This window comes from Xenopus laevis, chromosome 6L (assembly GCF_017654675.1).
Source record: "Xenopus laevis strain J_2021 chromosome 6L, Xenopus_laevis_v10.1, whole genome shotgun sequence".
Lineage (NCBI taxonomy): Eukaryota > Metazoa > Chordata > Amphibia > Anura > Pipidae > Xenopus > Xenopus laevis.
Window position 1 is genome coordinate 144,513,306 of NC_054381.1, and position 72,089 is coordinate 144,585,394.

At 40.1% G+C, this 72,089-nt stretch overlaps 1 protein-coding gene across 1 annotated transcript; it reads left to right on the forward strand.

The window, feature by feature from the left end:
* Window positions 1-9,285: 9,285 nt before the first annotated feature.
* emc2.L (ER membrane protein complex subunit 2 L homeolog) lies at window positions 9,286-59,464 on the forward strand. The gene is made up of 12 exons (XM_018266428.2): window positions 9,286-9,469; window positions 9,804-9,851; window positions 18,837-18,950; window positions 27,110-27,174; window positions 31,707-31,792; window positions 34,471-34,528; window positions 39,810-39,895; window positions 40,070-40,129; window positions 41,680-41,761; window positions 44,219-44,329; window positions 48,415-48,519; window positions 59,354-59,464. The coding sequence occupies exons 2-12, from the start codon at window positions 9,812-9,814 to the stop codon at window positions 59,438-59,440; spliced, it is 894 nt and encodes a 297-aa protein (XP_018121917.1). The 5' UTR covers window positions 9,286-9,469; window positions 9,804-9,811; the 3' UTR covers window positions 59,441-59,464.
* Window positions 59,465-72,089: the final 12,625 nt, after the last annotated feature.

Genomic DNA, 72,089 nt, shown 5'->3' on the forward strand with positions numbered 1-72,089 from the left:
CACTGCTTCACATTCAGTTACATTGAGAAGGAGAAACAACAGCCTGCCAGAAAGCAGTTCCATCCTAAAGTACTGACTCTTTCTGAAACACATGACCAGGCAAAATGACCTGAGATGGCGCCTACACATCAATATTACAACTAAAAAACAAAATACACTTGCTGGTTGAGGAATTAAATTGTAGAGTGAATTATTTGAAGTAAACAGTGTAATTTAGAAATAAAATATACATTAAAAAAATCATGACAGAATACCTTTAAGCTGGGCCTATCTTCTATTAGTGAGTACTTCTGACAAGGTGATAAAATATTGTGTAAGGCTCCTTGGGTAGTTCTCTAAAACATGGGTCAAATTATACTTCTCCACGTGACAGGAATATTTTGCTATATGCATGTTGTGTTCAAGAACTTGTGCACTCGTGGGTTAATCATGCTGTTTTGACTGAAAAGAAGTTAACACAACCTCTGTAAAAGACAAACTTGATATGAACATGATATAGTTCCCTGGACCCAGGGTTAAACTCAAATGGCAAACCAGTGGCCACCATAAGGACCTAAATGTCTGGGATGTGGAGAGTGAAGAAAGCCTCAACCGCTCACTATCACAACATAAAATCATACATTCAACTTTTCTGACACCCCAAAACTAAAATCTATGAGTAGGTCTGATCATTCCAGATGCCTTTGCTCTAATGCAACAGAAGAAGATTTTATACACGGTACTGCCCAAAAATACTTTCTGTTAACAAGTCATTTCTGAGGAAACACAAGTTCTAAACCCAATACTGGTGGACTCCCTTGGACCCAGACCAGCTTCCAGATTACTCATGAGTGTTCTTCTATTCTAAACAAGACAGTGGTGCTACACTGCATGGATCTCTCTTCACTATTAATCTCAAGGCGGGTTACATTGGTAAACTTCCAATTAGAATTATACAGTTTGACTTATTTAGCCAGAGGATGCCTGCAAACGTTTGAAAATATATGGAACCTTTGGCTTTGAATCTCCAGCAACTACTTCAATCTGACAAATCTCCTTAATAACTCTCCTACGTATAACCTTCTGACTCCCTCCTTCCTCTTTTCTACACTCTCACTGGTTTTTTCTGTGTTTTATTTATTACATGTTAAAACTGAATAAATATCTTTAAAGGGAATGTCAACCCAAAAAAAATCGAAAGCAGTGTTTGTCCCTTTCTAGTCTTTGCACTGGCGGCTCAGACTGTTGATACAATGTAAGATAAGGCAGCTCATTAACGGACCTGTCTTTGCTGGAGAACAAAGACTTTTGCAACATTGTTTAAAAAGTAACTAGTAGTTAAGCAATTGCTGCCTTTAATAGCAATTGTTTTTACAAATAACTTTCAATTTTTTAATAAATGTATATAGAACAGTTGCTTACAATAGTTTTCTTTTATGAGGCAATTTTTTATTTTGGGGTTGACTTGCCCTTTAAAAAAGAGGATATATTTCTGCAAATTTCAGTGCACAATACTATATATTTGCCAAACTTAACAGACTGGAAAATAAATAAAATATAAATTGTGGCATGTACAAAGTTTGGGCATCCTTTCAGTACATAGTAACACTAGCTTTGGCAGAAATCACAGCCTCCAAACATTTCTTGTAGCCAACAGTCATTCTGTTCTTGCTTTAGGAATTATTTCCCACTCTTCCATTGCAGAAATCTTCTAGTTTAGACTTTTCCTTAGGTTATCTTGCATGTCTGAGATCTACCCACAGATTTTCAATTGGGGATTGTGAAGGCCATTCCAAAATCTTAATCTTTTGTGTCTTGAAATAGTCTATTGTTGAATTTGATACAAGCTTTGGATTATTGCCTTGTTGTAATATCCAATCTTATTTTTCGTTTTCAGCTTCCTCGCTGTGGGACATAAGCTTCCAGGATTTGTAGATACCAAGGAGCATCTAAACATCCCTCTACCAGTACAGCTACTACAGAATTCTCCGCAGGTCATTTTTACGGGGCAGATATCAGATTGCAGCCGCCCAAAGTCCTACTGGTTTCTATAAGAATGGCTCTATTGCAATTCCTGCTGAGGAGGAAGGGTATAATTCCCTGCATGCCTCGTTTTTTCTGCTCCCAGACATTACTGAAACGTTTCGATATTCTTTTATAATCTTCCACTGTCATTTATTTTTATTTTCAGATCCTCATTCCACTGCTTAGAGGTGTCCATAGAGAATACCCTAAGAGGCTGAAAGGGTTATACACGGGGCCGGGCCAAGCCCTAGGCAACCCTGTCTGCTAGCCATGCCCGGATTTGGCCACAAAGGCCCAGGCCTAGGGTGGCAAAATTTTAGGGGCGGCGTGCCGCCCTGCCGCATTTTCCGGTACTCAATAGCGCACTCGCGTGCGCACAGGGGCAATCGCTAGGACCATGCAGCCAGGGGAGGGAGCACACAAGAAGCATCCGGCGCTGGCCTCGGGGCACCGCTCTGCTGATAGCCCCGCCTCCCCTAGTGTGTGAGCGCCATAACATAAGGGAGGGCAACGAAAGGGGAAACGCAAGGGCAGGGGAGGGACAGGGTAGCTGAGAGCTGCTGACAGGGAGCAAATCCAAACTAGAGGTAGGCAGAAGAATCTTGAACATGCAACTGCCAGCACCCTCACATTGTTGCGCCTCTTCTACCTACCCCTAGTTTTAGCCCTGGTTATACACTGACTTCATTTAATCTGTATTAATTACTTACGTCTTAAAAGTCAATTAGGTACAAATTAGACCTTACAAAAGAACAAGTTCACAAGTCACATTTTATTTTTTTACATTTGCTTTTTGCAAAGGTTCTTCACTTCTTTCAATATCGAAAATGAACAAAACATGTAGGGGCAGATTTATCAAAGGTCGCAATGAAAATTAGAATTAAAGGGGTGGTTCACCTTCAACAACTAATTGGTTTCAGATAGATCACCAGAAATAACGACTTTTTCCAATGACTTTCTATTTTCTATGTGTGACCGTTTTTCTAATATTGAAGTGTAAAGTGTCATTTTTCACCTGAAGCAGCTCTGGGAGGGGGGGTCGCCGACCCTGTAAACTGTTCTAAATTGATACATTTAGTTGATACATTTGTTATCTTTGTCCCTGCTGAGCAGAATCTCTGGGTTTCATTACAGGCAGCTGTTAGAATTGATACTATAGTTGCTAATACTACAGAGATTCTGCTGAGAAATGTATCAACTAAATGTTGCAAAATTATAACAGTTTAGAGTCTGCACCTGAATTACTGAGCTGCCAGACCCAAACATAAAACTTTAAACTTTGATTTTGGAAAAACAGTAAAAAATAAATAATGGAAAGTAATTATTTTTGGGGAACAATCTAAAAACTGAAGTAAAAAGTGCTTGAAAGGTGAACATCCCCTTTAAAAAAAAATTTGTGTACTTTGACTATGGCATAGTCCAAATTCGATTCGAATTTGAAAAACAAATAGAAAATTCGAATATCAAAATTTAAAACGTAGGGGCAGATTTATCAAAGGTTGAGGTGAATTTTCAAATGAAAAAAATTAGAATTTCAAGTTTTTTTTTGTGTACTTAGACTAGTGAATATTCCAAATTCGATTTGAATTTGAAAAAATTTCTAAAATTCGAATATCGAAATTTATCACGTACTGTCTCTTTAAAAATTCGACTTCGACCATCCACCTAAAACCTGCCGAATTGCTGTTTTAGTCTATGAGGGACCTCCTAGAACCTATTTGGAGTCAAAAAATCAAAGTTTTTTTTGGAAAAACTTATAATCAAATTCGATCGAATGTGCTTACTTCAATTCGTACGATTTGAATTTGATTGAAAACTGACCTATTCACCCAAAAAACCCTTTGATTTTTTGATAAATTTCAATTGGTCTTTTTTAATTCGAGTTTCGAAGTTATGGGAGTTCAAAAAACCTCAAATTACTTTTGAAATTTGACCCTTGATAAATCTGCCCCTTAATGTAGGGTTACCAGATCACTTGAAAATGCATGGACATGTCTAGAAAATCCATCTGGAAAGGCTGCAAGATTGCAATTAAGTTAAAATGCAATCAATGCAGCAACATGCATTTATTTAATGTGTCCCTTAATTATCAGACAATCTGTTAACATTATATTGAAATTAGCCCCAAAAGATTTGATAATGGAACATTAATGTAAGCTGGCAAAATTGTATTTCTTTTTTTTTTCTCTTTGCCTTGATAATATCATTAACATTGGATTAGTTAAAGAAGTATCAACAAACCATCTATGATATAAACTTAAAGGGGAACTTCAGCTTCCAGACCAAAATTTGATGAAGAGGCCCACATAACACAGGAACCCCTAATATACCCATCACAGTTACCTGTTATGAATAAATGCCATCTTCTATACTGAAATCCAGCTGTTTAACAGTTCTTCTTTTTCTGCATCATTTGAAATCTTGGCAGGGAAGGAGGGACTAAACACTGCTGTTACAAATTGTAACAACTTCTCCACAGCTTACAGACAGCATGCAGGAACTACATAACCCACAATGCATTGCACTGTGATGTTCAGTTCCTTATTGAAATCACATGTGCAGGGAATTGTGGGGTTTGGAGGATGCAGGCTGAGGACAGATGGCTGTTGATACAAAGTAACAGTAGTCAGACAGCTCAGCAAAGTGTCAGACAGATCAGCAGGAGAGCAGGGGGCTGGGCTTGGGGAACTGTCAGAAACCATTAAAAATCATGAAAAGTCTGCATATTTTTTAATTGATGTATATTGCAAAGTTGCTTGAAAGTATGTTTACTTTTCAAAAAGCTTAAGTTATGTTTTTGTAGCGTTCCCCTTTAAGTATCAAAAAGCATACCAGCTCAATACTCCATGTTTAATTTTCCCAGAACCAGGGTAAAAAAGTAAAAAAAAAGAAATAAATGCAGAATATGAAATCAGTTCCCTAGACGGTTCTGATATTGTATTCGGTCAGGGAGTAAAATATTTAACAAAACCTTTAACTATTAAAGTTTGTCTGTGGCTTTATGCGTCGGTTTGTATAAAGCAATTATGGCAAACCTCAAATAAGAAGAACTAATATTTACCTCTCACAACATGTGTTTGGAATAAAGAACACAAGATAGGATCTCTAGGAGCTGTTTCCAGAAAGAAAAAAAAAAATCACACACATATAAGCGTTTTGGAAGTGAGAACTGCTGCAACACAATATCTCCGCAACTAATAAATGTCATCAGTGAATTCATGGTACATAAGAGTGAATGCTATTTACAGATGCCTGTTGGCATTCTTAAACTGACTTCTTAAGGTGGCCATAGACGCAAAGATCCACTCGTTTGGCAACATCGCCAAACGAGCGGATCTTTCCCCCGATATGCCATTAACAAGCATGGCTATATCGGGGGCAATCTGATTGTTTGGCCGTATGGCCGAACAATCCGATTACCATGTGCCATGGGTTCCGGCGGACGAAAGATGTCGGCACACGCCACACACGATCCGAAAATCGTACGAATCGAGGATCTGTGTGTCTATGGCCACCTTTACAGATCACCCCATTGCTTTCTCAACCAATTGTTGTTCAATCTGACCACATAACATGATGGTCAGACTGCACTGCTCACCACCATAGGCAGCAAAGTACAATTGTGTCAGCCTTGGTTTGAAGGCACCACACACTATTTCACAATCACATACCTTCCAACATTTTGGAAATAAAAAGAGGGACAAAAAACTTGCCGTGCGGTTTTTGATCAGGCCCATTTTTGTGGCCACACCCCCTAATTACCATGTTCATTTAAAAAAATTTGGCAGGTTATGAAAGTTTAAACATATTTCTGTTTTTTTCCCCAGTTATTACCTAATGAAGGTGAATTGTCCTTTAAGCTGTGAGTCTAAAGTTGGCCATAGATGCAAAGATCCAATCGTACGAATCATCATACAATTGGACTTTCCCATCTCCCGACCTGCCACTAACCATTCAGATCAAATAAAGTAGTAAAAGAACAGATCAGCCGATGTTTTGCCTCTGACAGCAATCCTACGATAGTTATGTCCGACAAAGCTGGTAACAATCTCCCTCTGAAAATCGTACGATCAGCAATACACGCAGAGATATTATCGGCAGCCGACAGAAATCTTTTAACCTAATGACCGATCTCCATGGGACGAAAAATGTCAGGACTCTCCACATGTGGTCCGAAAATCATACGAATCGAGGATCAGATCTAATCAGATCTTTGGCCAGCTTAACTTTTCACAAGAGACCTGTTATCGTGTATCTGCTGCTTTGGCTGTTCTGCGCTCTCTGTCAAAAGCCAATTAAGTTAGAAACTTTGTTTCTTTTTCTGGCTGTTCAGTGCAGAGAAAAAATGGACTTTCCAGTACAAATGAGGGACTGCGGGTTGAGCTGTCAAAAGAGGGACTGTCCCTCTAAAAACAGGACAGTTGGGAGGTATGCAACCACAACAGCAATTGGCAGATTTATCAAAGGTCAAAGTTAAAAAGTGAATTTTTTTTAAATCTAATAAATTTGAATATACTCACAACTCGAATGGGAGGTTATATAAGAAGAAATTCGAACGTCTAAGGTGTTGGATCGTCAAAATGCATCCTACAAGTCTGATGTTGTTGTGTGGGTTACAATACAATAGGACTGATACAAAAATCAGATGCGTAAACTACATGTAAAATTTTCCATCCGACATGACACGACTGTTGGATGTGAATGCTGCATGCTGCGTCTTCATCCAACAAGATAGGTGTCTGAAAGACTTTTTTTCCTCATTGAAATATGTTGACTGTCGGGTGTAAACGCATGAACTAAAGACTCCATCCGACTTATCTGATCCGACTTTACATTCTAGAAACGACAGAAACGACAGGGCGAAGGGGCGACTCTCCTCCCCGGCTATCTCCTACAGAAGGCAGGGAGGAGAAATCGAGCGCCGAACAATGGATTCTGCGCTGCCGTCGTTTCTGAAGAGGAGGGCAAGCAGAGAATCAGTAAGTAATTTCTTAATAAAGACTTTGCGTATTTAAAGTTAAAACTGACTGTATTTTTTTTTCTTCATTAAGTAGAAACAAATTAAAAAAAAAAAAATATTATGTTACTGGTCTTTAAGTAAAAATCTGGGACTGCAGGTTGAGCTGTCAAAATTGTGACTGTCCTGTCTAAAACTTCACAGTTAGGACTAGGAGGTATGCCTAGTTGGAGCTGGTCAAGAGGGGCCTGCATTGCCAGTGAAGAGAGTGCAACTGCATCCTCTGCACTAGGAGACACATTTCTGGTTTAATAATTGGAATTTTGGCTATTAAAGTTGCCCCCCACCAGCCCAATTAATATCAACTGCCTATTGCATATTAAAGCAATCCCTGGGCAGTTTGCCAGAATCCACCAATTGCTAGTCCAGGCCTGTATTGTACTTTTGCTTAAATGTATTGTTCCCCTTTGAGTTAACTTTTAGTATGATGCAGAGAGTGATATTTTGAGACAATTTGCAACTAGTTTTCACTTTTTATTATTTAAGGTTTTTGAGTTATTTAAGTTTTTATTCAGGGGCTCTCCAGTTTGCAATTTCAGCACTCTTGTTGCTAGGGTCCAAATTATCCTAGTCATTATGCATTGATTTGAGTAAGAGACTAATAGGAGAGGCCTGAATAGAAAAAGGAACAATAAAAAGGTGCAATAACAATAAATGTGTAGCCTAACAGAGCATTTGTTTTTAGATGGGGTCAGTGAGCACCTTTTGAAAGCTGGAAAGAGTCACAAGACGGCAGCAAATAATTCAAATGCTATAAAAAATAAATAATGAAGACCAATTGAAAAGTTGCTTAGAATTGGCCATTATTTAACATATTAAAAGGTAACTTAAAGCTTAACCATCCCTTTAACTATTGGATGCAGAGGTGTCTGTGGGGGCACCTACTGCTGTTAACTAGGGATGAGGGAAATATTTCACCTAGAAAAAAACTCCCACAGACTCTAAGGGCAGAGACACATTGGGGAGATTAGTCGTCCGGCGACAAATCTCTCTTCGTGGCGAATAATCTCCCCAACTGCCTTCCACTGGCTGGAATCTAAATCACCTGCGGGAAGGCACCCGGAGCATTTCGTTTTCCGAAGTCACACGAAGATTCCTTGTGAGGCAACTTTGGAAAAAAAACTAAGTGATCCGAGTGCCATCCAGCCGGCAATTTAGATTCTAGCCGGCGGGGAGCAAGAAGCAATTTGTCGCTGGCCAATTTATAATCTCCCCCAGTAGCTTTGTGTGCCCCTGCCCTTAGGGTCAGGGCACACAGGCAGGATTCGGGGAGATTCCAAATTTAAGCTTGGAGGGGAGGCAATTCAGGGAGATTAGTCACCCTGAAGCAGGTCCGGACTGAGAATTAAAATAGGCACTGGATTTTCAGGTAGATAGAGGCCCAAACAGCCCACTAAATACTGACTTTCTATGGGACCTTATAGCAGCCCCTCTGTCATTTGCCAGAACCTACAGATTGCCAGTCCGGGCCTGCCCTGAAGTCGCCGGATGACTAATTTCCTCGAATCTGCCTGTGTGTCCTGACCCTAAGGGCAGGGGCACACAAAGCTACTGGGGGAGATTAGTTGACCAGCGACAAATCGCTTCTTCTTCAGGAGACTAATCTCCCCGCCGACTAAAATCTAAATTGCCAGCTGACCCTCGGATCGCTTAATTTTCCGAATGTTTCCTCATGAGGCGACTCTGGAAAAGGAAGCACTCCAAGTGCCATCCCACCAGCGATTCCAATTCTAGCCGCCGGGGAGGCAGTTCGGAGTCGCCCGAAGAAGCGTAATCTCCCCCACTATCTTCGTGTGCCGCCCTAAGGTATAGTAATAATTGTAACCAAACGGGTCAGATTCGTCCATTACCGCTGCTAACTAGCAGGAATACTCTTTCCTCCTTCCCTGGTAGAAGTATAAAGTTTAAGCAGAAAAAGAATGGGGTCATTTATCAACACTGGGCAAATTTGCCCATGGGCAGTAACCCATGGCGACCAATCAAATTGCTGCATTTGTTGTATTGCTTGCAGCTGGCTTTAAAAAGCTAATCACTGATTGGTTGCTATATGTAACTGCCCATGGGCAAGAATTATATCATTCTTTTTCTGCTTTAACTTTATACTTCTACCCGGGAAGGAGGAACAAGTATTCCTGCTAGTTAGTTAATGACTTCTGAGGAACTACTGAGACACTCCTGTGACAACTAAGCGAACAGAAGCCTGAGCCCAGCACAGACTAGAAAGTACGTCAAGAGCTTGCGTGACACTGACTTGCTACTCGTCACTCCTACAAGCCGGCTACGTGCAACGCCACCGCGTTTATGGAAGCGTAACGTGACGTCACAATCTCGTGCGAGTTGCGACGGGATTAGCGGCCCGGAAAGGAGCTAGACGTCAATTTGGCTACGGATTCTCGGGCTTTATTGAGAAGATCAGGATTGTCCTGGAAAGAGCTGGGCTGTTAGTCGGTAGGCTTGTAGTAGGAGGAAGTAAAATGCACTTGATTTCCCCCCAGTGATTGTTAATTCAGCAGAGCCAGTGTACATACGTCCATTCAATTTCCAGCCTCAAAATGAACATTGGGAGCCAATCAGAGACTGTAAATGCCACACGGTTTAGATGGATGCGGCTCTTGCTTTGTTTTAGGGAAAAGAATGTCTGGTTGCCAAATATGCTGTAATACAGCCAAAACAACCACAAGAGCAGCAGCTGAATTAAAACCAGTGGGAGTAACAAAGGAATTGGAAGCCCACAAGAAAACTGGAAATGAATGTGTCCTTTTTTTTCTGTTCTTTTTTTCAGGAGAGAAAATGTCCAAAGTGTCAGACCTGTTTGATGTGACCTGGGAAGGTAAGAAATGGCAAGGAAAGTGTATTTGCTACAGGTATGGGACCTGTTATCCAGAATGCTCGGAACCTGGTGAGGAATCTTTCCGTAATTGGGATCTCCATACATTGTCTGCTTCAAGGATCAGTAACACAAAAAACATTTACGTAACAAATCCACTCCAATAACCGCTGTATTGTGCATAACGTTTATTAAATTCAACGCTTTGTCCAAAAAAAACATATTAAATATCAACTTGCGGATGTACGCCGTAGAAAGGCGATTCTGCAAAATCCAAGGTGCGGAGCTCCACGTCTCCTCCTAGCCAGGCTTCGGAATGGAAGCTACATCATGCTGCCATAAAGCAGATTTTCCACCTTGCGTTTGGTTTAGGTTATATGAAAGGGTGCGTGTGGGCAGTGATTCTTCCTCTGCATAATTACGTCTGTGCTGCAAGCGGGGAAGGAATGTACGCAGCGTAATTTACTGGGTCCTGTGTGTTCGATTTATCTCTGATCTACATGCTACCTTTACCATTCGCAGCACTTAATGAGCTAAAGCAAGCTTAGGAATAACACACGGGGTCTTTAAAATCATGAGTACAGCAGCTTCTGGGTTCAGAATCCTGGCTAGGCAGAGATGTGGTGTGCCATACCTTGGATCTTAGTGTTCATGTCGGCCGTTCGCCTTATTGGGAAGACAACTGGAAGTAGAGTTTTATAATGGTATTGGATACAATAAGGAAAGCCAATGAGGTCTGAAGATGAAGGAATCACACCTGTCGTCGCCACTTACCCCCACCCTTTTGCAAACCAGTTCAGACAGACCGCCAAGGTCCAATACAGCTAGACTAAAACTTTACCTATAGGTACAGTGCATGTTGCTCACCACTGGAACAGTGCATGTTGCTCACTGCTACAGTTAGGGCACGAAACGCGTCACTGGTGACCAACATGCACTGTACCTAAGCTGACAAATTTTAATGGATTAAATAAAGTTTTTTTATATTTTGGAAATCGTGTCAGAGAAATACGTATTTATGATGTAGGAAGTAGTTCCACTGACAGTAACCCGGATTATAGGACACGTGATGTCCGGAACCAATCGGAGATCCCCCCCACACTGATGTGAATTTAGTTTCATATAGATCACAAGAAAAGAAGACCTGTCTCAATTACTTTCTATTTGTGATCCTTTTTCTAATATCGAAGTGTAAGTTTCATTTTTCACCTTCTTATGACTTTCTAAAGCAGCTCTAGGGGCGAGCCACTGACTCTGTAACTGTTCTAAATTGATACATTTCTTATCTTCGTCTCTGCTGAGCAGGAATCCATGACTTTCATTAAAGGAAAACTATACCCCCCAAACAATGTAGGTCTCTATTAAAAGATACTGAGTAAAACAGCTCATGTGTAAAACCCTGCTTCATGTAAATGAAAAGAGATGTAAAAGGGCAATATTTATGTAAATATATATTCCAGTTTGGTAAGATTCTTTAATATGTCATTCAATTTGATATAAACTATCTGTTGCTTAAGTATTCATTTTGGGGGTATAGTTTTCCTTTAAGGGCAGCTGTTTGAATTGATACAATAGTTGCTAATATTCCCACAGATGCTGCTGAGAAATGTATCGACTAATGTAGTAAATTGTAACCGTTCAGAATTTGCACCTGGATCACTGAGCTGCCAGACTCAAACACCAGAGACAGGAACATTAAACTTAGATTTTGGAAAAATGGTATGGATGCACCGCATCCACTATCTTGGATTCGGCCGAATACCTAACCAAATCCGAATCCTAATTTGCATAAGCAAATTCGGGGTGGGAAGGGGGAAAATATTATATTACTTCCTTGTTTTGTGACAAAAGTCACACAATTTACCTCCCCACCCCTAATTTGCACATGCAAATTAGGATTCAGATTCGGTTCAGCTGGGTAGAAGGATTCGGTTGAATCCGAATCCTGCTGAAAAAGGCTGAATCCTCGCCAGATCCCAAACCGAATCCTGGCCAGACCCCGAATTGAATCCTGGCTAGATCCCAAACCGAATCCTGGATTCGGGGCATCCCTAAAAAATGGTAAAATAAAATAAAAGATGGAAAGCAATTGAAAAAAGTCTTTGTTTCTGGTGATATTGACACTAAATAAGTGATATTGACACTAAATATTTTATTTTCAAAATATTAAAGTACATTAAAAGTTACCTATAGGTTATGTTGGGTGTTTTTCACTGATAGTTCTGCTTTTAATAATTGTGTTATATATATAATAATTGAAGTTCCTGAAACTGACTCATGCTGCATAAATATGGCAGCCCCTGAATAGAGAAACATGGGGGAAAGAAAGGTAATGTAAAAGCATAAGGCAAATACTTTTATGGCACAATTATAAATAGCATTCAAAGACAATGTTATGATAGATATAAAAAGGGTATTTGCTGGTGCCAGTATCGCTTTAAAGGGGCCGTTCACCTTCCAACACTTTTTTTCAGTTGGTTTCAGACAGTTCACCAGAAATAGACTTTTTCCAATTACTTTATATTTTTTACGTGTCACCGTTCTTCTAATACTGAAGTGTCTAATTTTTCACCTTTCTAAAACAGCTCTTGGAGGGGGTCGCCGACCCTCTAAACTGTCCTAAATTGATACATTTAGTTGATACGTTTCTTATCTTTAGCCCTGCTGAGCGGAATCCCTAGGTTTCATTACAGGCAGCTGTTAGAATTGATAAAATTGTTACTAATAATCCAAAGGAGCTCCTCAGAAATAAGTCAACTAAATGTTGCAAAATTGCAACAGTTCAGAACCTGCACCTGATTTATTGAGCTGCGAGACTGAAACGCCAGAGGCAGTAACTTTAAACTTCGTTTTTGGAAAACGGTAAATTAAAAATGGAAAGTAATTGAAAAAAGTCTTTATTTCTGGAGAACAATCTGAAAACGACTGAACTGAAAAAGTGTTTGGAAGGTGAACAACCCCTTTACATGGTGGGAAAGGGGACACAATGTTCAAACTCCCACCCCTCACGAATACAGTGCCGCCATATGCAAAATTGCTAATCACACTTTGTACATAGGGAAAGCATGAAGCACACAAACCCACAGCTGTGAGGGTGGGATCTTTACCCTGTTTTAAACTTCACCCTACATTCCATCTATTTATTAGCCCTTATTATGTTTTTTAAAAGCTTGTGTTGGGCTTTAAAATTCTCTTTATTGAGTGCAACACACATATTCTATACACAGACTCCAAATAGTGAATTGGTCTGAGACACCAATAAATCCATTGAGGGATTTCTTTCTTAAAGGCTAAAGAGGATGCACACAGTGATCTAGAAGAAGTGGAGTAGAAAAGGACTAGGTCAGCACTGTATTCCACTCCATGAGGAGAGTGAGGCCGTTCTTGTCTTGCAAAATAGTAACCAGATTGCTCCCTGGATTTTACTACAGGTATGGGACCTGTTATCCAGAATGCTCAGGACCTGGGGTTTTCTGGATAATGGAATCCAATAAGGATTAATTATATCTTAATTGGGATTACGTAAAAGGTACTGTTTTATTATTACAGAGAAAAACTAAATATTTTTTAAAGTTTTGGATTATTTGGATAAACTGGAGTCTATGGGAGACAACCTTTCTGTAATTTGAAGCTTTCTGGATAATGAATCCCTTACCTGTACTAATAATTTAACAAACTATATATATATCTCAGAGGATATCCTCTTGTTATCCACACTGCACTCTTTTGTCCTTTGAGCTCAAGAAAGACAGACAACTTTACATGTTGGCTTGTTTAGACTTGATTACCATTCACAACATATTGTTGAGATTGGAAAACCTTAGGCTAGGGCCAGACAAGTCCGAACTTGACCTGCGCTCCTCCGCTGCCTTGTCTCCACACGGAAACATTACCGTCACTAAGGTAAAGACAGATGGGGCGGATTTCTGTGCAATTAGGAAAATCACGCGTTTCAGTTTCACAATCCGCCACGTCTGCCTGCACCGAAGCTGAGGTAATGTTTTGGGGTGCAGGTAGAAGGGCAGCAGCAAAGGAGCAGTTTCTTGACCTGCGGAGAAACCACTCATCTGCCCCCTAAACTAAGGGGCAGATGTATGAAGGGTCGAATATCGAGGGTTAATTAACCCTCGATATTCGACTAGGAACTAAAATCCTTCGACTTCAAATATCGTAGTCGAAGGATTTAGCGCAAATCCTACGATCGAACGATCGAAGGATTATTCCTTCGATTGAACGATTAAATCCTTCGAATCGAACGATTCGAAGGATTTTAATCCAACGATCGAAGGAATATCCTTCGATCAAAAAAACTTAGGCAAGCCTATGGGGACCTTCCCCATAGGCTAACATTGACTTCGGTAGCTTTTAGCTGCCGAAGTAGGGGGTTGAAGTTTTTTTTAAAGAGGCAGTACTTCGACTATCGAATGGTCGAATAGTCGAACGATTTTTAGTTCGAATCGTTCGATTCGTAGTCGTAGTCGAAGGTCGAAGTAGCCCATTCGATGGTCGAAGTAGCCCAAAAAACACTTCAAAATTCGAAGTTTTTTTAATTGGAATCCTTCACTCGAGCTTCATGAATCGGCCCCTTAGTGTTTCTACACCAATGCATGAGTGATCTTCTTAGTATAATCTGCTATTTCTCAGATTTGCAAGCCTATAATACTCCCATCCTTTAGTCTACATTGCTTTTGTGCACATATGATTAGTACTGGGTTGTTTTCTGTTCTAAATAGGGATTCACTGAATCCAGGATTCGGTTTGGAATTTGGCCACGATTCTGCCTTTTTCAGCAGGATTCACATTCATCCGAATCCTAATTTGCATATGCAAATTAGGGGTGGGGAGGGAAATTGCGTGACTTTTCGTCACAAAACAAGGAAGTCAAATTTTTCCCCTACCCACCCCTAATTTGCATATGCAAATTAGGGTTCAGTATTCGGCCAAATCTTTCTCAAAGGATTCGGGGGTTCGCCGAATCCAAAATAGTGGATTCGGTGCATCCCTAGTTCTAAATGTATCTAGCTTTTATAGAATTACCTATTGTATGTATTATTTAACTTTGTTTATTTCTCTGTGCTAATTAATCCTGTTATGTCGTTCAGTAGAAACAGACATACTGTATATTAGATGTAGACTGACAGAAGCACATCAAAAAAGCCTTGCCCAGAAGTGAATAATTACTGAAAGAAAACAATGTCCACATTTAGTAGTAAAGGAGGAAATCTGAAAGCATTCTGCATATTGATGACCCATCCAATGGAATATTTCCAGAGCCACCATTGCTTTCCTCCAAACACTACTTAAAGGACAAGAAAAATAAATAAATTAAAGGTGTATTTTAAGACCAAAGTGTTCAAAAAGTATATAACTTATTTGTAACATATAACAGAATTCTTAAAATCTGGCCGGCCAGGAAAAACAATAAATAAATAAAGAATCAACCATTACTTAAAGGACACCTATCACCCAAATATTGTTTTACCCACTGGAGTTGTAGGCTAACACAGCCCTCACTCCAGTTGGGGGAAACAATAGTGGCTGTCCATAGCTGGAGCTCCCTCCCAGTGCTGGTAGCCTAGTGGATTTCAGTGCAAACAATGCATACAGTAGCGTTTCTACGTCAAGATCTGGTGTGTGTGTCCGTCTGTATGTTTGGCTGACCATTGGCCTCAGCTAGGAGAGGGAACCCTTCTCCACCACCAATTGTCCTGAAAGTGTTTTCAGTTTCGCTGTTCTCCGCTTTTTAGTGCAACAAATAAAAGGAATTGATTGGTATTTGTCAGTTAAAATTCTAGGCAGAATGTATGTCCAACGGAAGACTTATTTTTTTTAATGCACTGTTAAATGTTACTCCAGGGTTCCCCAACCTGGGAAGCTACATTCAAATGTAAAAGAGTTTGGGAACAACGCAAGCATAAAAAACCTCATTGAGGGTGCCAAATATGGGCTGTGATTGGCTATTTGTTAGCCTTTATGTGTATTGGTAGCCTACAGGAGACTCTGTTTGGCTGTATATAAGGTTTTTATGCAACCGCAACTTGCCTGGAATTCAAAAATAAACACCTGCTTTTAGGCCACTGAGAGCAACATCCAAAGGGTTTGTGAGTAACAGGTTGCTCAAGAGCCACTGGTTGGGGATCACTTCCGTAAACGATTACAGGTATAGGATCCTTTATCCAGAAAGCTCCGAATTACGGAATGGCTGTCTCCCATAGACTCCACTTTATCCAAATAATCCAAATTTTTAAAAATGATTTCCTTTTTCTTTGTAATAATAAAACAGTAGCTTGTACTTGATCCCAACTAAGATATAATTAATCCTTATTGGAAGCAAAACCAGCCTATTGGGTTTATTTAATGTTTAAATGAATTTCTATCAGACTTAAGGCATGAAGACCCAAATTACGGAAAGATCCGTTATCTGGATAACCGGTCCCATACCTCTGGCCCTAAGATGCTTTTAATTATCATTTTGATATCTAAATTAATAATATATACAATTTTAGGACTGTATCCAATATGCTGAAGAGCATTGATATGTGCTTCCTTCTCCATTTTTACAAGACAAAGGATGTGCTTTCTCTATAAAGGGATATGATTAGTAAGTGAAAACTACAAATTGCTATTTAGAAGTAAATAAAATGAAATGTTTTTGGAAGGGAAGACGATATGGGTGTCACAGGCCTCTATTTAAGGCATTAAATTTGTCTGTAGAAGTTATTGCTTTTATTAAAAAAAAATACAGAAGAAAAAAATATTTTTAGTACCTTGGGGGTTAAACGCATTATTCAGCCCAGAAGTTTTCACTAGTTGCCGTCCAGCACAGATGGTTCACAAAAGTAGCACCCAAAAGTAAAATAAACTGCCTCATACAAAGTGTCAGAATTCTTTTCGATAGAACGTGTTTTTCTAGTTGTTCTATCATTTGCTATATTTTATTATTATTACTTTTTTAAGGGCTTGTTTTTTTCACCTTGAATTACCAAAATTACCATTTGTCACCCAACTGAGGAATTAGTAAATCCCTCGAATAGCGGGTGAATGGTGTGATGGATTTTAGCTTGTGCCAAGTTATCAGTAGACAGGAAACCTTGGCTGCTTATTATATTTCAATATGTAGCAGCCCCTGCCAGTTTTCTGATGCCTTCCTGCTAGCTAATATTCAGACGATCCAATTAGAATTTCCATGGATCTTCATGTCAAAAAGCATTTGTATTTAGTCATTTATAGGAAATATTACCCAAAAGGTGGTTTTGGCCGTATTTAACAGAAATCAAAATATGGAAACACTGACAGATTTATGAAAGTTTTTGGATTTGGTTGGAGACTCGTTCCGGAAGGTTAGTCTGGAAAATAATTTTGTGTCTTGACTCAGCCGTAATTTTTTGGTATTTTTTTTTTTTGTTATAGATATAATTATTCCTTTTTCAGTGTATACAATGATGCAGTGAGAATTGATCTTGCAGCCGTGTTGGCCTTATGGATGAATAAACATAGTACTTGGAATTGATACCCAACTATACAGGATGTTTTGTTTTATTTTCTTGCATTGTGAAGACCCTGCACTGTATATTCTATATAATAAACATCAAACACTGGATTTTAAATAGGGATGCACCGAATCCACTATTTTGGATTCGTCCGAGCCCCCGGATCCTTTGCGAAAGATTCGGCCGAATACCAATCCAAATCCTAATTTGCATATGAAAATTAGTGGTGGGAAGGGGAAAACATTTTTTACTTCCTTCTTTTGTAACAAAAGTCATGCGATTTCCCTCCCGTCCCTAATTTGCAAATGCAAATTCGGATTCTGTTCGGCCAGGCAGAAGGATTCGTCCGAATCCTGCTGAAAAAGGCCGAATCCTGGATTCGGTGCATCCCTAATTTTAAAACACACCTAGGGTATTTTCTGATAAGATCCCAACTACAGACCGGTTTCATCCTTATTGGGGTTTATAATTGTAGGATAGGGTTTTTTAATAAGCATATGTAGAGCCAGGGGTGGAATCAGCAAATGCTCTGCAATGTACAGTTATGGAACTTTTTAAACATTTTTTAATTATTTGATTAAAATATAGTCTATGAGAGTCTTTCCATAATTTGGAGCTTTCTGGGTAATGTGTTTGCAGATAACGGATGCCATACGTATACCTGTAAGACCAATATAATAATTTACAAGGCTAGAAGAAAGACTGGAACGACAAGGTTCATCCCTGTTATATAACAGTACCCCTTAGATTTCTCTTTAAATTGGACCTGTTATCCAGAATGCTTGAGACCTGGGGTTTTCCGGATACCAGAACTTTCCGTAATTTGGATCTTTATACCTTAAGTTTACTAGAAAACTATGTAAACATTAAGGGCTATTCCACACGGGGAGATAGCCACGCGTTTGCGGTCGCGGCGACAAAGCGCCGCGCCAGTCGCCGCGACCGGCGCAGGCGACAGTTTTGTATGGGCGCCTATGTAAAAACGCCTGTGCTAACCACACGAGGCGATGCGCTTTTCAACAGTCGCCTGAAAATGCCTCGCAAGGCTTTTTCAGGCGACTGTTGAAAAGCGCATCGCCTCGTGTGGTTAGCACAGGCGTTTTTACATAGGCGCCCATACAAAACTGTCGCCTGCGCCGGTCGCGGCGACTGGCGCGGCGCTTTGTCGCCGCGACCGCAAACGCGTGGCTATCTCCCCGTGTGGACTAGCCCTAAATCAACCCAATAGGCTGGTTTTGCTTCCAATAAGGATTAATTATATCTTAGTTGGGATCAAGTACAAGGTACTGGTTTATTATTATTACATTGAAAAAGGTAATCATTTTTAAAAAATTTGGATTGTTTGGATAAAATGGAGTCTATGGGAGACTGCCTTTCTGGATAGACGTAACTTTCTGGATAACGGATCCTATACCTGTGCTAACCTTTCCCTACTGTCACAAAAAATGCATTTACGTAGATGCCTTTCAACATAGTAAATTCCCCTTCTACTTTCCAGACATGCGGGATAAGATGAAAACTTGGCGAGAAGAAAACTATCGGAACAGCGAACATGTAATTGAAGTCGGAGAAGAGCTGATAAATGAACACGCTTCCAAACTTGGAGATGACAGTGAGTTTTATTTTGATTGCAAACTGAATTCAAATATCTTTTCTTGACCTTTATTGTTCTCTGTAGCCTTCAACAGAAAGTCGCCATTTATTTGTAATGAAGAAAAATGCTTGTCTGCCAAACTGTATATAAAATATCTCCACTAAGACTAACAGTATGGCAACTCCAGCTTCGTTACACGACACATTAAGGGGGTTATTTGAGTTTGTGAGGTTTGTGAGCTTTTTTTTAGACCTCGAATAAACTCACAACTCGAATGGTTTCTGATTTATGAAAAACTCTTCAGTGTAGTCGGTAACAAAAACCTCAATGCTCCAATTAATAGAGTTTTCGTGCGAAACCCAAAGAGAAAAACTTCATGACATCATGAAGGCTACAAACATCTTTAAATGGTTCAAGAGACCTCACTTCTACATGACCTCAACAGTTTTAGCTGGAGTATTTTTGAATTCGAGCTATTTCCAGCTTTGGGATATAATAAATCTTGAAAAATTCAAGTTTTTTTTTGTTTTTGTTTTTTTAAGAAACCTCGATAAAGCCTATTTTTTTTTTTTTAACCTGAAAATGTGAGTTTTGACTGAAAAATACCCTTACATTTTTTGGGTTAAATTCAACTCGTCCTTTGATAAATAACCCCCTTAATCAGAATAAAATGGAAGAATGTAGAGTCTTCTATACTGAAATAAAAATGGAAAAATACTAAATTCATTGAGTTTTATGTCTTTCTCCAATTTATCCCGTGTTAGATACATAGGAGCAAATTCACTAAAGTGCGAAGTGGCTAACGCTAGCGCAAATTCGCTAGCGTGACGTCATTTCGTTACGTTGGCGATTTACTAACGGGCGATGGCGTAAATTCGCTAGCGAAGTGGACCTACTCTAGCGCTACTTCGCACCCTTACGCCAGGCGAAGTTGCGCTATGGCGAATGGGACGTAACTACGCTAATTCACTAACTTGCGCATTTTACTGAACGTTACCTCTTGCGCCAGACTTGCCTTCGCCACCTCAGACCAGGCGAATAGAGTAGATAGGGATGCTTAAAAAAAAAAAGTTTACATTTTTTCCCAAAAAACGCTGGCGTCTTTTCCTTTTTTAAGGGTGATAGGCTGAAAAAGATCGTACATTTTTTTGGGGGTACCCTCCTTCCCCCCTACATTTCCTAACATATGGCACATAAACTATACAGTGGGCACATGTATAGGGCAAAATAACAACTCTATTTTATTTTATGAAGCTTTCCTGGGCTTGTGTAGTGTAATGTATTTGCTGCTACATATATGTCCATTCAACTTTAACTTGGCGCCGTATGCAAATTAGGCATCGCTAGCGTAACTTCGCTTTGCTTGACGAATTAACGCTAGCGCAAATTCGCTACCGTTCGCCTCCCTGAGCGCAACTTCCGATTTTAGTGACTTAGCGGCGCCCTGGCGAAAACTTCGCCTTGCGAAGGCGTCGCTAGCGCATTTTTGCTGCTTAGTGAATTTGCCCCATAGACTCCAGTCCTATGTGTGTTAGAAATATAATCTAATGCTGTTCTGATGAGACACAGAAGAACACGCTTGGTTGGGATTAAATGTAATCTGTTTGCTGTGAGATCGCTGCAGAATATCTCTCTGGCAGACAAGTGTTTTGTGTTGGCTCAGTACACTGTCATCACTCTGTAGGCCATCTAAAGAGGCGTGAATTAAATACTACCTCTCCCCTAGCTCTGGTACCCCTTGCCTAGTCTCTATAGGATTGCATTCTGCTGATAATTAGGTCTCGGGCGTGCAGTGGTTGCTCCAACACAAACATATTCCAGGAAACGGTCGCCTAACGTGCAGGAAATTTGACCTCGTTTGGCACAGCTCTATCATTTGGTACCTTTAAGCAATATTTAACAGAACTCCAATTTATCTTCAGAGCTGTGAACTTTGGCAGCTCCAGTGCTTGTCTTTGTAATCCAGCTTGTTTCTTTCCTACTTTTTTTTCCCCTTCCTTTGGGATACAGCTAAATTTCCTCCACTTTCATATCGGTGCAAGAATACAAATTTGGGTTGTTTTTGTGACTGTCATACTTTGTGCTGACCTGTAGATGTAGGATAAACAAGTCTGAGATGTCAGAATTTTCCCTGACTGCAAACACTTTTTTAAGGTGGTCATAGATGTGCAGATAATATCGCATGAAACAAACTTTTGTACGATATTTGGTGCTTTTATGGTGGGAGACAAGCCGACCAATATCGGCACAAGACTTGGATAACAGTCTGCTCGTCGATTGTGCTGGCCGGAAAATTTTGATGGAGCAGCTTAGAAGGCACCCGAACATCGGCCATTGTTAGTGCTGAATTGTGAGATACAGGTAGAATTCTATTGTTTCTGTCTGTATATCTGACAATTCAGCTCTACACGTGTGTTTTGAAACTAACAGTCTTTCCTGGAAACATCTTTTCCAGGAAAGATCGTAATTGTTACGTCTATGGCCACCATTGGTGTTTCAGTGCTGTGCTTTTTAAAGTGCCTAAAAACTGCAGCTCATCATGAGCAGATCCAGCAACACAACAAGGACAAGAGTTTTTCTAAGCAGAGCAAGATTACTTTAGCAGCACGGACCTGCTCAGTCTTCACAAATGGGGCAATTGCTTCAACCATGTCTGTAGAAAACCCTTTTCAGTTATCTCCTGGCACAGGGGCTGCATAGCCAATTATGAGGAACTTGAATGGTTTCTGATTTATGAAAAAACTCGAATCGGTGTAATTGGTGTGAAAAACATGAATACTCTAATTCATCGAGTTTTCAAGCTAAACCCACCAAAAAAACCTTGAACATTATGAAGGCTACAAACATCTTCAAATGGTTCAAGGGACCCTTTTCTACATGATCTCAACAGGTTTTAGCTGGAGTATTTTTTCGAATTTTTTTATGGGCAAAACTGTCGACTAGGGAATTATTATAATTCAATTCGAGTTTTTTTTTTAAAATTCGACTTTGATTATAGAGATTTATCATGCACTGGTCCTTACAGAACTCAAATTCGACTATTCGCCTGGTGAACCTGCTGAATTGCTGTTTTAGCCTATGGAAGACTTTCTGGGATCGATTTGGAGTTGTTTGCAGCCTTCCTGACATTCAAGTTTCTTGCACAGAAAAAACTCAAATTGAGTATGAAAAACTCTAATCGAATTCGATTCGAGTTTGCGGGTCGATCCTATTCACCAGACTTTGAAAAATTAGATTTTTTTTTTTTTTAATAAATTTCGATTGGTCGAATTTGGAGTTTATGGGAGTTTTAAATAACTCCCATGAACTTGAAATAAGACCATTGATAAGTCTGCCCCTAAATCTCAAAAAGATCAAGTTTTTTTTGTTTGTTTTTTAAATTCGAAAACTTGGAGTTTTGGTTTTTTTTAACCTGAAAATTCGAGTTTTGATGAAAAATACCCTTAAAAACACGTTTTTTTTGAGTTAAAATTAACTTGACCTTTCATAAATAACCCCCTAAAAGTTAACTCAAAGGTGAGCAACATCTTTAATATAAAGTTATATTCATTACTGTAGATTTTTTTCCCAGGCATGTGCCACCCAGCATTACTTCATATAAGTGATTACAGTGGGGGTTAAAAGCTTTTGTATTAGGCATGTCTGTACTTCTATAGATGACTCTATGATAGGAAGGTTAATTGTCGAATTAGAAAACATCCCAATGCTTTGGACATGGCAGGTTAGCCATAATGTTGATTAAAGGAGAACTAAACCCTAAAATGAATGTGACTACAAATACCATATTTTATATACAGAACTTATTGCACCAGCCTAAAGTTTCAGCTTGTCAATAGCAGCAATGATCGAGGACTTCAAACTTGTCACAGGGGGTCACCATCTTGGAAAGTGTCTGTGACACTCACATGCTCAGTGGGCTCTGAGCAGCTGTTGAGAAGCTAAGCTTAGGGCTCGTCACTAATTATCCAGCAGAAAATGAGGTTGGTCTGTAAAATAAACTGATGCTACAGGGCTGATTATTAAATTCTAATACCAATTGCACTGGTTTCTGTGCTGCCATGAAGTAATTATCTGTATTAATTACTAATCAGCCTTATATTGTGACATTTCTATTCTATGTGTACTGTATATTGTGAGTGGGTCCCTAAGCTCAGTAAGTGACAGCAGCACAGAGCATGTGCAGTGAATCAGCAGAAAAGAAGATGGGGAGCTACTGGGGCATCTTTGGAGACACAGATCCCAACTGCTAAAGGGCTGTGGTTGCCTTGGGCTGGTACAGAAGCACAAAACATAATGTACAGCATTTCTAGCTACTTCTTTAGTTAAGCTTTAGTTCTCCTTTAAGACACAGACACTTATTTGATATGGTTATTTGGCCATTACCATAGTTGTGATTGTTGAACTAGTATTCAAAAAAGAAGTGTCCTTCCATCGTCTTTGTGCTTTACCAAGGCCAGCAAGATATTTTGCAATTTAAAGATGTATTATTGCCTGACATGAGGTCTCTCTCCCACTGTATTAAATAAATCTCTAAAGGCATTAAGTCTATTCCTTTCTTGCCTCACTGTAAGCTTGAGCACAGAAGTATTTATCTGTGTATTTATAAAGCGCTGCTAGGGAATGCAGATGTGAGCAGTATATTTATAATACAGACAGGGGAGTTAGATGTTTTCATTGACCCACCTGTACTTGTTCTCACTTGATCTGTAGATAAAAAAAACGGTGCTTCTATGACTGTGTGTGAAGCATTAGGTGTTCTACCATTGTACTGCCACATCAGTCTTTCATTTCAATTTACATGAAATATAAATAAGTACCTTTCAATCCCAACTAGAAACATCTGCACTATCTCACATACACCGACTAATGCTGATCAGTACGGGTCCCTTTTTTAATAAACTAACAAAACCACCATCACCACCGTTCATCTGTCAAGAGTTGAAACCAAGGCACAAAAATTAGTTAATTCACTCTTTGTACGAGTTCAGCAGTTTTGCCTCTACCCCCCAATGCCTGGAATATGGTAAGATTCACAGTACAGATATCCAGAACTGTTAACCTTACTGATTGGGGGTTTTGCGCATAACGGATCTTTCTGTAATCTGCATCTTCAAACCTTAAGGGGGTTATTTACTAAACTCCGAATACCTGAAATCTGAAAAATTCTGGATTTTTTTTTTATAAAATCAGACTTTTTTTTTAAAAAAAAAATCAAGAATTTTTCAGAATTTATTAAACCGCGAGGGCTAAAAAGCCCGAATATAAAACCACGGCATCTCAAACCTGTCGAGGTTGCATAAAAGTCAAAGGGAAAACTCGTGGAAAATTCAAGAAAAAATCGTGTAAATCTGAGCTTTTCCCGCAAAGCAAATTTTCGGGTAAATGTATTAATAAATAAGTGTTAAAAACCCGATCAGAGTTTGTAGCAGTTGATATTGAAACCTTGATAAATAACCCCCTAGGTCTACTATAAAATCATGTAAACATTAAATAAACCCAATAGGCTGGTTTTGCTTCCAATAAGGATTCTTTATATTTTAGTTGATCTCAAGTACAGGTATGGGACCTGTTATCCAGACTGCTCGGGACCTGGGGCTTTCCAGATAACAGATCTTTCTGTAGTTGGATCTTCATAACTTAAATCTACTAGAAAATCATGTAAACATTAAATTAACCCAATAGGCTGGTTTTGCTTCCAATAAGGATTAATTATATCTTAGTTGGGATCAAGTACAAGCAAATGATTTATTATTACACAGAAAAAGGAAATCTTTTTTAAAAATTGGTTTGATTATAATGGAGTCTATGGGAGACGGCCATTCCGTAATTCGGAACTTTCTGGATAACAGTTTCCTGATAATGGATCCCATACCTGTACAAGGTACTGGTTTATTATTACAGAGAAAAAGAAAAGAATTTCATAATTTGATTATGGAGTCTAAGTGACCTCACGTATCAAAGATATTTAGGCTAAAGGTGGCCATAGATGCAAAGATCCGCTCGTTTGGCGATGTTGCCAAACGAGCGGATCTTTCCCCGATATGCCATTAACAGGCAGGGGGTAATCTGATTGTTCGGCCGTATGGCCGAACGATCAGATTACGATGTGCCATGAGCTCCGGCGGGATCGGTCGGGTCAAAATCAAACCTGACCGATCGACCAAACGACCGATCTCCGCCGGGCGAAAGATGTCGGCACACGCCACACACAATCCGAAAATCGTACGAATCATCGATTCGTACGATAGGATCTGTGTGTCTATGGCCACCTTAAGGCTCTACAGTCAGATATGAATCTAAGTCCTGAAGTGTAACATTGTTGAGCAATGAGCAGTAATAATGCATAACAGAAGCAAGATTATATATTGTATATTTATATAAAAAATTACCCTAGAAACAATTTTGTATCCCCAAGTAAACCCCTGGTAATGAGGAGCTGAACTCGGGACTGCTCCAACACAGATTTTTTTTATTGATTGGTTTTTGATTATAGGAATTCCGTAGAAAGGTAAAGGCTTAAATGAAGTATGACATCCATTCCCAGGAGTGCTGTTTGCATACGCAGATTAACTTTTCCTTGGATTAGCTTGTCCCTATGTTATTGAGTTTTTTGTGGCCCTGTAGGTCGCACATTATTATCTGTTGAAATCTGATTTAAAGGGATTCTGTCATGATTTTTATGGTGTAGTTTTTAAATTACACTTTTTACACTGCAAACAATTCACTCTACCATATACAATTTCATTCCTGAACCAATAAGTGTAATTTTTTTTTTTTAATATCGGTGTGTAGGTGACATCTCAGGTCATGTTGCCTGGTCATGTGCTTTCAGACTTTCCTTTAGGATGGAACTGCTTTCTGGCAGGCTGTTGTTTCTCCTACTTAAAGGGATACTGTCACATGACCAGGGGCAGCTGGGAAATTGACAAAATCTCTAGCCCCATGTCAGATTTCAAAATTGAATATAAAAAATTCTGTTTGCTCTTTTGAGAAATGGATTTCAGTGCAGAATTCTGCTGGAGCAGCACTATTAACTGATTCATTTTGAAAAAAAACTTCCCATGACATTATCCCTTTAACTAAATGTGTCGCTTTTTTTTTACTACTGAGTGCTGTTCTTAGATCGACCAGGAAGCTCTTATCTTGCGTTAGGGAGCTGCTATCTGGTTACCTTCCCATTGTTCTGTTGTTAGGCTGCTGTGTGGAAAGGGAGGGGTGATATTACTCCAACTTGCAGTAAAGAGTGATTGATGTTTATCAGAGCACAAGTCACATCACTGGGGGCTCCTGGCAAACTGACAATATGTCTAGCCTCATGTCCAATTTCAAAATTAAAAATCAAAACATCAATTTGCTCTTTTGAAAAACATATTTCATTGCAGAAGTCTGCTGGAGCAGCACTATTAACTGATTTGTTTGGAAAAATTTTTTTTCCTATTACAGCATGCCTTTAAAGTCTCCTGTTCTGCCTTTTGCAGGAAAAGCATGTTCTTGGTTAATAGGAAACCCAGGAGAATCATCCACTGCCTTCTGAACCTAAATTATTTTCATATTTGGTAGCCACAAAAGTTGTCCTCACCATTCCTTAGAGCAATCTTTCAATGATGGATGATTAAAAAAACAGTAGCTAAACCGATATAGATGAAAACCAGTGCAGGAAATCACCCACCAAGTGTATGTCATCAGCCTCTCTCAGGATTTCTGGCAGTGATTTCAGGCCAGAAATCTGTTCTTGGTAACTGAAATTAAGGGTTAAATGGGGAAAATTTCGGTTTTTTGGTTAGTATGTCCAATACGAAAAAACCATTGTGACCCTTATCCATCATGGTCTACTTTATACCAAGATTGAAGGTAGTAAAAAGTGGCTGTTATGGTGACGGTAGGTACTTTTTTGTGTTGTAAAGAGTATGAACTCCATGAATCCTCTGCAATAGAAAGTGAGACTGCTGTTTAGGTTTATGTTTTTTTGGTGTTGCTTAAGGCACATTTTTCTGGATCTTATAAGTTGGATATTTATCTGTTCGAGGCTGTCGACAGAAAGCAAACGTAAGCGATCACGGCAAATCTTTTATAAGAAGTTTAATATATTATCCTGCTGTACGTTAATAGAAAACATAAATGCAAGATTAAATTTCATTTTTTTATTCAATTCTACTTTTTCTTGTGTCTCTGAACAGTTTGGATCATTTATGAACAAGTGATGATTGCAGCCCTGGACTGCGGTAGAGATGACATAGCAATGGTATGTTTTCAGCTTTGTTACCCCCCGCTCCCTACAATGCACAACATGGTTTGTAGAAGAACTAAAGCACCCAGCGGCACTTAGAGCTCCAGAATCGAGTTTCTTTTGTATCTTTTTTAGGGGCGGGCATGCATGAATGTTCTACTACCAGTCTCCATCCCTTTAGCAAAGAGTGGAGCTTTATTGGGGGAGGAGGGACTGAGGTACGGAAGCCCGCTGTGCCCAGCTCCTCACATGAGGAAGGGCGAGAGGAAATGCTTACCATAAACAAAAATGCAGCTTGCTCTAGGCTTTCACACTCAGTGCCAGGACCGGTAGGGCCCACTAGAGCCAAGACCCCCTGGGTTTTTTCCCGGTGTCCCGATGGCCCAGTCCAACCCTGGTTTGCTGAGTTAAAGGGGATGCACAAAAAGCTGTATAATAAAAGTCCTTTTCAAATTAAACATGAAATCCAATTTCTATTTTTTATTAAAGCATTCATAGCTGTTGTAAGCTCATTTAAAAATCCCAGCTGTCAATCAAATATTGGCTGCCCCTCCTCTATGCCTTAGGCATAGAGGCGGGGGCAGACAATTACTTTCACTTTCCATTCAGCTCTTCCTAGATGTCACTGCTCTCCCCACATTCCCCTATTACCTTCACCATTTAATTGTGTAGCCAGGGCATGGGTATGGAGATCGGGTCCCCTATTCTGGTGCACAAACAAGATTCTGAGATGATGCAAGGCTTGTCTTAATAACAGTGTCCACAAAATGGCTCCTGCCTCCTTGCTATAATTATGAATTCCCAGACTGAAGGAAACAAGAATAAAATAATTTGTATAGTGTAATTAAAGTTAATTTTGCTTGACTAATTTGATAAAATAGGATTTTGAATAATTTTTTTGGGTGACGGGTCCCCTTTAATTAATGCATAGAAACCAGTATCTGTATCTTAATTAATTCATAATCTGCCCTGTAGCATCAGCTTCTATAACGTAACTGCACTTTTTTCCGTTTTAAAAATTTCCAAAGACTCGTAAGCTAAGCTTGTTGACAGAATCATGGAGCACAGTGAGCTTTAAAGGCCTGGCTCCTAGTAACATAATAACAGTAAGTTAGGTTGAAAAAAAGACACACGTCCATCAAGTTCAACCTTAACTTTTATTTTAACCTGCCTAACTGCCAGTTGATCCAGAGGAAGGCAAAAAAACCCCCATCTGAAGCCTCTCCAATTTGCCTCAAAGGGGAAAAAATTCCTTCCTGACTCCAAAATGGCAATCGGACTAGTCACTGGATCAACTTGTACTATGAGCTATTTCCCATAACCCTGTATTCACTCACTTGCTAAACATCATCCAACCCCTTCTTAAAGCTATCTAATGTATCAGCCTGTACCACTGATTCAGGGAGCCAATTCCACATCTGCCTACAAAAGCTCTGGCTGGTACAGTACATCCAGAATCTAAGATTCAACATTTTGATTTAATTTTTAGTAGACTGTATATAATAAATAAAGGGGAGGGTTAATACAAATGGAGAGATACCTAGATATGCATAACATAACAAGAAAGGTAAAATCAAGCAGTTCTTGAGTTCCATTTCATTTACAGGGACTTTTAATTTGCACATCAAATGTTCATGTCAAGGTAACATGCAACTAATATACATATTAATGCTGTATAATATACATATTAATGGGCCTCATTTATAAACACTGGGCAAATTTGCACCTGGGCAGTCACGCATAGCAACCAATCCGTGATGAACTTTTTTTTTTTTTAGCCAGCTGCAGGTTGAACAGTGAAAGCAAACCTCTGATTGGTTGCCAGGGGTTACTGCCCAGGTGCAAATTTGCCCAATGTTTATTAGGGATGCACCGAATTCAGGATTCGGCCTTTTTCAGCAGGATTCGGCCGAATCCTTCTGGCCGAACCGAATCCGAATTTGCATATGCAAATTAAGGGTGGGCGGGGAATCACGTGACTTGTCACAAAACAAGGAAGTAAAAATATTTTCCCCTTCCCACCCCTAATTTGCATATGCAAACATTAGGGATGCACCGAATCCACTATTTTGGATTCGGCCGAACCCCCGAATCCTTTGTGAAAGATTCGGACGAAGATTCAGTTCAGTATTCAGTATTCGGCCAAATCTTTCACAAAGGATTTGGGGGTTCGGCCGAATCCAAAATAGTGGATTCGGTGCATCCCTAATGTTTATAAATGACCCCCACTGTATAATTTTAAATATTGTGCTCAGGTGATAAAGTAAAAGATGAAAGCTGGATGTACAATCCAGTATATTCCACCCACAGCCTCCAAATTTTTAAAAGGACCTGACCTTGATTCAACTAACCATATTCTTGTTAGGCTTTAGTTATCTCAGATATAGTGATTTATGCCTTTTAATGCATATATGTAATAACCAGACTGGGATATCTATAATCTGATTTGCTCTGGTATAAATGAAAGCATTGCCAGTGTTCTTGCGCACAAATTCTTGTTCAAATGCGTCTGGTTGGTTCATGCACATTCATCAGACTCTTACTCACGCACAGCAATGTTTTTTGTTCTGCGTCCAAGGCTATCATAGATCTGCTTTAGCTAAAGTCAATTCCAAACTTCTGTTTCTGAAAAATCAAGGACGCATCATGAAATGGAAGGGTGTGAAACCCCTACTGAATAATCAGATTTTCTGAGAAATAAAAGCTCTGGCAGCAGCTACATGTTAGCAGATGCTCATTAAATGGGAACTAAATCCCTCTTATTTTAACCCCTCCGAACTTGTCGTACAAACAGACTTTGTAACATTTATTTTTAATCACGTCAGGTTTGAGTTTGTATGTGGGATTAACTTGTGAATCCCTAAGGTGAAGATGGGCCTGGATTGGCTTGATCTGTGTATCCACTGAAGCCGTGAAGTCCCTATGTTGTTAGTTTTAGGTCATATTTTCGGGTGAAAAAGTCCAAAGCGGTTAAGTTCACTTTTTCAGTAACCGAAGATAGCGGAGTAAATTCCCCCAGGTCAGGCAAAGCAGATACCATTAGAGAGAAGGGGCAGTAGGTTTAAGATTATTATAAGGAAAAGTAACACCAAAAAATGAAAGTGTTTTAAAGGAATGACAATATAATGCACTGGTAAAACTGGTGTGTTTGCTTCACAGACACAACTATAGTTCATATAAACAAGCTGCTGTGTAGCCATGGGGGCAGCCATTCAAGCACAGGATACACAGTAGATAACAGATAAGTGCAGACGAATCCCATTGTATACTACAGATCTTATCTGTTATCTCCTGTGTATTCTGTGCCTTTTCTCCCTTTTCAGCTTTGAATGGCTGTCCCCATGGCTACACAGCAGCTTCTTTATAAATGCTAATAATGTTTCTGAAGCAAATACACAAGATGTACCAGTGCAGCGCAATAGTACATTACATGTTCATTACTTTAAAACACAATATTTTTCGGTATTATGTTCCTTTAATTTACATAGTGCCTTTAAATGCCACAGCTCTTAACAGAGAATATTCATCATTCACATCAGCCCCTGTCCCAGACTGCAATGTACAGTCTGCAGTAGTTTATGTACTTTTTTTGGTTCAAGTCCCCCTTGTTCAGGGTTCCTCTAAGCATTGGTGTAGCCCTTTTCATTCCATATCAATTTATCAAATTGGGCTTTACGCTTGAGCCTTCAGGTGTATCTAAGCAAGCAAGTAAACACTGTCCCAAAATCTTTTTGTCCCTCCTACCACTTCTTCAAGCCCCACCCAAGGTGGGGACACCCAATGGATTAAAGGAGAATTCAACCTTTAATTAAAAAAAAAAACCCCTTCCCCCTACCCTGGGTAGACCCTCCTCCCCCCAGCCTACCTGCCCCCCCCCCCGGGGCGAACACCCCTAATTTTTTACTGACCCCTCCGTGCAGATTCTGGCCTCAGAGTTCACGGCAGTCATCTTGTTCTCCGGTAATCTTCGTGTCTTGATGGCATTTTTGGCGCATGAGCAGTTGGAGTAAATTTCTGGTCCCAAAACGCTGCACATGCGTCGAAAGTCAAAAAAATTTCCGAAAATGTTTTTATTTTTAAATTTACTCCAACTGCACATGCGCCGAAACTTCAGAAGAAAGAAGATGGCTGCCGTGAACTCCGAGGCCAGAATCTGCATGGAGGGGTGAGTAAAAAATTAGGGGAGGGGGGGAGTTAGGCTGGGGGTAGGGGGGTTGAATTCTCCTTTAAGGTCCCTTTCGCATTCACACACACTATGGTCCGTTTTATCAGGACCCACCTGAATTTTTTTGGCACGTGTGAGTAAATCCATGCAGACATGGAAAGAATATACACACTCCTCAACATAACTCAATGGGATTAAACCTTGGACAAATTGGACACCAAATCTGTGAGGCTGTGATGATAGCAATTGCACCGCCGCAGAGCCCAGGATTCACGAATCCATTCTGATATTACTATTTACTCCGATTATTATGAAGAAAATTTTATATTTTCTTCAGTGCACCACATCTCTGTTAATTATTGGTTTTTTTTTCTTTATACAGTCTTGTCTTCAGGAACTAAGAAGGCAATTTCCTGGCAGCCACAGGGTGAAAAGGCTAACTGGCCTGAGATTTGAAGCTATGGAAAGGTAACCGTATTAAATCCCAAGGCAAATAGATGTGGTAGATGAGATTAGTATGTATACTTGTACATTTTTTCTTTTTTGATTTTTTTGACACTGAGAGAGGTCACGCATTAAATAAGACTTTTGTTGCCAAATAGAATAAAATTAATATATAGTTCTTCTTATAAACCGGAGATGTCCAATTCATGAGGCTGTATCTGCTGAGTGATACATATTCAGGGCCATCATGTAGGGCAACATGCCTAGTGTTGCCTGCTCCCATATACTGAACTGGAGTGCAACACTGCCCATTCCACTAGGTAGATCCACTGAAAAAAATGTCCAGCATTAGTCATGAGCTAGTGTGTTTTTTTTTTGAGTACTGAACCATTACAGAATTAAAGGAGAAGGAAAGTCATCCTGCATTTGGGGGACCCCCAAGTGATTGTATTGACTTACCTGAAACCCCAGGCCGGTGCTCCTATCAGCATGCGCAGTAGAACGAAAAGCCGAACTCGCCTATTTCGTTCAACTGCACATGTGTTTGCCCCGGGAAATTTGAAGCAAGAAGAGTAGCGCTCCGTGGTACTCATTGGTATAACCCCGGCCGGTGCAGTTTTCTGCACTGGCCCGGGGTTTCAGGTAAGTCAATATAATCACTTGGGGGTGCCTAACATTTGGCACCCCCAAGTGCAGAATGACTTTCCTTCTCCTTTAAAGTCATTTATTTGGCCAGGCCCTTATAAGGGGTGGTTCACCTTTTAATTAACGTGTGGTAAGATGTAGACATTCATATCCTAAGGGCCCCCAGATCTAAGATGCCGACAGATTAAGTCGGCAGTTTATTGGGCAGTGTATGGGGCCCTCACTCAGGCTTCCCCAATCGATATCTGCCCGAAAGTCTTCCAGATGTCCATTGTGCGATTTAAAAATTCCATCGGATCGAAACCTGCATCAGTTTGTTGATGCGGTCCTCGATCCGACCGCTCTTGTTCTCCTTGTTGTGATCCAATTGTTGGGCTCTAGGGCCAAGGATCGGATCAACCCAATATTGCCCACCTCATGGTGGGCATAGTGAGGGGAAATCTGCTTGTTTGGCGACCTTGACAAACGAGTGGATCTCATTATGTATGACCAGCTTAAGACTATTTGCAATTGGCTTTCATTTTGTATTGTTTTTTGACTTAGGTTGTTGTTCAGCAGCTCTCAGATGTTGAATTTCAGCAGCTGTCTGGTTGCTAGTGTCTAGTCTACCCTAACATCTAGGCAGTGGTTTAAATGAGAGAGAAGATGAGTGGGAGAGGGCCTGTCTAGAATGATAAGTAATAATAACAATAACAAATTCATTTAGAATCAAATTAATTTTCACACACAATAGTTACTTAACCAGGACAGTAGGCACAAGACAATATGGAGCAGGCTAACATGAAAGGCATTGGGGTTATGTAATAGAATGCACTAAGTTTTCCCAGCAGTTACCCATATCAACCAATAGGATGTTTGTTTTAAAACAGCTGACCCGTAAATGCTACCTGCTGATTGGTTGCTGTGGGTTACTGCTCCTGGGCAAACTTAAGGTGGCCATACACGGGCCGATAAAAGCTGCCGACAGATCGAGTCGGCAGCTTATTGGCCCGTGTATGGGGGCCCCCGACGGGCTTCCCTGATCGAGATCTGGCCGAAAGTCGGCCAGATCGCGATCGGATGGGACTAAAAATCCTGTTGGATCTCGGCCACATCTGTTCGTTGATGCGGTCCCGCGATCCGACCACCAGTCTGCGTTCGCTAGGATCCGATCGTTGGGCCCTATGTCCCATGATCGGATCAGCCCGATATTGCCCACCTCAAGGTGGGCATATCGGAGGGAGATCCGCTCGTTTGGCGACATCGCCAAACGAGCGGATCTCTCCATGTATGGCCACCTTTAGTGCCTTTTATTACATAAACCCCCATTGAACCTTGTATATATTGTCTACCACTCCAAGTATATGTTCTCCATATGCATTCATGATTTTGGTCTGAATTGATTTGAAGCAGTGCAACAATTTTTCAGTATCCCACACCTCCCAACATTACCAATTTAAAAATGTGTCCATTGTAGACCAGGTTGTGCCCAGCATTTACCCCCAATTCATCCCAAATGTTACCCACTTCCTGTCCATTTCCTATCCAGACGTACTGAATATACAGTAGTGGTTGTAAATATGATATGCAGTTTATTGTTGCCCAAAACTTTTATTCTCTGCATATTTTCATAACTTTTGGTAGATTGGACATAGGCCTAAAAGGTTGTTTAGGCAAGGAAAGGAAAAATACAGGCTAGCAGTTGGAGGCTGACTGGCATTTATAGTAGTAATATAATTCTATTTACTAGCCACTATGAGCTGCAGCTCCAGGCATCTTGTTCCATAAGCAATGTCTTATTAGATCTGTATATGTATTTTCCGACCAAAGGTTAAAAATAACATTGCGTTGCTACTGTTTTATTGAGGGTATAGCAAGTGCAGCCTACTAACCAGAGCCAAATGATATCAAGTCTTTGCCCACATAGTAATCCTATACAACTCTTCCCCCAAGGAAAGTTTCTTTGCTTAGCAGAATAGAACTCTATTCATACTGAAAAGTAAGCATTGTTTAATCAAATGTGCATTTTCTGGAACTAATTTTCCAAAAGTGGTTTTTACTTTCTCTTTTTGGAACAGGTACGATGATGCGCTCCAGATATATGACAGAATATTACAAGACGATCCAACTAACACAGTAAGTAGAAGACTGTGCCTGTAGTAGGTAATTCGAGAGAAGTAGCCCGAGAATACGCTTGGCTAGCAAAATATTGGTTCAGTTCATGCTAGCTCTCCCTTTGGGAAATGCTCTTCTTCTCAATTATTTTTTTTATGCACAGTTTTGCCTGCATGTGAAATATTAAGGAAGAATGATTAGTGGTCCACAACTTAATTTAGACACATTGTTGAAAGGGGTGGTTCACCTTTAAGTTAGCTTTTAGTATGTTGTAGAATGGCCAGTGCTTAGTAACTTTTCAATTGGCCTTCGTTATTTATTTTTTATAGTTTTTAAATGATTTGCCTTCTTCTTCTGACTCTTTCCAGCTTCCAAATGGGGGTCACTGACTCCATCTAAAAACAATTGCTCCATAAGACTACAAATGTATTGTTATTGCTGCTTTTTATTACTGATTTTATTCAGGCCGTATCCTATTCATATTCCAGTCTGATACAAATCAGTGCATGGTTGCTAGGGTATTTGGATCCTAGCAGCCAGACTGCTGAAATTACAAACTGGAGAGCTGTTGAAGAAAAAGCTAAATAACTCAAAAACCACAAATAATAAAAAATGAAAACCAATTGCAATTTTTCTCAGAATATCACTCTCTGCATCAAACTAAGGGGGTTATTTATCAAAGTCTGAATTTATCTTAATATTTTCTGCTACAAACTCCGCGTGTGAGAAATGATCAGATGGCATGTTCACTTATTTATGTCCTGGCGAATAGCCCTGGTGGAAAAATGAATCGATTCTATTTAAAATATAAAAGGAACATGTCAGATGTAGGAACTTCATTGGCTGTATGGATATTTCTTACAAGGGGCTGTTTCACGCTTCGTTGGCTGCTCCAGATTTTTAAAAATGATTTTCTTTTTCTCTGTAATAATAAACCAGTAGCTTGTACTAGATCCAAACTAAGATATAATTAATCCTTATTGGAAGCAAAACCAGCTTTTGGGTTTATTTAATGATTACAAGATTTTCTAGTAGATTTAAGGTATGAAGATTCAAATTACAGAAAGATCCCTTATCAGGAAAACCCCAGTTCCTGGGCATTCTGGTTAACAGGTCCCATACCTGTACTGTTTTATTATCACAGAGAAAAAGGAAAACAGAATACCTTTAGTCTACTAGAAATCATTTATACATGAAATAAACCCAATAGGCTGGTTTTGCTTCCAATAAGGATTAATTATTATCTTAGTTGGGATCAAGTGCAAGCTACTGTTTTATTATTACTCAGAAAAAGGAAATCATTTTTTTTAAAAAATGGGATTATTTGGATAAAATGGGAGATGGCCTTTCTGTAATTTGGAGCTTTCTGGATAACGGGTTTCCGGATAACGGATGCCATACCTGTACCTTGTACATGATCCAAATTAAGATAAAATTAATCCATATTGGAAGCAAAACCATCCTATTGGGTTTATTTAATAATTACATGATTTTCTACTAGACTTAAGGCATTATTTTCTTGTAGGGTGACACAGATGGCATGGGATACCAACAGGGAATCTGTAGTGAAGTCTCAAAAAAACAATTGAAAGAAATCGGGGTAAGGGAGCCCATTATTTGGGGTACCCGGATAATAAGTATATCACAATAAAGATGGCCATAGACGTAGATATCCGCTTGTTTGGAGTTGTCATCAAACGAGCAGAACTCTCCTCGAAATTCGCACATTGAAGTGGACGATATTGAGCTGATCCAATCGTGAGCCCTTGGGCTCCTAGGATCCGATATGGGTGGTCAGATTGCGGGACAGCATAGATGCACAGATGCGGCCGCGATCCAATGGAATTTTTTAATCTGCCCGATTGAGATCTGCCCAAACTTTTGGGCAGATATCGATCGGGGAAGCCCGTCGGATGGCCCCACACATGGGCCAATAAGCTGCCGACTCAGTCTATCTGCACCTTTTGTAGGCCTGTGTATGGGGGCCTTAAGTCACCTAAGGGTCTCAAACCTTGTGTTTGCCTATTAAGCTGTTCACTTGTTAGTGTTTTTTGGACAAAGGGCAGCTTTGTATCAGACCGTTTACATGCCTCACTGCCCCTCTTTGCCAACATGGGGATGGCAACACAAGGGGTGACATCCAGAAGACTAGAGAATATTTGCAGAATAGGGCTGGTGTGTGTAGCAAGGATATATATATATATATATATATATATATATATATATATATATATATATATATATATATATATATATATATATAGCAAGAATTCAGTTTTAGTTGCCCTTTAAAAAAAATGTTTTTCTTTTAAATGTCAATTTTACTTACAAGTTTGTTTTCACTCCTCAAAAAAAGTTTTTAAAAACAAAAAAAAAAAAAAAACACCGCCCTGGAGCCAGCTCTTGGCTTTCTAGCCTAGTTTTCACCCGAGCTTGGCTAGGTTTAATGTTTTCTAGGAGAAAACCTAAACAGAAACGTTTGATAAATTGTCAGGTACTGAAATTGTTTATATATCATCTACCTGCTAATTATTTCCATATGCACATGTGGCTGCTGCGAGGAGAAAATCGTCTCTGGATCTTAAGCAGGACTTTTGCCGAGTTTATTTTGGCAAATACCACAGACTATCACTTTTTCTCATATGTTTGCTGACACATGGACTTGCTTAAATGACAGTATAAAGCAAAAAAAAATAAAAAAAATACCCAAAAAAACGAGGGGGACCGTAAGGCGGCCAAATCTCCTTGCTTTGGCTCAGTTCTCCTAACACTTCCTCGTTTGTGTACAGCTGTTTAACCCTTGCAGTGCTGGGGGAGACCCGGTGGAATCTGAGCTGCAATGTGCTTGGATCTAGGAACACGTTGGATCTTTTAACTCACAACAAGGATCGTTCAGTCCACCGATTATATTCAGATACATTGTTTTAATCCCTCAGCAATAATGTTGAAAAAAATTGTCCGTCGATCAAGGCTTTGACAAGTCATAACACTTAAAGGGGTTGCTCACTTTTGAGTTAACTTATAGTATGATGTAGAGAGTGATAGTCTGAGACAATTTGCAATTGGTTTTCATTTTTTATTATTTGTGGTTATTTAGCTTTTTATTCAGTAGCTCTACAGTTTGCATTTTAAGCATTCTGGTAGCTAGGGTCCAAATTCCACTAGCAAACATGCATTGATTTGAATAAGAGACTGGAATATGAATAGGAGAGGCCTGAATAGAAATGAGTAATATAAAGTAGCAATAACATTACATTTGTAGCCTTACAGAGCATTTGTTTTTTAGATGGGGTCAGTGACCCCCCATTTAAAAGCTGGCAAAAATCAGAAGAAGGCAAATAATTCAAAAGCGATTAAAAAATAAATAAAAAAAAAGACAAGTTGAAAAGTTGCTTAGACTTGGCCATACTAAAAGTTGAACCACCCCTTTAAGTAAACCTATCATAACCTGTACCCTGCTGGAAGGATAGATAACACATAAATGTATTCACATTAAAGGGCACCTGTTGGGTAAAAATGTTATCCCCAACCAAAGGTGTGGGCTAATAGAGCCGGTATTCCGGTTGGAGATAACAGCGCTACACTACCCGCACCGGGAGGAAGCTCTTGGAGCGAGCAGCCATGTCTGGTCACTCGCATGCGCGTAACGAGCAATTCGTGGCACATTTTCATTATGCGCATGCGAGTGAATGGACATGGCTGCTCGCATCAAGAGCTTCCTGCTGGTGCGGGTAGCATAGCGCTGGCGGGGCATTTTTTTTAAAAAAAAAATGAATGTAGGCTCTATTAGCCGCACCTTTGGTTGGGGATAACATTTTTACCCAACAGGTGCCCTTTAAGGACAGGGTCATATTAGGTAGCTTGATTATATGGTTCCATATAGCACCTGGAGGAGGTCTAGAACTGGGTACTTAGTACTGGTATGGGACCTGTTATCCAGAATGCTCAGGACCTGGGGCTTTCCTGATAACTAATATTTCCCTAATTTGGATCTTCATGCATTAAAGGAACAGTTACACCAAAAAATGAAAGTGTTTTTTTAAAGTAATGAAAATATCATGTACAGTGTTTCTGAAGCAAACACAGCAGTTTAACCAGTGCAGAGCAACACTGCATTATATTTTTATTTCTTTAATACACTTTCATTACTGTTCATTTAAAGGGAAAGTATACCCCCAAATTAATACTTAAGCAACAGATAGTTTATATCATATTAAGTGGCATATTAAAGAATCTCACCAAACTGTTATATATATTAAGTAAATATTGGCCTTTTACATCTTTTGCCTTGAACAACCATTATGTGATGGTCTGTGTGCTGCCTCAGAGATCACCTGACCAGAAATACTGCAGTTCTAATTGTAACAGGAAGAAGTGTGGAAGCAAAAGACAGAACTTTTGCCCAATGGCACATATTACTAAAAAAGTATTTTATTATGAATATGGTTTATTTACATGAAGCAGGGTTTTACATATGAGCTGTTTCATGCAATATATTGTTCAGGGGGTATAGTTTTCCTTTACTTTCTACTAGAAAACCATGTTAACATTAAATAAACCCAAGTTTTGCTTCCAATAAGGATTAATTATATCTTAGTTGGGATCAAGTACAAGCTACTGTTTTATTATTACAGAGAAAAAGGGAATCGTTTTCAAAAGATTTGAATAAAATCTAGTCTATGGGAGACGGCCTTTCCGTAATTCTGAGCTTTCTGGATAACTGATTCCATATCTGTATTTGAGTTTTTTTGTCATCCCGACGTAGGAAAATCAACCCAGCTTCATATTCTAAGTGTGTACTCCCTAAAATAAGAGCAAATCTGAGTAAATCCATCGTATGTTAACTGGGGAAAGTTTGTAGAGATCCTCACATTTGGTTTACATAGCAAGTTTAGCCAAGCGTGGTGTAACTGTGATGAGAGTTTAGCTCTCGAGTGCCGAAATCACCCCTTTCCCTTGAACATATCCAGAGATTATAGACATGACAGGAAGCAGAGATACAACTCTGAATGGGATTTGAGGATTAGCCTCCCCTGCTGGTGTGTAATTACAACACCGGGCTCTTTGGATGAAGTGATGCATACAGTGAAAGAAAGGCCCACGTAATGTCATTGTAAGAGGTACTTTGCATTGCTTCCATGGAACACCGTAGGGTATGTTTATGTACTCCAATCAAACAGTGGCCACGCAATGGAATTCCTCTGGCATTGAGATAATAATTTGCACAGCCAAATTACCTTCTTTAGAAATAAAACCTTCGGGAATTACCAGCACCTAATCCTCTATTAATGTCACCCTCCAGGCAGCAAGAAAGAGAAAGATTGCCATTCGGAAAGCCCAGGGTAGAAACTCGGAGGCCATCCGAGAGCTGAATGAGTATTTGGAGCAGTGAGTGTTTTTTTTTTTTTTTACAAGGGGATTTTGTTTTCCCCCATTCTGATATATATTTTTAATTAAAATGGAATTTGCATTTGATTTAGCTTTTTGCTTCCAAGCTGTTCCCGTATTCTTTCCCACCCCACCTTGTTCTTCTCCTCAAGTACTTTCCCCTTATCCTTTCAGATTTGTTGGTGACCAAGAAGCTTGGCACGAACTCGCAGAGCTTTACATCAACGAACTTGAGTAAGTTATTAAAACCCTGTTCCACAATGAAGCTTCTTGTGCTAGAGACACTCCATGCCCGTTGGCCAAAATGTTTGCATCAGTCATCCCATTGTGAATTATTTTCATAACTACGTTTTTAGTTTTGACATCATAAAGGGTTACTGGGTTATTTTTGGGGTGATCTTTGTTTCGCTTCCTAAACAACTTGATCACGGAGGATAACATTTTAGAAATGAAAATTCAGTTATCCTAAAAGGGATTTCTAGACAAAGGTTGGGGGGGGGGTTTGTTTAATCCAGACAAGACTTTTTGTTGCCATGGTACAAAGCCTGGGGCAGTCAGGAATTCTGAATGGAATAAGAACATTCTTATTGGATACTTAATGTTTTTGTTGGGCGTTTTATTGCTCTAGTGACAGGAGGAAATCCCAGTGTGAAAGGATTAAGCACAAGCTTTGGTGCACTTTTAGTAAGATCACGGCATTCATTCCATCTTCCTTCTAAAGCAGAGTGCGAGGCATTTGATCATCTTTTCGTTATACTGCCCCTCCAAAATTATATCATAGTTTCCTTCCTCCCCTGTCCATTGGGGATGTGTGGTAATGGCTGAAACTGGGATTTGCTTTTAAAGTCAGTGTATTTTGTGCCCCCAGTATCTTAGGGTTGGCAAATTCCCTTTGCCAAAACACCCTATTTTCAAAACTTGTACAGTAGTGATGTGTGGGTCGGTTAAAACCCTGGACCCGCCCTCCCACAACCTGCGCCTGCCCGCATCCGATTTCTTTTTATAGACCTGTGCAGCCCGCCGATAACATCACAAAAGGGGCGTGGCTAGCAGGCTCATGGCTATAAAGCCGGAAGTCAGAAGCCGATATTTGAAAGTGGCCACGAAGAAGAGTGCGAGGTTGGCCCGAACCCGCCCGACCCGCGGGTATCGAGCCGGCCCGCACATCACTATTGTACAGGTATGGGACCTGTTATCCACAATGCTCAGGACCTGGGGTTTTCCAGATAACGGATCTTTCTGTAATTTAAAGTAGAAAATAATGAAAACATTAAATAAACCCAATAGGCTGGTTTTGCTTCCACTAAGAATTTATTATATCTTAGTTTGGCTCAAGTACAAGGTACTACATTATTACTACAGAGAAAAAGGAAATCATTTTTAAAAATTTCGATTATTTGAATAAAACGGAGTCTATGGGAGACGGCTATTTCATAATTCGAGCTTTCCGGATAACAGGTTTCCGGATTACGGATCCCATACTTGTACACCCGACCCTTAATAAGTGGGGCTAGGAAGCTTTATAGGAGAAACGGAAAGAATCCCTGTAATGTGCTCCTATCCAGCACCCAGATATCACCGTCACAATCCCCTGTACTAAATGCAGTGAATGGAAAAAGTGGATTGTAAGTATTGTAAATCGGGTATATTTTTCCTCTTTGTTATAGGTTATTGCACTTTTTTTTTGTTTTATTAAATCATTGCATTTAATTCAATGTAGCAATGTTCTCTCCGTGCTCTTCTAGGAACCAGCATTTAATAGTTCTGCTTTCATTTCCCTCTAGCTATGCCAAAGCTGCTTTTTGTTTGGAAGAACTCATACTGACTAATCCACACAACCACTTCTATTACCAGCAGTTTGCTGAAGTGAGTACACGGGGCTGTGCGGGGAATCTGGTTCAACGTATCTGCCGGACAGTAGTATGAAAAGATTGAAGATTTTTAATTTTTTTTAAAGATAAAAAAAAAAGCCTCTGTCTGTCCACTGTTCCAATGTATACATACACCTTAATTTTTGGCTTCAAAAATTCATTTTCCCCCTTAGGCTGAAACCTTCCACCCCACCTTTACCTTGTTCCATGTTGAAGTGAAGGATTATAAGGAGAACCATATATTGATCTCCTTGTGTGTATTACTAGCCTGTAGTGTCAGTGAGATTTTAGGACTTACCCACAGGAATGTCACCATCTGCTTGAAAATTGCCCTGGGAACCACCAGCTGAGCTTTGCTCCTCACTAACACTAATAGGGCCACACTGGGTAACTAGAGCCAAGGCCATTTGCACATGGATAACCAAGTTTTGGAAGCTATACTCTTAAAGGAGTGATTCACCTTTAAAGGAGAAGCAAACCCTAAAGTAAAAAACCCTTACCCTACACCCCCCCCCAGCCTAGCTGCTATCCTGGGCAAATGGCCTTAATTCTTTACTTACCTCTCGGTGCAGATTCTGTCCGCTGGCACCATCTTCTTCTCTTCGGGAAGTAAGTGCCGTATCGGCGCATGCACAGTTGGAGCAATTTTCTGTTTCGCGACAACTGCACATGCGCCGAAACTCACAGAAATTGCCGAAGCGGCTGAAGATCGCACCCGTGAACTCCGCTGGACAGATCTGCACCGAGGGGTAAGTAAAGGATTATAGGCATTTGCCCGGATAGCAGCTAGGTTGAGGCAGTGTCGGACTGGCCAACTGGGATACCAGGAAAACTCCCGGTGGGTTCAGTGGGCCTCTTGCTTCTAACCATTTGGCCTATTTCATGGTCATTCCCTATTTCATGATGAGAACAAAGAGGCTTAATAATGGAAGAGTATCGTTTGTAGCAAAAAAGAGACTAGGAAAATAAAGAGGTTGAGTGAGAAGAGCAGGTATAGTAGTTTGGAAAGTGGGCCCTCAGCCTAAGCTTTTCTGGTGGGCCCCTGGCATCCCAGTCCAAACTTTAGGGTTTGCTTCTCCTTTAAAGGGGTGGTTCACCTTTATGGTAAATTTTATTATGTTATAGAACGGCCAGTTGGTGCATGTTTGCTAGGGTAATTTGTCCCCTAGTTACCAGATTGGTTAGGATGCAAATTGAAGAGCTGCTGAATAAAAAGCTAAATAACTCAAAAACCTTCAATAATAAAAAATGGAAACCAATTGCAAATTGTCTCCGAATATCACTCTCTGCATCATACTAACAGTTATCTCAAAGGTAAACAACCCCTTTAAGTTAACTTTTAGTATGGGAGGCGGGTGTGAATCCTGCACCCAGGTCCGCTATTATTAAAAGAACGGTAACATTAAAAAATGAAAGTGTTTTAATGTAATACAAATATAACGCAGTGTTGCCCTGCACTGGTAAAACTGATGTGTTTGCTGCAGAAACACTACATTTGTTTATATAAATGAGCTGCTGTGTAGCAATGGGGGCAGCCATTCAAAGGAGAAAAGGCTCAGGTTACACAGCAGATAAGCTCTGTAGAACATAATGGTGTTATCTGTTATCCACTATTTAACCTGTGCCATATAGATTTTTTTTTTTAATTTTCCCCATTGCTACTCAGCAGCTTGTTTATATGAACATATATCTGTTTTACCAGTGCAGGGCAACACGACATGATATTTTCATTACTTTATTTGGTGTTACTGTTCCTTTAAGTTACTCCACTGGAGCCGTTAATGACCCCTTTAGTCTCATATTCTTTGGATAAAACCACAGGAGCACCTCTAAAAACGTGGTGCTAAATTATTAGTGCAAAAATAAAAAAAAAAAAATGGGAGCTGGGCCAAATGTATAAATTTGTATTGTGTTTTTACTCTTTTTTTTCCCCCTTACTTCTTCCCTTATAGGGTGATATGTGTTATCTTTGTGTATTTGGCACTTTCATGTTTTTTGCGAAGAATTTATTCTTGCTTTGCTATGGCAGCCAACAACTTGAAATAGGAGCAGATGCCATTAGGGTTTTGTCAGAAGCCTCACAGGGAGGCAGTGAGCAATAAATCGGGGATCAGTGTCATCATATTCGCTCCCCTGTAGATTTCCCACTTTTAAGTAATGCAGACAAGGTATATTGAGCTCTTTTCTCTGCATAAATTGCCCGCAGTTTTAGCTGATCACGTCCTATTATAGCGAATGGGCATTGCGTGGCTTATGTCACATTGGAATGATTATTGCCAGAAATTACAGATGTCACTTTTTTAGACCAGTTATTGCTAATTGCGCTCCCCATTTACAGTAATCGTTCTACCCATTTTCTTGTGCCATTATCTTGTCTCCATGTTTTGTGCTTATTTCATTATCTGTGCACCATTTTCACTATCTGTCTTCATTTCTTTGTGTCTTTTTCCAGGTGAAATACACCCAAGGAGGGCTTGAAAATCTGGAACTTTCTAGAAAATATTTTTCCCAGGCCCTGAAACTCAACAACCACAACATGAGAGCATTATTTGGACTTTACATAGTACGTTTTATTTATTTTACAGTAGTTACAGAAATTCATGGAATAAAACTTTTTAGGGTTTAGATTTCTTTTTGTGTCAAAACACACAAATTCAAATTTACAAGCACTATCTCGAATGTAAATTAGATTGTGAGATTTATTACACCTCAACCATGGAAACCGTTCTAATTTGAATATCCGCCACCAACTTGCTGAAGTAGGGATGCACCGAATCCACTATTTTGGATTCGGCCGAACCCCCAAATCCTTTGTGAAAGATTCGGGCAAATACTGAACCGAAACCGAACCCTAATTTGCATATGTACCCCTAATTTGCATATGCAAATTAGGGGTGGAAAGGGGGAAACATTTTTTACTTCCTTGTTTTCTGACAAAAAGTCACACGATTTCCCTCCCGCCCCTAATTTGCATATGCAAATTCGGATTTGATTTGGCCGGTCAGAAGGATTCGGCCGAATCCTGCTGAAAAAGGCCGAATCCCGAACCGAATCCTGGATTCGGTGCATCCATATTTACAAGTCAATGGCAGAGGTCTGTTGACCTATTTGAAGATGTTATTAGCCTTAAGGGATGCACTGAATCCAGGATTTGGTTCAGGATTCAGCCTTTTTCAGCAGGATTCCGATTCGGCCAAATCCTTCTGCCCGGTCGAACCGAATCCTATTTGCAAATTAGGGGCGAGGAGGGAAATCGCGTGACTTTTTGTCACAAAACAAGGAAGTAAAAAATTTTTCCCTTTCCCACCCCTAATTTGCATAGGCAAATTAGGATTCGGTTCAGTATTTCTCGAAGGATTCAGTGGTTCAGCCGAATCCAAAATAATGGATGGAGAATAATGGATGGAGAAAAAGTTTCATTCTAATTCGATTTGAGTTTTAGGGTTAGTAACATTAGTTCTAATTTTAGACGTTCAAGTTGTTTTCTTAAATAAGATAACATTTGAGTTTTGAGTACACTCAAATTTATTAGAGTAAAAAAAAAAAATTTCAAATTAGAAATTCGACCTTTGATAAATCTGCCCCTTAGAAACCAACTTTTAGGCCTCTGGTTTGATGTGGCATAGTACACACCTTTAAGATGGCCCTAGATGCACAGATTTTATTAATTAATTTTAAACAAATTTTCATACGATATTTGGTGCTTGTATGGTCAGAAAAGTCGGCTCGTCTATCGGGCCAACCGGTACATTTTGATTGGTCACCTTTGGAGGCACACAAACATCGGCCATTGTTAGTGCTGAATCGTCAAATACAGGTAGAATTCTATTGTTTCTACCTATATATCTGACGATTCCACTCTACACGTGTGTATTGAAATGAACAATCTTTCGTGAAAAGATCTTTTTCCAAGGAAGATCGTAATTGTTACATCTATGGCCACCTTTATCAATTTGTGCTTTCAAGATATATCTTTGTCATATGAGATGTGTAAACTGTTTCTTAAGACCCATTCGTTCGTCGCATCAGAACTACAAGCTGCATTCGTTGGTTACATGCCAAGTGAGTTTTCCGTGGCTGAAGTCTTTGAGGCCGAGACCCTGAGGAATGTGACCACCGAATGCAGCCTGAAATAACGGTGGACCAATCAAGTGGAGCTGTCTAGTTTGATGAAAAGAGAGTGAAAAGGGATTGCAGCTGCTGTTTTAAAAGAAATGGTTATACTTTTCAATGTTGGTAACTATAGGATGCGGTTAAAAAGGGTAATAATTTATGACTGTGTCAGCTGAACTAATAAATTAAAACAGAGCGGATGAAAGCTTCTGCTGCTGAGTGCTAGCTTTTATTGCCATTGACCTTAAGCACCTTTTAGCTCATACATATCACATTTCTTTGTTAGTGCTTAATTTTAAAACAATATATTGATGAGGCAGTTTATATAAACATGTCACAGCATAGAAACTTTGCAAAAGTCATTTGGTGGTGGTAAATCTTCCCCTTTTTATGCAGGAATAACTGTGTGGAAACTGTATACTTAAAGGGGAAGTAAAGTCTAAAATAAAATAAGGCTAGAAATGCTGTATTTTGTATACTAAACATAAACATGAACTTTCTGCACCTCAAGCCCAATCAAACAAATGGTTTATGCTTTCATAGTTGGCTACAGGGGGTCACCATCTTGTAACTTTGTTAAACATCTTTGCAAGACCAAGACTGTGCACATGCTCAGTGTGGTCTGGGCTGCTTAGGGGTCTTCATAAATTATCAAAACAGCACAAGTCAAATAATATCTGCCAGAAGCCAATACAGCAAGACTGATTAATAATCAGAATATGCAGACTGTACTGGGTCCTGTGTTTCTTTCAACTCTGCAGAACCAGTGGCTGCAGTAAAATAATCCTCCAAATAGAATCCCAGTTTATCTGTTTAAATCTGGCTCAGTGATCTTTATCCCTGCAGCTGGAGTTGGAAACAGTAAAGGGGATGTAAAGGCAAAAATAAAATCTATATAAATCTCTACACAGTCGCTCTACAGGGAAACAAACAAAGCTGCTTGAGTTCTGCATGGCTGGGGAGTAAGGTGAGGGCTGCAGAGCAGTTAGGGACCGTCTGACAATTCCTATCCACAGCAGTAAATGAAGGGAGAATTTCACTGCATACAGTCAGGTTTCTTGTAAAAACACATTTTTGAATTAAAGTATATTGGAGATAGGTCTCTTTTTCATTAAAAAAGTAAACATGGGATTTTTTTTTTGCCTTTGCATGCTCTTTAAGGGAGTGCCTCAAAGACGCAAAAGAACAGTTCATAAGCGTTTTCAGTACAGGTGTGGGACCTGGTATCCAGAATGCACGGGTCCTGGGGTTTTCCAGATACCAGATCTTTCCAAAGTTTGGATTTCCATACCTTAAAGGAGAACTAAACCCTCCAATTATAAAAACCCCTACCCACTACCTTACATAGTCCCTGCTTCCCCCCCACATATGTGATTATCCCTAAAGTGACCCTAATTCATCACTCACGTATAGGTGCAGAGTAAGTGCAGTGGAGCTCATGGTCCATCTTCCGTCTCCTCTCTATTCTTTTGGAAGTGGAGGCCGTATAGGCACATGAGCAGTAGGAGCAGTCTTCCAGTTCTTAGCAACTGTGCATGTGCCAAAAGTGCCAGAAATTGCCAAAGGGAGGGAAGAGAACCGGAAGAATACCGAACAGCCGGCAGATGAGAAGCATGGAAGGGGGGACTATGTAGGGTAGTGGGTAGGGAATTTTAGTCTACTAGAAAATCATCGAAGCATAAAATAAACCTAATAGGCTGCGTTTTCCTGACATCAGTTATATTTTAATTGGGATCAAGGTGCTGTTTTATTAGTGCAGAGAAAATCGGTTTATTGGGATAAAATGGAGTCTATGGGAGACCGCTTTTCCGTAATATGGAGCTTGCCTGTATATGAAGGAGCCTTATTGTTAGCATTTAGTATTGTAAAACTGTGCATTTCTAAAGTATGAGGAAGAATTAGATTCTGGAACATATTGTTCTCCATGTGGAATAAAACATGTACGTTTGGTTCTCCTTTAGATGCAATTTCACGGCATTTAAAACAAATTAATAATGAAGCATATGTTGGCTAGCATAGGTTTATTTAGTTTTGGCTTAAAGGTCTCAGGAGATCAAGCCCTAAATAGAACAGTACAGCGATTAATAGATTTCATAGTCAGTTCAGACTGATATTAGTTAAACTTGCTGAAGCTTCTCAAATCTGATTTTTCTCGTGGCTTTTTGATTAGATCCTGATGTTCCCATTTACTTCTAATTAGAAGACTTTATGTAGGATTTTCGTTCCATAGTTTCCATATTCCTGCCTCTTGCTATTAGAAGTTCCTGGCATTCTCCAGCTGGACATTAATAATTACAATTCTTGTACAAAGTGTGCCTGCAGTACTAAATGTGAGCCATGTAAACATAGGGGGATTCTTGAGTGAAGAACTTGGAGAAAGCTATTTTCTGTAACGTGCTGAAATTGGTCATAGCTGATTTAATGGTAATGGATTTGCTTTCAATCTCTCCTAATCGGCTCTCCCATTAATACATGTAATTGTTTTATGCACATGTTGTTCATTTGCTTACCATTTAAATGTGTTCGCCTTTCTAGTCCTCCGTCCATATCGCCTCCAATCCCAAAGCAAGTGCAAAAATGAAGAAGGATAACGTAAAATATGCGACATGGGCCGCTAGCCAAATAAAAAAAGCCTATCAGGTATGTTTTGACATTATTGTAATAGATTTGTGTGCATTTTATTCTGTTAAACCCTGATACAATTTCTGTACTGGTATGGGAGCTGTTATCTAGAATGCTCATGATCTGCAGCTTTCTGGATAAGGGATCTTTCAGTAATTTGGATCTTGGACCTTAAGGGTAAGGCCAGACGATTTTGTTGCCTGGCGACTTATCGCCGCATCTTTTGCGCGACTATCTCCCCGAACTGCCTCAGCGTCTCAGTGAGGCAACTTTGGGGGACTATTGAAAACGCATCGCCGCGTGTGCATTAGTGCAGGCGATTTTGTGCTGTAGCCTATGGGGAAAAGACGCTGAGGCAGTTCGGGGAGATAGTCGCGCAAAAGACGCGGCGATAAGTCGCCAGGCGACAAAATCTCCCCGAATCTCCTCGTCTGGCCTTACCCGTAATCTGCTAGAAAGTCATTTAAACATTTAATAAATCCAGAAGGCTGGTTTTGCTCCCAATAGGGATTAATCATATCTTAGTTTGGATTAAGTGCAAGGTACGTTTTTATTATTACAGAGAAAAAAAATTATTAAAAAAATGGCCTTCCCATAATTCTGAGCTTTCTGGATAACAGGTCCCATACCTGTAGTTGCACTGCAGCCTTGGCTGTTGGTTTATAACAACATCATTTGGATGCAGAGATGACACAAGTTGCTGAAATCCTGTTGTACAACTGTACAGAACTCCTTGTACCTTCCACCGATATTAATTTTCACTGAAAAACATGCAGTGCTGTATCCTGCGAGCGCAGTACAAATAGGGTTAAGAAGACTATCATGTGTTGTATGTTTCACCTTCATTGATTCAGTTGTATGACTTGATATCTTTGTCCAGAGACAATGGTGCCTTATGAGTCATATGCATAATTGAAGCCTGTTTATTATGTTCTTTATATAGCACTGTCCTATTGCACAGAGCTTTACAGAGATTGATAGAGGCCTAAAGGTGGCCATAGACGATACAATTACAATCTTTCCTGGAAAATATCTTTCCAGGAAAGATCGTTTGTTTCAATACACACGTGTAGAGCTGAATCGTCCGATATACAGGTAGAAACAATAGAATGCTACCTGTGTCTGAAGTTTCAGCACTAACAGTGCTAACCAGCCCGATCGAGGAGCCGTCCAATATCCAAGCCTTCTGCCGATATCTGTCGGCTCGTCTCCTGCCATGCACACACCGAATATTGTGCAAAAATTTGTTTTGTACGGTAATATCTGTTCGTGTATGGCCACCTTTAGTCTATAAGCAGTGACTGATTAATAAGGTAAATTTCATGAGGAGCCAGGGAAACCTGCCTGCATGTTTGTGGAGTGTGGGTGGAACCCATTGTACCTGGAGGAAACTCGTGCAGATCGTAACCTTCTCAAAGCTTTTGCCGTATTGTGCCACATTTCATAATTTTTATACTCAGATAAATTTTAAAATCGTGTAATGATCTTATGTGTTGAACATGAAGTGCCTAATCCAAGTCTATGGATTTGCCCGCATTCTGCCAAAAATGATGGCTGTATCCTAGATTGAGTGCATCCTTTGGTTTTATTGCAATTGCGGCTGGAAGGGTTGGGACCAAGGCAACAATGCCAAATTGTTCCGTCCTGGTGACAACTGGGCTGTAGCCACTGTTTTATTGGTGGAATTAGAGGAAGGCTAGTAGGCATGCCTGCCTGTGTCTGTTCTAGTGATGCGTCGATAGACCAGCCTGGAGAATTCAACCCTTTAAGAAAAAAACCCATACCCCCACCCCACCGAGACCGCCCTCCCTCCTCCCCCAGCCTAAATGGCCCCCCGAGGGAAATGCCCCATACTTTATACTTACCCCTCGGCGCAGATTTTGGCATCAGCGTTCCACGCAGCCGTCTTCCGGGTCTTCGTGTATTCTTCCAGCGCTTCAGCAATTTTCGTGAGTTTTGGCGCATGTGCAGTTGTTGCCAACTGGAAAATTGCTCCAACTGCGCATGTGTAAACATGTCGATCTCCCATTAAGTTTACCGAAGACCCAGAAGATGGCTGCGTGGTAGATGTAAATGAGTTTAATTTAACCTGGTGTCAGTATCTCTTTAAGGGGTAGATTTATCAAAGAGTGAAGTTAATAGTGAAGTTCCGCCACTAGAGTGAAATTCCGCCACTCTCCATTCATTTCTATGGGATTTTTATAGGTGTATTTATCAAAGGGTGAACTTTCACTTTCATCCATTGATAAATATGCCTTTCAAAATCCCATAGAAATGAATTGAGAGCTGCGGAATTTCACTCTAGTGGCGGAACTTCACTCTTTGATAAATTTACCCCTATGAGTTGAAACAAAATTGTTTCAGAAAGTTCCCCAAATATACCTTATACTGAGGGGCAAGTTGCTTGCTAACCTAACTAGCTGACTCATCCCGGTAACATCTATGGCTCAAAATGCTGAGCTTGATAAACACATCTTTTGTTGCTTCTACCAATACCATGGGGCTGATTCACTAAGCTCGAGTGAAGGATTCGAATGAAAAATACTTCGAATTTCGAAGTATTTTTTGGGTACTTCGACCATTGAATTGGTTAAATTCGTTCGAATTCGAACGAAATCGAACGAATCGAACGAAAAATCGTTCGACTATTCGACCATTCGATAGTCGAAGTACTTCCCCTTTAAAAAAAACTTCGACCCCCTACTTCGGCAGCTAAAAGCTACCGAAGTCAATGTTAGCCTATGGGGAAGGTCCCCATAGGCTTGCCTGTGATTTTTTGATCGAAGGATTTTCCTTCGATCGTTGGATTAAAATCCTTCGAATCGTTCGATTCGAAGGATTTAATCGTTCGATCGAACGGAAAATCCTTCGATCGATCGATCGCAGGATTAGCGCTAAATCCTTCGACTTCGATATTCGAAGTCGAAGGATTTCAATCCGAGGGTCGAATTTCGAAGTATTTTTAACTTCGAAATTCGACCCTTAGTGAATCGGCCCCCATGTGTCTCTTGTTATCTGTGGTTCTTCCAGAGAAGCAGTAGTTGTTATGCTGCTGTTTCCCTGGCAGTAGTTAAAATTGCAACATCTATTGCGAAACACATAAGCGTTATTGTCTTAGTTGTGTATATTCGCATTTCATGCAATATTATCAAATTGTTACAAATACATTCATAGACATATCTAGTCATTACGTATCTCCTTAATTAATTTGGACAGTTGGGCGGTTATTTGTGATGTTATTCCTTGTTATTCAATGAAGACTTTTTAAGAAGTAAGCGTTACACAACATTATTTTAGTTAAGTATTTGGTTTGGCGTATCCAAAGGGAGAAGAATTTTGGCACTGCCAAGCCCATTTGAGTAATGCTCAGAGAGTGTATTAATGTGATACTTAGCCGAGTCCTTTTCCAGTTAAAATATCGTGGGGATGAGTTTTAATGTAACTGATCCATGTTTATAACTGAAGCCTTGTAGAATTTGTTGCACTAGGTGAAACCATGAACCATTCCACAGCTGTGCTGGTACAAAGGGACTACTCATGTGGCAAAACTCCTTTAATATTCCCCTACGTTATACTGTTGTTACTTGCTGAAATACTCGGCATGTATATGCACACACACACATTGGTGAAAAGATTTCAAGAATTTTTCTAGGTGAATTGATGAACTGAAAAGGACATATTTGTGGGGAAATGATACATTTCTCTAGGTCTTTCTTGGTAAATTTTCTATGGGAGAAGTTTGGGTAGTATTTCAAGGCTTTTTTTCATTCTTAAATATTTATCATTTGACTCTTAAATTATCTTGATGCATAGTTGGCCACAGGGATAATAATGAGTGTTTTGTATGTTTCCACCCATAATTCCATAGATGAGGTTTAAAGCCGTTCATTTGTAGTTCTGCTGCTTTTGAGCCCTTCTCAAACTAAAGGTGGCAGTAGACGATAGGAAAGATTGTCCATTTTAATTACAGACATTTAGACGATTCAGCAGTAAACAATTGGGCAATGTTTGATCGCTTTCAAAGTCACCCGATCAAAATTCCAACTTGCCCGACCAATGTCAAAGTCTTTTGCCGATAATTGTCAGCTCGTGCTCCATACACGTGCCGAATATCATATAAAATGTACCACATGTGATGGTTACTCTGAAAAACTTTCTATATAAACACACACAGATGAGCCCATTTGTTTAAGAATAAACTCAGCAGATTTGAGCTCCCGGTGAGAAGACAAAAGTCCATCAATATCTAAAAACCTTGATCTGCGGAGTTTGTTGAGGTTCAACACAAGTTTTGTTTCGACCTTTGATAATTCTGCCCTTAATAGCTTCTTTTAACAGACGGCAAATATATTTTCTGCTTGTTAGATCCATTAGTGATATGCGGGTCAGGAAAATCTCAACACGAGTCTGAATCTATCCCAGAAAATATCAACATTGTAGGACCCATGCCAAACCCAAACCCGCTTCTTCTCGCTCTGTAGACTCCTTTTGTGCAGGCCTCTGGGAATCTTTGGAGCATATGAGGAGTGTTTGCTCGCCCAGCGCTCAGCGCAGAACACAAAGGCTTCCTGCACATTCCCACTACATCCTGTCACTGCTGCTTCCCATAACAACACATTGTAGCGCTGTAAGCCTGTAACTGCAACTCATCAACCCAGCCCTGCTATACTTTAACATTGTCCTGGAGGAATCACAGGGTAACACTGCCCTGCAAGTCTGGGACCCTCAGCATCACCCCAGAACTCTCCAGAACCAGCTTTTTACTTTGCTGAAAGGCTCCTCTGATCCCCTGGAAAAGGGGAGGGACCCTGGGACTTTAGCTTGAACCCCCTCTCCAGCCCAGGGAATTAGGAACAAGAGGATTTCACTGGTAAATAGTGGAAAGTTGTTGCAGAGACAGAGAGAGAGACACAGAGAGACACATTGCTGCTGGATTCTGCAGTGGAAGGGTATACCGGACTTCGAGTGCACGCTGCAACGATCCCTGCGACACGCATAAAATCAAGCAGCTAATTTACATTAGCGCACCAGACTCAGGAACATTTTTTGTATACTCTGTGGATCGGTGGATTCACATAAATCTCTGGTGCTGCTGACCATTTTTTTAATTGGTCTCTGCGCAGTGCTCACACCTGATTGACATATGAGGAGTGTACTTCCCCAGTCTAACCGGTACCCAACCCAAACCTGCAATGGTTGGCCAAATTTCGACTCGAACCAGCCCAACCGGTGGTCAACATGCACATCACTAATATCCATGCATTTGGATTTCTACCCTCTATACAGTACCACCTACCCAACTGAATCAACCTGACTGTTACCCTTATGCATGGTTTTGAGATGCTGTGTTTGGTCACAGACTCTACAACCAGATACTAGGTCAGCCTTTAGTGTGCCTGCTTCAGGTCTGTAATTGGTACTTTTGGGCACTTTTACGCACACGATGTTGGGAAACCATTCACTTCAACGCAGTCAACTTGATACAGTTGGAGATTGGGCAGCAGTTTAAAAAGTCCCATTAAAAATTGTGTACCCGGTTTCTCAGAGAACGGTTGCTCTGTTTCATGACGACTCGTACTGGAATGTAAATATTCTGTTAGACAAGTTTATTTGCTTTTAGGCTTTGTTGGTGGCATCAGTCCTAAAGGCCTAAGCTCTGCCTCTTATTGAAAAGAACAACTTTTCTAATTCACTTGCTAACCTCACCCATGTGAATATTACACCGAGCATTACATCGATGGGCCGCTTCCAACTTTAATATTTGTGCGTTATCTTTATATTGTTTATTCAGAGTGCAGAAATCTGACCTTGTTTCTCCAAAAGCTTCAGTGATTTTATCGTAAGATTCCCAAGCATTAAACCTTGCATTTTTGCATCAAAGCCGTTTCTTGGAGGAATTGGAACTCCCAAAGCATCAGATTAGGACTATTCCTGTTTGCCTGGGAATGGAAGGGGAGAGGCAGAAGAAAAGGCATTCTGTTCTCCCTCAGGCCAGGCGTAGCTTCATTTTATCAGCTTGGAAAGTGGAAATAAAAAGTAATCCATGCCACTGCACAAAGGGTTTTATCATGGCGGGTAGTTATGGGAAATTTCGTAGGGTGGATTACGTTGAAAGCAGTCAGTGGAGAAAAATATTTTCAACTAAATTTGTTACAGGTGATCTGTATTTCTTTTTTTTTTCATGGGGTTGGGGCAGGTTTAAATGCGTCAGTGCCACTTCATTGCCTAAAATACATTTAATTTGCATCCTGCATGGCTAATGGGAACGAATTTAGCTACATCATTCAGACTATGCTGTTTAATAGAGCTAGCGACTGGCAGGAGTTAAACAGCATAGTTATGATTATTTAACCCTTTAAGTGACATGCACCACTGAAGTCCCACTCACTGTTTTCTTATTCATTTAAAGCATAAATGGACTTTCTACATTGCTGGCTAAAAAGCTGGTTTCCTGGATAATAGGTTGGTGGCAGTTGAAGGGTTAAACAAGATATGGCGTAGCTAATGAAATTAGTCCAAACAATTAATGTTTAGTAATATAGTTTTTAAAATATTCTCCCTGGAAGTAATTTTTGGCTGCTATCGTTACAGTCCCGCTGTTGGGCAATCTAAAAATAATGGATAGGGTACAAGTAAAGCGGTGGGACTCAACCCATAGGGGCAGAACCCGTTTTTTTTTTGGGGAACAAAAAGTTACTGTGTTCTTTTTATCACAATATTTGTTGACTTCACCTAGCCACTTGTACTTTGTGGCATTTTCAAATATATATATATATCACTATGTAAAGAGGCAGAGCCTAACAAGCAGAGCAAAGGAATGTGAGGGGGAGTATTTGCATTAGGGGTCACGCCATAGTAAAATACTATTGACAATGTAAGTTTTAAGTTGATATGGAACCTTGACCTGCTTTTAGAGGGGCTATTCTGCCAACATCCCCATGCTGTCTCTTCCATCCCCACTAATGGTGACTAATCGTGTCACCTAAATTGAGGCCCCAATTCTGCTTCATGGCTAAAATACATCTCCCTATTTTCTAGTTATGTGCGGGCAGGCCTGAAACCCAAAGGTCTGGCAGATTTGGGATGACTTCCACGTGACTGGCGGGTCTTCCCTCTGTCCTTCCTGCCTGTGGCCTTACTGTGCCAGCTTCTGCTTCCAGTTAGCCCTTTTTTTTAGACTCATGCCTGTGTGGCTCTGCCACTTCTGTGATGTCATAGTGGTACAGGCTTGGGTCTTTAAATATGGAGGTACACCGAGTTAGGGCTGGGTGTGGGTTTGGTGCGGCTGGCGGATTGGTGGGTTAGGGTCTGGTGGTGGATCGGTGGGTTGAGTGCGGGTGGTGGATCGGTGGGTTTGGTGCAAGTGGTGGATCGGTGGGTTTGGGTCAGGTGCGGGTGGTCGATTGGTGGGTAAGGGTCTGGTTCAGGTGGATCGGTGTGTTGGGTGTGGGTGGTGGATCGGTGGGTTAGGGTCTGGTGCGGGTGGTGGATCGGTGAGTTGGGGTCTTGTGCGGGTGGTGGATCGGTGAGTTGGGGTCTTGTGCAGGTGGTGGATCGGTTGGTTGGGTGTGGGTGGCGGATTGGTGGGTTAGGGTCTGGTGCGGGTGATGGATTGGTGGGTTAGGATCTGGTGCAGGTGGTGGATCGGGGGGTTGGGTGTGGGTGGTGGATCGGTGGGTTCGGTTCTGGTTCGGGTGGTGGAACTGTGGGTAAGGACCGTGTGCGGGTTGACTTTTTGATGACCCACACATCACTACTGTTTTTACCATGAGAGTTTTGACAATCAGTCCCTAACACTGTACTCACACAAGTACTATTTCACAATCTGTCTTTTTGCAAAAAATTAGTCTGTAATAGAATTGCTAAAATGATACAATTAATCATGCTCAGCATGGTTTTACTTTACAGAGCACCTCTACACATTCATAGTACTCCTCATACGAATAATGTGAGGTTGTACTACAGAAAAAGTTCCCTGCAGCTGATTGATCCATATAGTTAGCATAAGGTCAGTTGCAGGTTAAGAGCTCATGAGGCTTGTCCCTGCCTGGGTGGAACTGTTCTTGATCACATAATCCGTCCCCACACATCATACGGAGCTTAGGAGACCAGCCATGAATCAAAGACGTAATATTCAGATAGCAGAGAAATATCCCATTATATTGAGAATTTATTAAGTGTTTATACGCTCACATTTAGTTAAGCAATGGCTTTCCTGACTCGGAGCAAATTAGAGCAGTGCTCTCTTGAGAAAAAGCACCGTTAACTGCTAGTACACCGAGAATGTGCCTTTCACTGAGAAACAGCCATTTAACTACTTAATATATTTGCTATAATCAGGACCGATGAGTGATGGAGGCTGTCAATGCTGTTAGAAAATTCATTTTAAAATCAGCATGGAGCAGTCAGCAGCTTTCTATTCAAAGGTTTGTTGTCCACTAATAGAATTGGCTTAAGGTATCATTATAGGAATATATAATTGGCCCGGCTTAATTTCTTCCTGACTAACGACTTTGGAGTGGAAATGAAATCTTAGTTTAATGGGGTACATGATTGTCAGGCTTGCCTCGTGCTACCCAGACCAAAGCCGTGTTTCAAAGTCTCCGACTTTAATCAGGAAAGTTGTCTTTTTTTTTTTATGCCTGGTCACCAGCCCGAACTTTACATTTTCCTTTATTTCTGCCGAATTCGGACATACCCTACAGTTAATTTCTATAAAAAATTTTTTACTCTAAGGGGCAGATTTATCCAAGGTCAATTTTCGAATGAAAAAAATTAAAATTTCGAGCAATTTTGTGTGTACTTCCACTAGGGAATAGTCCAAATTTGATTCGAATTTGTAAAAATTCAAATATCGAAATTTATCATGTACTGTCTCTTTAAAAATTTGACTTCGACCATTCGCCATCTAAAACCTGCCGGATTGCTGTTTTAGCCTATGGGGGACCTCCTAGAACCTATTTGGAGTCGATTGGTGGACTTTGGAAAATCAAAGAGGTTTTTTTTGGAAAAACTTCTAATCGAATTCGATCGAATACGCTATTCCTACTATTCGAATTTGGCCGAATACGGACCTATTCGATCGAAAACTGACCTATTCGACCAAAAAAAACTTCAACTCAATTTCGGTTGGTCTTTTTGAATTAGAATTTCGAAGTTTTTTTCAATACGAAATTCGACCCTTGATAAATATGCCCCTAATGTCAAAACCATTTGGCAATAAAGAACAAAAATAAAATGCAAAACTGGTTAATCAAATGCAACTATTCCTCGTAGTTGAATGAAAGCTTTTCTAGTTTAAAGGGGCTTATTATAACTGGTTTGTTCCAAGTTTCTTAAAGGGACACGGCGGTCAAAAGAAAAGGTTTGTGTTTGGGAGTGCAGCATACGGGGTTTAGTGAATATGAAAAATGTGATTTATTTTATTTTGAAGCAAAATGCTTTCCAGTTACCCAGGTTTTTGTGGACATAACTGATTTTTGTCTCCTTATCAACATAAAGTCTTTACAGTTATGGGACCCATTATCCAAAAAGCTCCGAATTACGAGCAGGCTGTCCATTTTAAGCAAATAATATGTTTTTATGGTCTTTTTCTCTTTAATAATAAAACTGTAGCTTGTACTTAATCCCAACTAAGATATAATTAATCCAAACTGGTGGCAAAACGGTCCTATTGAGTTTCTTTAAAGGGATGGTTCACCTTCAAGTTAACTGTTACTATGTAATAGAATGGCTTATTCTAAGCGACTTATCAATTGCTCTTCATTGTTATAATTGTTGCATTATTTGCTCCTTCCGACTCTTTCCAACTGACCCCATTTAAGCAACAAATGCTCTATAAGGCTACACATGTATTGTTATTGCTACTTTTTCTCATCTTTCTATTCATCTTCTCCAATTCATATTCCAGTCTCTTATTCAAATCAATGCATGGTTGCTAGGGGAATTTGGAGCGCAACAACCAGATTGATGAAACCGCAAACTGGAGAGCTGCTGAATAAAAAGCCGAATAACTCAAAAACCTTAAATAATTAAAAATAAAAACCAATTGCAAATTGTCTCAGAATATCACTCTCTACATCATACTAATAGTTAATTCAAAGGTGAACAACCCCTTAAGGATAGGGCCACACGGGAAGATTCAGGGAGATTGGTCGCCTGGCGGCTAATCGCCGCGTCTTTGAGGCGACTAATCTCCCTGAATGGCTCGCTGGTATCTCACACCCGCTAACGCTAAAGTCGCCTGCGCCTATTCACACGCGGTGATACGTTTTTCAAAGTCGGTCGAAATTGTCTCGCGAGGCAATTTCAAGCGACTTTGAAAAACGTGTTTCCGCGTGTGAATAGGCGCAGGCGACGTTAGCGCTAGCGGGTGTGAGATACCAGCGAGCCATTCAGGGAGATTAGATGTGGCGATTAGTCGCCAGGCGAATAATCTCCCTTAAATCTTCCCATGTGGCCTAGCCCTTAACGCTTCAGTGATTTTTAGTAGCCTTAAGGTATGCAGATCCCAATTACGAAAAGATCCATTATCCGGAGAACTCCTGATCCCGAGAATTCTGGATAAGCAGTACACCTTACTTCTTTGGGAAATTCAAATCAAATTCACATTATTTCATTTGTTTCTTATTGTTTATGCAGAATATTCCTAATGGACAAAATTTAGAAACTTCTGCTTTTTTTTTTTTTTACTATTTTCATTACCCTTATAAAGATATTTCAATGATAAAGTTGTATAATTTTGAAATTCTTTGACAAAAATTGTATTTTGCCCTTGCTGATGGTGGAACTCTTATTTGCATAGTATGAAATAACTATGTTGCTTGATAATAACACCTTTTATTTTCTCCAGCTTGCAGGTCGCACCATGACTGATACGCAGACATCTTTAAAGGCTGTTGAAGATATGTTGGAAACCTTGCAGATTACACAGTCCTAATAACACAATGAATAGCTACACCAACATCGTCGTAAAAAATTCCCGTTTCCTCAAATTCTGCATTTGTAAAGTCTCCGAGGATCAGATGTGAATGGTTTGTTATTAAAGGAGAAGGAACCCTAGTGGGCGCAAAAACCCTCCCCCCCCCCCTCCCCTGTGTTGCTTCCCCTCCCTCCTCCCCCCTGGCCTTCCTTGTCCCGCTGGGCAAATGCCCCTAACTTGTTACTTACCCTTTGACGCCATCTTCTTCCACGCAATCTTCTTCCTACTTTGACCGGCGCATGCGCAGTAGGAGCATTTCGCTGGTACGGATCTACTGCGCATGCGCCAAAAGTCACAAAGTGGAATCGGAAAACTTCGTGACTTTTGGCACATGCGCAGTAGATCCGTACTGGCGAAATGCTCCTACTGCGCATGCGCCAAAACGCCGGTCAAAGCAGGAAGAAGATCGCACTGAAGAAGATGGCGTCGGTGAACTCCGTGGACTGGACCTGCGCAGAAGGGTAAGTAACAAGTTAGGGGCATTTGCCCAGCGGGACAGGTAGGCCGGGGGGGAGGAGGGAGGGGAAGCATCACAGGGGAGGGGGGAGGGTTTTTGCGCCCACTGGGTTTCCTTCTTTAAGATTAGATTTTTGAACAATGGGTTTGTGCACTGCTTTGCCACTGTTGCCAACCAGATTAATTTTCAGAAAGTAGTGTTGTGCGAGGCTTGGTATACCTGTGCACAGGGTAAGAGTAGGGAAAGAGTATCTCTGCTGAATAAGTAACTACAAACTGTTTTGTCTTAAAAGTATATGCAGATTTATTTTTGGTATTTTTGTTTTAGTTCACCTTTTGCGTTCATTTTTAGTCTGGTACAGTGCACAAGCCTGAGTTATTTATTAAAAAAAAAAGGGGGTGTAGTATGTGCACCACAGCCAAGAAATCCAGAAAGTGCTTATAAACTTGGATGCTAGCTCTAGTTGCTAGTTTTGGGGTATTTTTCCTTTTGGTCTGGTCTAGACTAGTGGTGCTCAGGCTTTTTCCACTCAAGAAGCACTTGGTGGTCCAGCTTTTGTTAAGGGCCCCCGTAACTAATAACATTGGTGGATCGGTCATACTGCCATAGCTCAAGAAATATTCAGAATAGCAAATACATTTTTTACCCCAGAATTGATCTGAAAACTGGACTTTTTTTTTTTCAAAATGCATCAGTTAACAGTGCTGCTCCAGCAGAATTATGTACTGAAATCCATTTCTCAAAAGAGCAAACAGATTTTTCTATATTCAATTTTGAAATCTGACATGGGGCTAGACATTTTGTCAATTTCCCTGCTGCCCCAAGTCATGTGACTTGTGCCTGACGATTCAGCACTAACAATGGCCGATGTTCTGGTGCCTTCACTCAATCAAAATTTTCTGTCCAGCCCGATTGACGAGCCGACCGATCTCCAAGTCTTCTGCTGATATCGGTCGGCTCTTTTCCCACCATACGCGCACCGAATATCGTGCGAAAATTAGTTTTGTACGATATTATCTGTGCGTCTATGGGCACCCTTTACTGTAGGTCAGCAAATAGATATTCCCACCAAATATCACCCTAACTAGCCTTCAATCTGAGCCCACCTCTGAAACTACTGTATACCCTCCTAAATGGCCAGCCTTACAGTTTTTGAACCACTGGTTTCGGCAGATGACTTATGTTTAACCTGTACCAGATGCAGCTAAACTGTGTTTCTATGGTTTTTGGTTTGTCTGGTACAGTCTTTCACACTGTAGCATCCACCCATTTAACCAACAAGGGGAAAACCCATTGTGAGAGGCTCCTGTCAAAACTGCCTCTGTCGTTGAAATGCCAGAGGAAACCCCAGTCTAGCAGAACCCTTCAGACATTTTATTTAGGGGTTTTATAATCATTAGATGAAATATGGTTTATAGAAATGCAATGCACATATTGCGGCAGCATATTCTTGAAGGAAGAATAAAATGATGTAAATAATTAGACTTTGCTGACTCTTCCCCTATAAAAGCAGTAAATGGCATTGCTTCTCCTAAACACGGACCATACCCAGGACAAAACTGTTTGTGTCACAGAATGTTTTTGGAACATATTTATTATTATATTATAAGTAAATCATTTCTATCCTGTTTGTCTGCAAAGAATTGAATAAACCCTATTAATTTAACATAAAAGAATCTGATAATTTGATGTTCCGCCCATAATTTTGGATATATATATATATTTATATCTATTGTTTGTACATTTAAACCATATGATTTCATATTTGTAAGCTGTCATCTTGTATTTCTAAGTTGCCACTCTGTTTTGAATCCAATGGATCATTTATGAGGTGCTACAAAAGAATAACCAGTTAAAGAGGGGGAAAAGGAAAGGGAATTAGAATTCTCATAGGCGTAACCGAGCTTAAAGCACATTTAAACAAATTTGAATTAGATAGAAAAGACAATTTTTTTTTTTTTGTGGTTCCTTTAAATTTTTGCGTTTTTTTTTTTGGTAAGATAGGCTCTTGGTTTCAGGCAAGGTAATAATTGTGAACGCAGCCCCTTGGTTACTGCCTTCTCTGCCTATCCCCAGGGTTTAGACTGAATAAGTGAGCCAGAAGGTTTTTTTTTGGAATATCTCTACCATCTTTTAATTCTGTTCCCCAGTCTTACATTTCAAACAAGGTGATACAGGTATCGGATCCGTTATCCAGAAAGCTCTGAATTACAGGTTGCTGTTACTAATGGAGATGACGTTTATCTCTAATGTTTGGGGCTGTGAATGTCTTTTGATTGATTTGTGTTTGGTTTGACCTTACCTGGGGATATATATATATATATATATATATATATATATATATATATATATATATATATATAGTGAATAAAGTACCCCCTCTTGTAAAATATAAGGATATTATAAGTTACCGAGGAGTTTCATGACTATATAAAAACATGAGGCCGAAGGCCGAGTGTTTTTATACAGGTCATGGAACTCCGAGGTAACTTCTAATATCCTCATATTTTGCAACTGGGGATACTTTATTATAATACACAAGTTTTAGTGAGTCATGTGACCAAAATGACATCAGAACTCACCGTTTATAACTGATGACATCAGAACTCACCGTTTATAAGGATATAATTTACAAGATATTCATGGCTTTTGTGTATTATATATATAACGTGATGCATGGAGATCCAAATTACAGAAAGATTCCTTATCCGGAAAACCCCACTTTCCACGCATTCTGGATAGCAATTAACAATATAGTGATTGTTTAAATGTAAGCAGGCATAAGCACTGTAGAATTGACAATACATTAATTATAAAAGTTGATGAATTAGTAACTGAAATAAAAATTGGAAGCTTTCTTTTATATTCATTTTGAATTGGAATGACTACCTCTTATAGCTAATGATGCACCGAATCCAGGATTCGGTTTGGGATTCGGCCTTTTTCAACAGGATTCAGATTGGGCCGAATCCTTCTGCCCGGCGGAACCAAATCAGAGTCCTAATTTGCTTATGCATATTAGGGTCAGAGAGGGAAATCTCGTGACTTTTTGTCACAAAACAATGAAGTAAAAAATGTTTTCCCCTTCCCACCCTTAATTTGCATATGCAAATTAGGATTCGGTACGGTATTCGACTGAATCCAAAATAGTGTATTCGGTGCATCCCTACTTATAGCTGAACTACAGAGTGGTCTGTGACTGTGTAGTTTATTAGTTTATATAAGTTTTTTTTATTTTAAATCTAGAGGAACCACAAAATAGAGGGTAATATTTTGTATCTCTAATTCAATTTGTACAAAAGAATAGCCAACGATGTCCATCAGCTGCAGTCTGTGTAGTATAAAATGACGTGTGGCAGTACTCCGTGGCTAAGCTACACCTTCCATTGTCTTCCACCAACTGAAGCAACTGCCCTGAAGTGATCAAGTCTTCCATTCAACTGCCGACTAGAACTGGTTCAGTTAGTTGTGTGCCTTCAAGGCTTCTTTATGCTGTGGTTTAACCGGTGGCACATCGTTGTGTGCTTGGGGATGACTGTGGACTAGTTAGAAGTGTAAAGGGCAGGAGATCAGGCTGCAAAGAGTCTTAAGGTTGTCTTGATCCAACATTGTCCAAGGTCAGCACATTATGACTGGACTTTTCAACTTGTAAGATGGGGAGGTCACAATTGTCCATGCATTGACCTAATTTTTAGACTGGACCCTACCAGTGTGCTCACAGTTACAGCTCTGAAATACCTAAACATTTCCTATTGTTTATCACATCACCCACGAGATGGTGATTGGCATTCAGGTCCGTGGTAGAGCAAACTTTTTACCCCTGCCGGCCAAGCTTAAGATTTGAGGGGCAAATATTGTGCCATTGCATTTAAAGTGTTCAAAACTCCCCATACAGTTAATGCCAGCTAAGATTAAATTATGGGAAATATTAAATGAAAATTTATATAAATTAGTTAAAATATATGTTCCATGCAAATATTCTTGCTTCGCATAAATCATGGTGCACCTACTGTGCCTTAGCCATATTGGCAACTATTGAAATAAGGTACAGCTATGGGATATGTTATCTGGAAATTTGTTATCCAGAAAGCTCCAAAATATGCAAAGGCCATCTCCCGTAGACTCCATTTTATCCAAATAATCCAAATTTTGAAAAATGATTTCCTTTTTCTCTGTAATAATAAAACAGTAGCTTGTACTTGATCCCAACTAAGATATAATTAATCCTTATTGGAAGCAAAACCAGCCTATTGGGTTTATTTAATGTTTAAATAATTTTTTAGTAGAAGATTTAAATTACAGAAATATCCATTAACCAGAGCTTTCTGGATAACAGGTCTCATACCTGTACAACATTCGCCCAGCTTTGCTGGTCACATGAATCCTATAAATTAAAAATGTTTCAGAGAACGCCCATGACTGACCTCCGTTATCATGTTCGATCCTTTATGGTCCTACTCATTGAGTGCAATAGGGCACATTTATAGAACTCTATATAGGTATGAGATCCGTTATCCAGAAACCTCTGAATTACGGGAAGGCCATCTCCCATAGCCTCCATTGTAATTAAATAATTAGTTTTTCAAAAATGATTTCCTTTTTCTCTGTAATAATAAAACAGAACCTTGAACTTGATCCCAACTAAGATTTAATTCATCCTTATTGGAGTCAGCTTATTAGGTTTAATTCATGTTAAAATTATTTTTTTTAATAGACTTAAGGTATGGAGATCCAAATTACAGAAAGGTCTCTTATCCGGAAAACTCCAGGTCCTGAGCATTCTAGCTAACAGATCTCATACCTGTGTTTCAAAACTAGGTTATGCATTATAATGCCGCCCAACTGGGGTTGGACACCCATCAGTCCCTAAAAGCTGTGTCGATATTTTGGGAAATGTAGTTCCACAGCAATTACATAGGGTTTAGTAAAGTCACCTTTTTGAAAAACCTCATCTTATCAATGCTGTCACATTTTAATTGCCTAAACACACGGTGCTGGTGTTAAACCGACTGTTTGTCTTTGCTGTACCATTGAGCATTAATATATCCATAACTTTCCCAAGGTTGAGCTCCGTTGAACCCAAGCTGCTGCTGCTGTTTGACAATATCTGCCTTTTTTTGCGAACATTTTTGTTAGACTCCAAGGTATTATTTCCTAAGTGCCCCCTTTATAAAGATATTGTTTGAGACCTCGTCTAGGTCTCCAGGCAACGGATCAGATTTCCAAATGTGTGTACTTTTTCCACGGTTTCAGTGAAAGTGCGAGACAAGTTTAATATCCCTCTTGATACAAAGTGATTGGAGAGAAAATTCTGGGATGGCAGTAAATTGTATTAAAATGGATAAGCAATACCACAGGTTATTTTCCCTTTGATGCCTATTAAATGTACCTTTGCACCCCTGGAAAAAAAACATATTAGTTGCAAGATCCCAAATGTTTTAGCAGATGGTGTTAATACACAACTTGCCTTATGGTATAATGGAAATCCATCTTTGTTCTGAAGTATGTGGACATATCGCTCTGCTGTTCGCTATTGTGTTGTTGTTTTTGTCCACACTTTTATTTTTTACAGACCTTTTTACAAAACATTTGGAAACTAGACTTTGTCGTTGGATTATTCAGCTGTTAGTGTGCACTGAACACCACCACCAGCAGGTGAGTTGCAGGCTTGTGGAACATATTCAGTGCTAACAATTTGCATGTAGATTGCCATGTAAATTTCTGAAATCAGTTGGAATAACCATTGAGCTCTTCTTGTTCCCACATCTTGATCTTTAAAGGAACCATTTATTTTAGCAGGATGAACTTAATAATATGTTTTTTTTTTTTTAATATATCTGTTTCTGATTTAATTTAAAAGCATCATGATTTGAGAATTTATCATGCAAAAAAATGTGATGAGTATGAAATGAGTAATTTCTTAAATAATCTAAAAGTGGTCAATCTTTCGCAGTAGAATCTATTTAATAACGATCAATTTCAATATTCATCAAACTTACAGGAACATTACTTATATTTAAAAGCCATCAAATTTAACTGAACTGGAGAGATTTTGTATGGACGAATGGACAAAAATACCGCCATCTAGAATCCAGACACTCATCAAAGGCGTCTAGAGGCTGTTACATTTGCAAAAGGAGCTCAACTAAGTATTGATGTAATATCTCAGTTGGGGTGCCCAAATTTATGCACCTGTCTAATTTTGTTATGATGCATATTTTCTGTTAATCCAATACATTTTGTCACTGCTGAAATACTACTGTTTCCATAAGGCATGTTATATATTAAAAGGAAGATGCAACTTTGAAAGCTCAGCCAATGATAAAAATAACTTCAAAGAATTAAGAAGGGTTCCCAAACTTTTTCATATGACTGTACGTGATAGTTCTACCATAAACGGATCCCCAAACTAGTGTTTCGGAAACTTTTTCTCATGGAATCCAAATTCATTAGGAAAATCAGATTTGCATCCCAAACAATGGTTTAGATCTGAGCATGCACCTTGTCTTAATGACTAAACTATTTAAGAAGGCATTTTTTAATGTATTCAGTGGGAGCATGTGGACCACTTCTGACAAATATTAGGAATCCAAGCCTAAAACAGAAATGTTGGACCAGTGTGTGTGTCAGGATTGGTGGTTACACTAACTGAAAGGAGCCTCCTATGTGCTGTGTAACCACTAACAAACATATGGAGGCTAGATATAACTACAGTTTAACCAAGATTTATCAAGAAAAACCTAAAAATAAAAGACCTCTGTAGAAATGTGAATATGGAGCAGACAGAAGCAAGTCGAAATACAGGCACAGGTTTGGGCAGGCAGCAATTAAACACAGTCCTTGGAACAGGCAGAGAACAGGGCAGACGGCAAACAAACAGGGATCCGGATAACAAAACCAGGTAGTCTGAACCACAGCGAGTGAGAACAGGGCAAGAACAGGACCTACAGGACAGGATACTCGGACAGGATTCTCAGGAACTTATGGTCTCATGAACAGGATACTTGAACAAGTTCTGCCACTGACAAATGTGCCGAAAAAGATCAACTATGATCAAAGTACACAATAGGAGAAATAAATTGGAGGTATAAATACTTGCGCGGTGAATCGTACTGTATGAAAGGAAACGGTGTGCCTCAAACCAATGGCTATTGAAAAGGTCAATAGTATCTGCACAGTAAGTGAGTAACGAGTGCCTACATCTTTCAAAGCAACAAAGGGCAACTGGTTTAGAAGGGGTCCGACAGTCTGTATGATCAGAGAAACTGCAACATTATTTAATTTTATTTACAGTCTCAAAATCATGACAACATACAGTATACTTAGTAGATGAGGTTGAAGAAAAAAAGACAAATAGCAAGTTCAACAAACAACTGCTACCTCCTGAATTCTGAGAACCCCATTATTGTGGCAAAATGGTCATCTAGGAGATCCATGGATTTGGTGAGGTCGTCTCCCTTCACTTTATTCGAATCAATGCACTGCTAGCTGGTTATGAGTCTTGCTCATTAGTGCTTGAAGGACTGCCCTTATTATTAGAAATACAGCTCAAGGGTGCTCCAACCCATCCTCGCCCTGCACATGCGGACCCGTAGCAACTTCAAGGGGAATTCCGAACAAGGCAGTGTGTGTGTCCCTCAGAGCAGGTACAGGATTTTTTGCATACATAAATCACACCGTTGTTTAATTTAGTGCTAGGAACCTGTTCTTACATTTTATAAAAACTTGCTTTTGATCAGCTTTAACAAAATTTTAACAGATGTCAAATTTACACGCTTATATTTGCCAGGATGAGATTGTAATCCATTTTTAAATACTGGATTTAAATGAGCTTAGAAGAAAGCGAGTCTGAGAAAATCAGACAAATAAATTGAACTGAGCTCTTGAAGTACTTGGTGTGTTCCATGAAACTCTGGACCCATGTTCACTTTAACTTTGCAAAAACATTTAAGTACCAATAACACCATGTCATCCACTGAAAACTTGTTTGAGTTGAGCCACGTGTACCTTTACAGAGTTGATCCTGTAACTCTTACTCCGCTGTTGTCAAGAAATAGATAAACACATTTGTTCCCTGTAACCAAAAGATCGCAATAGTTAATGAAGCTACACCCCCAGCACACATCTTTTTTACTACTGATTTATTGCAACAAACATTTGGGGATTAGACTGCAGTAAAGAAATAAATTCCTCTTTTTCTACTTTTGCCTCTTAAATTGCTTCTTTACACCTCTTCCAGTATAAATACAGAAGTGTCTGTCCCCTCTGACTTGTAATTTTAAAATGATTTTCTCTTTATTCCTATTAACTCTTTACATGTGAGCAGTGTCAGACTGGGGGTCCGGGGCCCACCAGGGCTGCCTCCTCAGGGGCTCACACCCCCCCAAGGCCCTTGCCAAAGTTACAACCTCCCTCCGTCCATGGGGGCTGAGCACGTTTGGGTCGACAGGACCCACCTGGTTTTTTCAGGGGACCTGCAGGCCCATTCCAACCCTTATTGAATAACGCTTATTTTAGTTTTAGAAAACTCCAGTCTGAAGGCCCAAAGCAATAGATAAATGTCTGGATCAGCTTATACTTTGCTGATCTGCTCCTTTTGTGGAAGAAAAACAATTGTGAAGAGAAAACACACTTGCAAATGTCAAATGAAGACACAACATTCCCAGAAGTCTAACATGAAACAAATTACAAGAAATGAGCAAACACCAATTTTCCAATGTTTAAGCAAAAGGGGAAATGATAGGCTCCCAGAAAAAAAGCAGTTGCTAAAGGCCATAATGAACAGCACCAGGAGAGGGCACTCACCAGCACTGTAGTGTGTAATATAATAAATGTATATTTTCCAGCAACAAAACTGGGCTGGCAGAAGACAGAGAGAAGAGAATACTCATCAGCACAACTTGCCCAGCGAATGCAGCCAGCCAGGATCCACCCCACTGCACCAGCCCAGCAATACCGCTCCCTCTGTGACGCGTCACGCACGCACCTCTCTCGCATTGGACGCTGGCCAGTTTGTGACATCATCAGGCACAGACGCGTGTCGCACACTGAAAACATGTGCAGAACGCCGCACAAACAACCACCGGGCCCCGGAGCACAGCACAAGGACTGGGGCCCACTGGGATTTTTCCCGGTGGGCCAGTCCGACACTGCATGTGAGTTAAGTCACATAAGGTGATCCTTCATGTTTTTATGCATCAATGCCACCCTCATTCAGGGGTGATTCTTGCTATTATGCCGCCTGAGGCCGCCTTATTTCGCCGCCCCCACCCCTCCCCACGGCACTAACCTTTACAGCGCCGGTGAGGGCAGGGGCGGTCCGCAACGCTTAGTGCAGAGAGCGCGATTGTGCTCTCTGCACTAGAAGAGCCGAATTTCCGGTTTGAAAACCGGAAATTCTGCTCTTCGTTACCAGGAGCGGCATTTTTGCCGCCCCTGGCAACCAGGGGGGCGCTGCCGCCAGAGGCGAGTGTCTCAACTCGCCTCATTGGTGGAGCGCCCCTGCCCTCATTTTCCCTACTATGCGCAGATCCTCATTTAACCTATCTGTCACAGAATTTCTCACTTTTCCTTCCATACTTCCCAAGCCTGCTTCAAAATCTCTTTCAATCATAAAGCCACCCCCTACCTCAAAATGGCTGTACCATCATCATTGCAGTTCAGTCTACACCTGGAAGAAACCTGTCGCTGAAGAAATTGGCCTAGTTTTCTAAATTTCACTCTCTCTAAAAGCCAACAGAAGATTGCTCTTTATAGTCACATAATGGCCAGCTAGATAATAATACACTGTTAAACACATTAAAGAGAATATTCATAAGTCAAATTTCCACCGTGATCTCCCAATGACTAATATTTGCACAGAGTAGATGTCGACCTTTATCTCTCAAAGAACCAAAAGCTTTTCTTCTTGAAGAATGGTCAATATCCCACTACACACCTGACTAGTCTATGACTAAGTGCCTGCATGTGAGAAACGCGTACGGCTGTGTTTGGAAAATTTGCAGTTTCTTTACTTTGCCTCTCGTTGGATCTGTTAGTGCTTGTTGCTTTCTCCATGGTTGAATACCTCCACCTCGAGCTGTAGGTCTGGAGCATCTGCACCCAGACCCCATGTATTGACTGGTGAGATTATATACTTTGATTCAGAACCAGGAATAAAGTTTTTTAAACCTTGCCATAATTCCAGAAATATCCTCTATGGTCCAACTGAGCTTGAAAGGCAAGTGTACGGGAGGAAGAGAGGAAGGTGTGATTCCTTCAGGCGAGGACTGGTATTGTGCCAGCAGGTAGAAAAGGGGTAACATAAGGTTAGGAACAAGTTTAGGGTGATGAGGGGCGAAAATATATCAAAAGAAGAAAGTCTTAAAATCGTTAACTCACCAAGTATTGGAAGAGGTCACGGTGCAATTCCCTGAACCTGCAGCTGAGGGAGTGGATCAAAACCGTATTGCATTAGTGCAGGCACTCAGAACAGTCTTTCAGACAGACGTGTAAAAGGAAGAATGCAGTTTATTTGGTACAGGCACTATACTGAAGGCGCATAAGTCGGATCCTTTATGAATAGAAGCACTATGTAGAAAAACTGTGTAAAATCTTCTTTTATTAAATTCTCATTAAAAGCACAAAAAGCACAAAAATCCGGATGAGCAGAGCAGGGGAGTGCATGGCTCAAGTTTATTTGGTACACAAAGGCACAGCCTTACGTGTTTCGTATCTCACAGATACTTAGGGGCACATTTACTTAACTCGAGTGAATGATTAGAAGGAAAAAAACTTTGAATTTCAAAGGTTTTTTTTGGCTACTTCGACCATCAAATTGGCTACTTCGACTTTCGACTTCGAACGATTCGAACTAAAAATCATTTGACTATTCGACCATTCGATAGTCGAAGTTCTGTCTCTTTAAAAAAAAACTTAGACTACCTACTTCGCCACCTAAAACCTACTGAGCACCAATGTTAGCCTATGGGAAAGGTCCCCATAGCTTTCTAAGCTTTTTTTGATCGAAGGAAAATGGTTTGATCGATCGATCGAACGAAATGCGGTAAATCCTTCGGCTTCGATATTCGAAGTTGAAGGATTTAACTTCAATGGTCGAATATCGAGGGTTAATTAACCTTCAATATTCGACCCATAGTAAATGTGTCCCTTAATCATAGAGGGTGAAGAGTCGGGCTCTGTCAGGATATGGACGGAATGGGTGTGGAATCAGGGACAAACTTAACAGTATAGTATGGGCGAAGAGCAGGTGACTGGCAGGAAGGGGATGGAGCAGGTGAAGAGCTGGTGACAAACAGGACTGGACTGGAGCAAGAATAGGGGCAAGAACAGAACAATAGCAGGACTATGAACAGAACTAGTTACAGGGAACAGAACAAGAATAGGTAGAGACGGCAAGGAAACCGAGAGCTAGGGACATGCCACAGTGCTCAGGTGCATAGGCCAATGCTCAGGTACAGGAAGTATATAGGGCAGAGTCAGCCCTGATTGGATTATCCCACTTAACCAATATGGCTGTTGGGGTGATGTGAAAGCCAGGGAAACAGATGGAAGGCAGAATAAATGGGAGGTAAGCACTTGCCGGTTGCTCTCCTAACCCAGTGATTAGGGACAGCAGCCAAAAACCAAGAGGTCCTTGGTACTAACCCCAGCAGAAACTTACAGCAGGGAAGGGAGATTCTATGAGAAATACATCTGTTCCAGGAGAAAGAGGTCCAAGTAAGACCACTTTTGATTCTGTTCTTGGTTTTAAGTTTGCAATATGTACTTTTCAGAACTGACATAACAATGTTCTTCAGATAATCAATGCATGCAGATTCTCTATTTACATTTTATACAGCTGATCCTTTGCAGGACCTACAGATTCTGCAAGATGTGAATGTATTTCAAATGAAATATGTTGATCGGCCATGCCTTGGATATTAAGTTTGACATTCCCCATACATTTTTCATGCTAGTGGAAATTATTTATGTTGCTATATAGTTCTCATTTGGCATTCACTGTATTTGTGATGGCAGCTTCCCTTACTATGCACTGGATTTTGTAACCTGTAGTTTAGCCAGTAGAGGAATGGAAAGAAAGCTAATTAAGCTTGACTTTTTCTGGCAAGGATACAGTAGCTTCTCGTTACTTACACTTGTATGTTCCAA

Excerpts from the sequence above, each read along its gene's own strand:
- emc2.L (XM_018266428.2), top strand. The coding sequence starts at position 9,812 with ATGTCCAAAGTGTCAGACCTGTTTGATGTGACCTGGGAAG. Across the intron at positions 27,175-31,706 it reads GTAGAGATGACATAGCAATG|TCTTGTCTTCAGGAACTAAG; the intron begins GTATGTTTTCAG and ends TTCTTTATACAG. Across the intron at positions 44,330-48,414 it reads CATTATTTGGACTTTACATA|TCCTCCGTCCATATCGCCTC; the intron begins GTACGTTTTATT and ends TCGCCTTTCTAG.